The sequence below is a fragment of the Wyeomyia smithii genome, chromosome 3, assembly GCF_029784165.1.
Source record: "Wyeomyia smithii strain HCP4-BCI-WySm-NY-G18 chromosome 3, ASM2978416v1, whole genome shotgun sequence".
NCBI lineage: Eukaryota > Metazoa > Arthropoda > Insecta > Diptera > Culicidae > Wyeomyia > Wyeomyia smithii.
Window position 1 is genome coordinate 277,893,106 of NC_073696.1, and position 67,098 is coordinate 277,960,203.

At 36.9% G+C, this 67,098-nt stretch overlaps 6 protein-coding genes across 7 annotated transcripts; 2 read left to right on the forward strand and 4 right to left on the reverse strand.

Annotated features, from left to right (window-relative positions):
- Positions 1-21,409: 21,409 nt before the first annotated feature.
- Positions 21,410-23,446, reverse strand: LOC129727695 (uncharacterized). Its single transcript, XM_055685750.1, has 2 exons — positions 23,275-23,446; positions 21,410-23,216 (listed from the first exon to the last, which is right to left on the reverse strand). Exons 1-2 carry the CDS (start codon positions 23,296-23,298, stop codon positions 22,488-22,490), a joined length of 753 nt encoding a protein of 250 aa, XP_055541725.1. The 5' UTR covers positions 23,299-23,446; the 3' UTR covers positions 21,410-22,487.
- A 3,402-nt stretch (positions 23,447-26,848) lies between these two features.
- LOC129731124 (uncharacterized) lies at positions 26,849-31,780 on the forward strand. The gene is made up of 4 exons (XM_055690894.1): positions 26,849-27,274; positions 27,337-28,223; positions 28,585-30,743; positions 31,379-31,780. Exons 1-4 carry the CDS (start codon positions 27,178-27,180, stop codon positions 31,461-31,463), a joined length of 3,228 nt encoding a protein of 1,075 aa, XP_055546869.1. The 5' UTR covers positions 26,849-27,177; the 3' UTR covers positions 31,464-31,780.
- LOC129731125 (MAPK/MAK/MRK overlapping kinase-like) lies at positions 31,742-33,441 on the reverse strand. 2 transcript variants are annotated; one of them, XM_055690896.1, is made up of 6 exons: positions 33,403-33,441; positions 33,145-33,349; positions 32,835-33,057; positions 32,316-32,767; positions 32,150-32,255; positions 31,742-32,095 (listed from the first exon to the last, which is right to left on the reverse strand). In XM_055690896.1, exons 1-6 carry the CDS (start codon positions 33,422-33,424, stop codon positions 31,865-31,867), a joined length of 1,239 nt encoding a protein of 412 aa, XP_055546871.1. In that variant the 5' UTR covers positions 33,425-33,441; the 3' UTR covers positions 31,742-31,864. The 2 variants fall into 2 exon arrangements, with proteins under 2 accessions (XP_055546871.1, XP_055546872.1); XM_055690897.1 differs by lacking the exon at positions 33,403-33,441 and having other exon boundaries at positions 33,168-33,282.
- An 85-nt stretch (positions 33,442-33,526) lies between these two features.
- LOC129731126 (uncharacterized) lies at positions 33,527-34,539 on the reverse strand. Its single transcript, XM_055690898.1, has 2 exons — positions 34,385-34,539; positions 33,527-34,295 (listed from the first exon to the last, which is right to left on the reverse strand). Exon 2 carries the CDS (start codon positions 34,219-34,221, stop codon positions 33,670-33,672), a length of 552 nt encoding a protein of 183 aa, XP_055546873.1. The 5' UTR covers positions 34,222-34,295; positions 34,385-34,539; the 3' UTR covers positions 33,527-33,669.
- Positions 34,540-46,709: 12,170 nt separating this feature from the next.
- LOC129729780 (probable trafficking protein particle complex subunit 2) lies at positions 46,710-48,043 on the reverse strand. Its single transcript, XM_055688599.1, has 2 exons — positions 47,755-48,043; positions 46,710-47,162 (listed from the first exon to the last, which is right to left on the reverse strand). Exons 1-2 carry the CDS (start codon positions 47,842-47,844, stop codon positions 46,830-46,832), a joined length of 423 nt encoding a protein of 140 aa, XP_055544574.1. The 5' UTR covers positions 47,845-48,043; the 3' UTR covers positions 46,710-46,829.
- A 6,363-nt stretch (positions 48,044-54,406) lies between these two features.
- On the forward strand, positions 54,407-60,687 carry LOC129729779 (girdin). Its single transcript, XM_055688598.1, has 8 exons — positions 54,407-54,745; positions 55,362-56,359; positions 56,425-56,716; positions 56,780-58,504; positions 58,566-58,804; positions 58,863-58,932; positions 58,992-59,272; positions 59,329-60,687. The coding sequence occupies exons 1-8, from the start codon at positions 54,695-54,697 to the stop codon at positions 59,849-59,851; spliced, it is 4,179 nt and encodes a 1,392-aa protein (XP_055544573.1). The 5' UTR covers positions 54,407-54,694; the 3' UTR covers positions 59,852-60,687.
- Positions 60,688-67,098: the final 6,411 nt, after the last annotated feature.

A 67,098-nucleotide genomic window follows, 5' to 3' on the forward strand; every position in this document is an offset into this window, starting at 1 on the left:
GACCATTGTGAAATGATTGTAAAGGTCTATAAAGCTCATTAGATTCTTTCATTGCAACGGCCGTAATAAGACGCAATTGTATGATGTTAATGCCAATAAATGGGTGGAATGTTTGAGTCATTTGACACTTTTATGAAAGGTCAGATTGATTGATATCGTCTTTTACGGATTAGGCAGTTTTTATTGACTATTGTGACAACTAAGACATGCTTTCTACTGAGGTGCCGAGAGGGCTCAGTAAAGGCAATTGGTATAGTAAGCAAAAGATTGCGTTACATACTTTCTCAAAGCCAACACTCAACCAGTAGTTAGATATATGCGCAGTCGGAATTCAGGTTTATTCACATTAATTTTCATTGTTTAAATCAAATTATTAATCCAATTTTTCCTTTTTTTTCAAATGCGAGAAAAATCAAGAATTAGAACAAACGAAGAATCAAGCAATCACCCTGAGGAATACAATCAAACAAAGGTCAATGAAAAATGATTAAAGGTAACAGACATAAAACAGGGCAAGTAAAAAATTGAAGCACAGCAGGTATGTTAAAAAGCAAATAAGGTTATTATTGTTATTACTATTTATCAAATGTTTCATCTGACAAGAGTTTTAATGTGACGGGACAAATATTACATAGCTAACATATATTACAAGTGGACGAAATTTATTAACATCAACCACAGATACAACTATTCTTTTTTTTCTTTTCATGCACCTTTCTGCAACTACTATCACTGTTCTCTTCGACTATCTACTATATTCAACCTTGTCTTACTATACGGCATTTCAACGCAGAATTTATATGACCTCTCGGGTTACTATGCTGCGATGCCAAATCTAAATCTTTCCTCTGGTGCAGCATGGAAAGTGTTTAAGCACTGGAGACTTGGCCCTGCGGCCCCCTTCTGCACCCAAAAATGAAAAAAATGAAAATAAAAACAAAAACTTGCGTTCTAAATTATTTGAAATTCATGCATCAATTTAAAGGGTTATATATCGTTTTAGTTTCCAAAAAATCAAAAAAAAATTATTGCATTGCTTGAAGTACAACATCTTGAGAACATTTTCACAAGTTTTTATGAAGATATGAGTAATAAGGAGAAAGTTAGAGCGATTTGCAGCGCGCCTCGCCACGGCCGCTCAAGTTAAACTTGAAACTTTATACGCATTTATCTCGGAATGGTGTTTTTTAAAAAAATGACTTTGCCGTGATCCTGATTGCGGGAAAACTGAACCGATTACCTTCATCTTTTTTTTTTTTAATTTTCGTTATTAAATTCGCCGGTCCCTGAACGACCGCTTTTTGAAACATACAGTAACATTTTGCCGCAAAAAAAATTATAATGCAATTTTAGCGCTCAAAACGTACATTTTTGGGAAAAACGTTCCCATTTGCACTGAAAACAAAATACTCATAAATGCGATCGTTCAAAGAGATGGCACACTTCTAAGCTAATGAAATAATATGAGTTTTTTGATTTCAGTTAACCCGCTGAGTCCATATCAGGATCACCGCAAGCCTCTGCAAAAAAAGCGTTTTGGGGAAACGGCCATTACTACAGTAATAATTGGTATATTTCAAAATCAAACGTATTTTTTTGTTGATAAACTGTACTTTTAGAAAAATACCACTTTGATGCAATACTTTGGGAACATACTTAAATTACGTAGAATTTTTTTCATGATTTTTAAGTCCCTCCCCCCTCGTAGCATTTGGTCACAAAATCGCAACCCCTCCTGGAAAAAAGTAGCATTCGATTAACCTCCCCCCCCCCACCGCTCCTGAAAAAACGTGCAAATATACAAGTGATAACTTATATACAAAAAAATACTTGAAAAAAAAAAACCGTGTCTAATTCAATTTATTTACCACCTATACACTCGTGACTGCATATCATATGATATGATTATATGATCGCTTTGGATTAATGTCTTCTGCTTCGAATGGTTTGTGTTTTGGTACGAGAAGTGAAGGTGTTTAAACAACTTAATATGATCCATGTCTGCAGAAAACATAGAAACTATTCTGGTAATTTTCACTACTAAAAGCCACAAAGAAGCAACGGTTTTTGTTTTCAAAACAGATTGTGTGTTTGGGAATCCAAGTGATTGTTTATGTAGCAAAGCTTTAAGATTTCAGAAAGCCACAAATATAAACACTTCGACAGCAAAACTTTGTGCAATATTTTAGTATATTTCTAGTATACATTTTTCTTGCAAAATAATCAGTCCAAAAAATGCTACGTCGATTTTACTACAACCCCCCCCCTTGTCACAGCTTGTCACAAAATGATGATATCCTCCCTCCCCCCCATAAATGCTACGTCATTTAAGTATGCTCCCTTTCCAGGGTTAATATCAAAAAGGAACAACTTTGAAAAGTTTCAGCGAGATCGGAAATGGTAGATTAGAATCGATGTGCGAAGTAGTATGGAATGGCTCCCATTGATACGGTAACATTCTGATACCGTCTTTTCTAAAAACACCGTCAGAGGAATACTGTGACGCTTTGTCAACCAAAGCGTAGTGGAGTCACATTCTACATTATTATGACGCTGTATGCAACGGGAGAACTTTAAATGAGTTCAACCTCTGCTCGCTCCATCCGACCGTTCCTGCTTATGATGTTTTGCATAAGTGATCCCACAGCAAAGTCCGGACAGGATGAAGGTCAGCTCTCAACCGGAACGAACAAGGAACCAGTCAAAATAAGCATAGATGAGACCAAGCAGTACCTATATCTCGCCAAACAAGTGAAAAGGTCCCATGTGCCATATGTAAACAAGCCACAATTTCACGTTTTGCCTTTCTCCTAGAAAGGTATAGCAATCACTGAGAAAACCAAAGGTATAAAAGTGGTCCCAATGGCCGAATGTCATATACCACTCGACCTCTTTCGACGAACTGAACATTTTCTGTATGTATGTAAGTATGTGTGTATGTGTGTGTGTGTGTATGTGCAACTTTTTTTCTCACTCACTTTTCTCAGTGATGGCTGGACCGGTTTTCATAAAATTAATTGCAAATGAAAGGTCTAGTTGCGCCATAGGTTGCTATTGAATTTCATTGTACTCGGATTTTTAGTTTAGAGGTTATGTATCAAAATGTAAAACTCACGAAACATCAATATCTCAGAAACCACACAACTGATTTCAATAAAACTGGTTTCAAATGATCGGGCTGTCTCCAAAACCCTTAACTTTTAAATTTCGTTATGATTGAACATATGGTTCAAAAGTTATGTAAAGAAAAGTTTTCCTGAGGTTATTTAAACTCACTCATTTTTCTCAGAGATGGCTGAACCGATTTTCACAAAGTTAGTGTCAAATGAAAGGTCTAGTTGCCTTATAGGTTGCTATTGAATTTCATTGCAATCGGATTGTAACTTTGTCCGTTGTTCAGAAAAATGTGAAATCACATAATGAAAGTAAACATATTGACTTTCGCTTAGCGATCACTGGCTAATTAAAAGGTAGAAAAGTGATACAAATGGCCGAATCTCATATACTACTTGACTCAGTTCTACGAATCGAGCATTTTCTGCATGTATGCATGTATAGGTGTATATGTTTGTGTGTGGGTGTGTACGTGTGTATGTGCACCTTTTATTTGCACTCACTTTTCTCAGAAATGGTCTTACCCATTCTTTCTACCTTGGTGTCAAATGAAGGGTCCGTTTAGGTTGCTATTGAATATCATTGTAATTAAACTTTTAGTTTTGGGGCTGTGTCAGAATTTAAAAATCACTCTTATATCTCAGAAGTTATGAACATAGTTGAATTCAAATTAATGGGCTTTTAAACCCTCAAACAATGAATTACATAATGTTTAAACATGTGGTTTGAAAGTTATAGAAAGAAACCTAACCCGCAGACTGTTTAAAACTATAGCTACGATCAAAATATGTGACCTCAACATCATTAAAATTTGATATTGTACTATTTTAATGTTTGCTGCCTTGCTCGGGATTGAAGTTGAAATTAAAAGTCATTTCTATCATTTCACTTTTTGCCTTTCTACTAGAAAGGTATAGCAATCACTGCAAAAAATAAAGGTATAAAAGTGCTCAAAAGGGCCAAATGTCGTATATCACACGACTCAGTTCGACGAGCTGAACATTTTCTGCATGTGTGTGTGTGTGTGTGTGTGTGTAACGCTGTCCCAATCTCACTCGATTTTCTCAGAGATGAAAATTGAAATTAATTGCAAATGAAAGGTCTAGTTACCCTATGAGACCCTATTGAATTTTATTGTAATCTGATTTATAGTTTAAAGGTTATGTATCAAAATGTAAAAATCACGAAACATCAATATCTCAGATACTACACAACCGATTTGAACAAAATTGGTTTCAAATGAACGGGCTACCTAAAAAACCCTTAACTTTTGAATTTCATGAAGATTGAACATGTGATTCAGAAGTTATGGAAAGAAACATGTTTTGGAGACTATTTAATCTCACTCATGTTTCTCAGAGATGGCTGGACCGATTTTTATTAAATCAGTGTCATATGGAAGGTCTTGTTGCCCCATAAGACTCTAATGATTTTTTTTTTGCAAACGGTTTATTACTTTGCCTGTTATGTTTAAAAATGTGAAATCCAGCTATGGAAAGAAACATATTCCGAAGACAACTTGCACCCACTCACTTTTCTCAGAGATGGTTGACCCGATTTCCATAAAACAATATCAAATGAAAGGTCTAGCTGCCTCATGAATTTTGCTGTAATCGGACTTTTCTGTAATGTATCGAAGTGTGAAAATCACGAAACTTCATTATCTCAGAAACTACACAACCGATTTGAACTTAGTGATATCAGATGAACGGGCTAGTTAAGGGTGAACTGATGAATTATGATTGAACACGTGATTTCAAAGTTTGGCTGCCCTATACGTTCCCTTTTCATTTGATTGTAATCAAACTTAAGCAACCGTTATGTTTTAATTTGTAAAACAACGAAAGTCTATTATCTCAAGTATTACACGACTTATTTGAACATAACTAGTGTCATACGAACGAGTTATCTCTCAAACTTACAAATAACAAACTTCATAACAATTTGATATGCTGTTCAAAAGTTTTGGAAAGAAAAAAAAATTCAAAGATTACTCAACACTATACCTGCTTTGATCTATATATATGGTCTCAACATGATTTAAATGTGGTATCGTACTATTTGAACGTTCCCGGTATCGCTCGTGATTAAATTGTTCGCAATTAAGAGACATTTCTTTTATTTCTCTATTTATTAAACACTAACATTACGTCAAATTTCATATTTCATACTTTAATTACAACATTAATATTTAAGAACCCAAAGAGTGAATAAACCCCTTTATTGGATTTAAGCATTCATGTAAATCTATTTTTACAAATAATAAGTTTGAATGAGAAAGGCTGAGTCTGACCGCTAGGTGGATTAATTTAGGTTTTTTGACGAATAAAAGCTTAATCTGCCCATACAAATAAGATTTGTTGATTAAAAAAAAACTTCTTTTATCAACAAATCTCATTTGTAGGGATAGATTACGCTTGTATTAATCACAAAATGAGAAAATTCGGCTTGTTTACAAATGGCACATGGGCCCTTTTCACATGTTTGGCGAGATATAGCAAGTGTGCACTGGCTGATTTTGACGCTGATGGTAATTACCCCTCGAGTACTTCGAACTGGGAGCAGAATAATCTCGCTCGATTCCGATTAAGAAACGTTTCCAATCATATTCCAATCTGCTCTTTCCTTTATATAAAGTACCCATTGTGTGTCGTTATCAACATTCGCATTTCCCCTCCTCTCGACTTTTTCAGCCTTAAATACGTACCTTTTGTCGATACAGCCAGCCAGCAGAACGGTTTTATCGTTTGTCAGATCGTGGCGCAGCCTACTCAGTCGAATGATAATATGCCCGGGTAAAAGCGCAGTCGACTGCGGCAACGGTAAGGAAACTGGAAGGAAGCTCGAATGAACCAGCCAGAAGTTAGTCAACGCGACAAAATGGCTTGCCATACCAGTCGGACGCCGTAAGCCGAGAAATCTAATTTACTGTTAATTTTCTTTTCTAATTGCTCTGGTAATTGAATCAGGCATCCTGCGATGATTTTCCCGGGAACACGATCGGTGCCAAACCGGGGATCTCAAGATTATGTTTTGCCTTTCGAACCCTGATTACATAAGATATTTATTTGGCTATTGATACGACAGAAGAAAAACTGTCAAATCATAAATTGACTAAATTCGCAAGAAGGAAAGCGTGAATTTACGTTCACTTCGCTTGAAACTCTAAACTTGGCTTCAATGAGAAATCTTTTTGTGAATGTATGTTCTTTGAAGGATTAAATTTTTAGTAAATTAGCGAGAACCGGCTGTCAATATTTGTTGATAACAATGCAGTGGCTTTCAAATGAGATATTTTAGGACAGTTCTTAAAACTTTTGATAACTCAGTTTTTTGGTAGGAAGTTTTATTGAAAACTGATATTCCATATAACCGGTATTGAGAGTTTTTGCTGATGTTGTAACTGTTTTTGATACAGGTAGAAATCGCGATTACTTATTAACGCTTAAGCATTTGCCCAAAGTAGGTTATTCAATAGTAAACTATAGGTATGTGATTATAAGGGCTTATGCAGTGGAAATTCCAATGACTCCGGAAAGATTAACGAAAATCAACGGTATTGATTCTTACTGAGCACTCGGAAACAAATTGCATTTGCAATTACAGTGCTCAGAAACCCGGTAAGTCGGTAATCAGGTGATCAGAAATTTATACGAATGTTGTTGATTTTGCTTCAATTTAAGTATTATTCTATTTTTCGTAAAATAAAAATTAACATTTTTAAGACACAATATATTTAAAACATAAAAACTACAAAATATGTTGACAAAAGTTTTCAGCAAAACAAAATTAATTGAACATATGATTTATTAGTACCTACACAGTAAAAAAAAACTCGCGTAACTTTACGTTTGTTTACATGCGCATAAATGGAGCATTGGAAACTATGTAACATTGCTTGTTGCATTGTTTTTACATGCAATGTAAATGAATATATAATGAATTTGGATGCATACATATCAGGATGGTGAAGAGTGATCGATTTTCCAGAACCACCCAGTTAAAAAAGCTGAATTTTACACGTCACGCAAAATTTTCTCACGTATACCACGATTTTATTTGAAAATTATGTGCAATATCGTTCAAATTTCAGTTCCATTGAATTCCACCCAAATTTACTTTAAAGCAACATTATTTCAAAGCAGCGTTTCTCAACCTGAGGTCCGCGTACCCCTAGGGGTACGCGAAAGCCTTCAGGGGTTACGCGAAAGAAAAATTAGTAATGGCGGACAAAGTATTTTTTCTTTATAATACTTCATTTGCTGTTCAAACTTACTCTTTAAACATGGCTGTAGCAATCACACAAACCACATTTCAATTTGAAACCTAAACTAGACTACCACAACATGATCTACCACGACTCTTTCGCACTCTGCGAGAATATATTAAACCCAGGGACAATTAATTTGGAAAATGTCGCCAAGAGGTACGCGGGCAAAAAAACGTTGAGAACCGCTGCTCTAAAGTATAGTATTTTAAATGCTTAACAACTTTGCCGGAAACACTGTATAACTAGGATGTCCCTAAAAAAGTTATAACTGTTCAAAGATGAGTACTATGTCGAAATTAATGCTGAAAGCTCATTTTTTCTGCCAACACCACCGGCGTCAGTTAGATTTGCATCAAAAGTAACCTGTCGTATCGAGTTCATACACTCAGCTGGATCAAGCACAAAAAATAAGTCAATATTCTAGGCGTAGATAAGATCTACAACACTTTGCAGATGTTACTTCTGATGAGAATCTGATTGACGCCGGTACACTGGCAGTTCTCAGAATTTAATTCGGCACACTGAACTTCGAACAGCTATAGCATTATTTAACTTTCTAGAATGGAAAATGCAAAAAAGTTGGTTTTCCTATATAAATTTAAATACAAGTTAAAAATGCAATGCGTCAAGCGGAGACAATACCAATCGACTTTCGATAAATTTAGGGGTCCCAAATAGAACAAAAAACTTGTTTCTGGTTTTGTTCTATTAAAGTTTCATTTTTTCTAAATAATGACGCCCCACTCTAATATATATACAGGTCAAACTCGATTGTATGTAGACTAGACTCGATTATATATAATTTTAGACTCGATTAAAGTTGTTAGTATTTATTTTTAATTTCAAATATGACTCATCTAAACCTGATATGTCGTAAGGGAGGGGGACTGTCTGACAAAGCGTTGCAACCCATTCGGAAAATTTTGAAAATTTATAGTAGGAGAGTAAGTCGAAAATAGTTATTTTTGAGTTACGTAATTAATGGACGTTCCATAATTGATTCAAAAATTAAAAAAAAAAAAACAGTCGTCAAATTAATTCATTTGCTAGAAACCGTTATAAAAGAACACAAAGTTTTCCGAGACCCGGTTGGCCGAATGTTATATAGGGTGAGCTACCTATTTTAAGCAGCTTTCTCGAAATATTTACTCGAAAAATGTAAAGTGAGATACAAACACAGGTATATCAATTTGTTTGCAATCTTTTTCTCTGTCAGGGACACTGTTTCAATCACCCCTTCCCTTACCGTTTGCGGTTTCTTACCTTACCAAATATATTTTTTTACCATGGAAGAAATACATCATTGAATTTCAAAACCCGATTTTGTACATTTTGTTTATTGGCCCATAAAAATAACTTGTGCGAAATTTCAGCTCAATCGGATATAATTTACGGGTGCCTCAAAGTTGTGATTTTTTGACCCTAGAAAATCTACCAAAGGGGGAACACATGACATTGGAAAAATCTAACTTATTTAATTGATGTCAAATGACTTACAAATAGGGATTTAGCAAGACCGGTCCTGATTTTAAAACCCATATGAAATGACTTACAAATAGGGATTTAGCAAGACATGTCCTGATTTTGAAACCCATATGAAGCGTCCTGATTTATTTTTCATATTTTAGCATTTGTCCTGATTTTACTGAATGAAGCCGGGTATACAAAAAGGTAGCAAACTGTTCAGTACTTCCATTTTGACTCCGGAAAAAAACGAACTTATTTCGAAAGAAATTTTTCTCTGGTTGAATCTTGTGGAGAGGAATTGTCTAGTCGTTGAACCAGTTAAACGTTTTTTGACAATTGTTAAGTTTATTTCAAACAGTTGACTAGTGTTGCATTTTTTTAAGGTCATTAAGGTTTAAGGTAAGCTTAATAAATCGAAGTTGCAAAATTGAACCGTTCGAGAAATCCATTGAATATGAGTCTTTTGGCGTATTCTGAAGTGCAAATCTCAAATTATTCGTTTCAATTATTGTTGTGTTGTTGTCATGGCGCGAGTAACGTAATGTTGAAGAGATAAGTTTCTCAATAAGATTTCTTTTTCTAAGCAATAACAATAAATGTCATTTTAATTGCGTTTGAACCAACCTTTGCTTTGCTTAATAAACTGCATCACAGTCGTCATAAACTGCGTTTAGTCGAAAAAAAGTCAATTTTTGAACCTAATGCATCGAGCAAGCACTCTTCGGGAATTATTTCTGCAAGGTTTGAGCTATTAATGTTGTCATATGATTAACTTAGTTGAAAATGTAGGCTTTTTTACACCACAAATTCTCTATTTTCACGTTGTTTATCCATTATTACAGAATGCAGAAGTAGTAAGGAATATCACACTGCTGTCGAATTGATAATATGGCCTTACTCTAGCATTCAAACAACTTCAGATATCCTTTTTAGAGTTGTTTTATGGAAAAAAAACCTAAATTAATCCACCTAGCGGTCAGACCCAGCCTTTCTCATTCAAACTTTTATTTGTAAAAATAGATTTACATGAACGCTTTAATCCAATAAATGTATATTCACTCTTTAGGTTCTAAAATATTGATGTTGTAATCTATACATATAAAAATGCAGTCCGGTCTGTTTGATACATATAGGCTCGAAAACTACCGAGCCGATCGACGTGAAAATTTGTCTGTAGGGGTTTTCGGTCCCGATAAAGGTTTTTTTTTTGTTGTGGAATTCGACTATTGCGTCCATTATTTAGAACTATTGTAGTATGGAGAGGTCCAATACAAATGAAATTGACATTTCTGCACAACTCAAGAACAAACCAAGCAAATGAAACCGAATTTGGCATGTGGATGTTTTAAAGGGTAATAAATATGTCCATAATGGTTCGACGCCCCTCCCTCTTATGGAAGCACATGTTTCTGCAAAAATTTCTGCACATCTCGCGAACTAATCAACTAAATGGAACCATATTTGGCAGGTAAATGTTTTTAGTGGTAACAAATATGTTCCATAATCGACCTCAGGCAACATTTTGGATTGTAAGATAGCAACTTCCGGTTTCTGGAAAACAGCCAAAAATGGACGATTTTTACCCAATATAATAATATCCGGATAAAGAAAGATACACAGGAGCTAAATTCGACCACAGATACCATTTTGAATTCTAATATGGCGACTTCCGGTTTCGGAAAAACAGCGGCAAACGACCAAATACCTCCCAAAAAGGGGGGTATTTTCGGAATCGTAATGATGCACTGGAGCCACAAATCGACTTCAGACACCATTATGAATTGTAGGATGGCAACTTGTGGTTTCTGGAAAACAGCCAGAAATGGCCGAATTCCGTCTAACCTGAGTATCTCCGGATCTAGAATGATACACAGCAGCTTCGTTCAAAGACCCCATTTTGGATTCTAGGTTGGCGACTTCCGGTTCCTGGGAAACTGCGGAAAATGATCGAATTACACCCAATGTGGGTGTTTCTTCAACCAGAATGACGCTCAGAGGCCAGAAATTATCTTAAATATCATTTCGAAATCCAAGATGGCGACTTCCGGTTTGTGAAAAACAGCCTAAAATAACCAAATACCATTTAACATATCATCGGCTTCGTGCAACACTGGCACAACTCAAAATTTTGCATTTTTGAGTTTTTCGTGGCAAACGATGCCAATTACTGTTAAGTTTCATCACACGAAATCCCATTTCGAAAATCACAAAAATTCCAGAGTTATGAGTAGAAGTGCCTTTGCTGCACAAATCGAAATTTCTCCATAAAGTTAGTAAAAATAAGGTTTTAACTTGGACAACGTGAGCACGTAATATGTGCATAATAGACCCAAAGGTGTTAAATAAGGATTGGTAATCTTAAACTTCAAAGTTTTCTTGAAAATCGAAAAATAAATTTTTGACGTAAATTTTTTTCACGCGCGCGTTTTTCACGAAACAATGTTTTTTGAGTTGTGCCATGCCAGTGTTGCACGAAACCGACGATATGAATATAAATTAACACATGTACATGCAAATAACATTAAATTCTTTCAACTACAGTGAAACCTCCAGGAGTCGATATCGAAGGGACCATCGACATCGAATAAATTTTTAAAGACGTCAATTAATCATACAATAGAATACATAGAGTTGTGTACACTATTTTTTTGTTTTAAACTCATGATATTAATCATTTTTTTGATATTGATAAAGATTTTATTTTATGATATTTATTGATCGTTTTAAATTACAATTATAGAAAAATATTTTAAAAATATGTCAAACACAATGTATTAAATAATGATATGTTTCATTGATATACTGTTTTCGGCAATGTTATAGATAGTTCTGGAGAAAAAAAATACCCTGTAAAAATAACTTTTTCTTTGGTAGCAAGAGTTAAAAATAATTATAAGAAAGGCTTTTTATACATCCGTTAATTTGCAACACTATAAATCTAGCACCTCTTGATATCATGTGTCAAAATTTGCAGATGTTAAAATGAGTTGTGAGCATGTTTTTATTTGAGAGGTTCGCCTCTGCTCTTAAATGATTTCTTGTTCGGATCATAAATTCATTTAGCTACTAAGAGGCAAGTTTTTTTTTGCTAACTGTCAAGCTTCCGGTATTAATGCTCTAGAGTTTGTTGTTTCGTCTAGTTTCGCTAAGAAAATTCATTAAAAATCCGGTCTAGCCTATCATATTAGGACAACAGTCAGCACATTATTTCTTCATCTCTTAGTTTTCTTCATCCTCAGTGCGAATTGAGATTTACTCTTTCACGTCAAAAGAACTTGTAATTTGAAAACAACATCGGCTCATAGAGTCCAAACAACTAGCAAAGTTACTAGAGATGGTCGGGTTTTGGGTTTTTTGAAACCCGAAACCCGAACCCGACCCGTACCCGACGGGTTCGGGTCGGGTTCGGGTTTGAAAATTTTTCAAAGTGTCGGGTACGGGTTCGGGTCGGGTTCGGGTTTCACAATTTCGGGTTTGGGTCGGGTTCGGATTTCAATGAAATAAAATTTTCGGGTTCGGGTCGGGTTCGGGTTTGAAAGAATAAAATTGTTTCGGGTTCGGGCTTTGACCGAAAAAAAAAATTCGGGTTCGGGTCGGGTACGGGTTTGAAAAACATCAAACCCGACCATCTTTGAAAGTTACCAGGCGGGACCATCGAGCGAAGGTCGAGTAATAGAAATATCGACTACTAGGATTGAGTTTATATGGAAAATCGAAGGGACTGAAAATATCATCGAGTATAGGAAAATATCGACTCATAGAACAACGACTCATGGAGGTTTGACTATATATGGTGCGATTTTGTTTTTGATCGTTTGTACCGTTTGTATCGTTTTGTACTCATATACTGCCTATTAGTATTTAGATTCTTTAAGTCAACGTTAGTCAGTAGATTTCAAATAATGTATAATTAAATGTTGTGCCTTATACATTAATTTGATTGATTTTATCAGTGAAATTGAAATTCTTTAACGCAGTTGATATTACTGATCGTTTCTGAGAGGCATCCAATGAATGGCCAAATACCAATCAATATGGGTTCTTGAAACCTGGATTATACCCAGTGGCCAGAATCCGACCAAAAACCCAATTTTCAATCCAGATGACCACTTCTGGTTGCCTGATAATCATAAAATCATAAAATTGCCTAACTGCCTTTTTTTAATGGGGGGGATTTGTTAGTAGCTTAAGTATTTATGATAAATATTAGTAAATAATGAGTATGTGTGTCCAATCACAAATGGTGACTTCTCAACACTGTTAGAAATTTGTAATTTCGATTATTAGAATTTGTTTGCTTTCGCAATTAGGACTTATCGTTCGTAGGGATATCAACCTACTTGTCAGATAAGGGGAAGTAAACTTACAACTAACTTAATTGCTAACTTATTGGCTATAAAGAGAGCTTATCGTAGCAATTGAGGATTGCAACGATTTTTGTCGAAAATTGTTAATATTTTTATTTGACATAGCTTCTAATGGTTCAACGCCAGTAAGTCTATGTAATTCGAGTGTACCAAACCAAGGAGGACGCTTCAAAATCATTTTCAGAATTTTATTCTGAATCCTTTGGAGCGTTTTCTTCCTTGTTGAACTAAAATTTGTTTGTAAATCAAAAGTTTGTTCTTTAAACAAAGTTTAGAATTCCTGTTAATGAGAGGATATAAACATCTCGTATATTTGATGCACTTGGCTTGTATACTCTCAATGTGCTCTTTGAAAATAAGTTTTTTATCGTAAATTAGTCCCAAGTACTTAACCTTGTCTGACCAACTTAAAATAACCCCATTCATCTTGACAACGTGATTATTGTTTGGCTTGAAGAAAGAAGCCCTAGGCTTATGCGGAAAAGTTATCATTTGAGTTTTAGAAGCATTGGGAGAGATTTTCCACTTTTGCAAGTAGGAAGAAAAAATATCTAAACTTTTCTGCAATCGACTGCATATGACACGAAGACTTTTTCCTTTTACGGAAATGCTTGTGTCATCGCAGAACAATGACTTTGTGCATCCTGGAGGCAAATCAGGAAGATCTGAAGTGAATATGTTGTACAGGACTGGACCCAAGACTGAACCTTGAGGTACACCTGCTCTGACAGGGAATCTATCAGATTTGGAATTCTGATAGACAACCTGCAGAGTTCGATCAGTAAGATAATTTTTTAAAATTTTGATTAGGAAAATTGGAAAATTAAAAGTTTGCAATTTCGCAATCAAACCTTTATGCCAAACACTGTCCAATGCTTTTTCTATGTCTAAAAGAGCAGCTCCAGTGGAATAACTTTCAGATTTGTTAGCTCGTATCATATTAGTAACTCGGAGTAATTGATGAGTTGTGGAATGCCCATGGCGAAAATTTTGATTAGGAAAATTGGAAAATTAAAAGTTTGCAATTCCGCAATCAAACCTTTATGCCAAACACTGTCGAATGCTTTTTCTATGTCTAAAAGAGCAGCTCCAGTGGAATAACTTTCAGATTTGTTAGCTCGTATCATATTAGTAACTCGGAGCAATTGATGAGTTATGGAATGCCCATGGCGAAATCCAAACTGTTCATTTGCAAAAATTGAATTTTCGTTGATGTGTGACATCATTGTGTTAAGAATAATTCTCTCAAACAGTTTACTTATTGAAGAAAGCAAACTGATTGGTCGATAACTTGGAACTTCTGCTGGGTTCTTATCCGGTTTTAAAATTGGAGTATTTTTTGCATTTTTCCATAATTTGGGAAAATATGCAATTTTGAAGCAGCAATTGAAAATTTTTACTAAAAATTCCATTGTTCTCTCAGGGAGATGTTTGATTAGTATATTAAAGATTCCATCGTCACCTGGTGCTTTCATATTTTTGAAATTTTTAATAATTGATTTAATCTCATTCAAGTTAGTTTCAATTATTTCTGCAGGTAAAAAATTCTGGGAAGAAATTAAATCAAATTGACGTGTGACTTCATTTTCAATTGGACTCACAAAATTCAAATTTGAGTTACGAACACTCTCAAACTGCTGAGCAAGTCTTTGAGCCTTTTGTTCATTGGATACAAGAAAACGTTCACCATCTTTTAAAACTGGAATAGGCTTTGAAGGTTTCTTAAGAATCTTCGACAGCTTCCAAAAAGGTTTTGAATATGGTTTCAATTTTTCAACTTTAGTCTCAAAATTTTGATTTCTCAGAAGAGTAAATCTATGTTTAATCTCTTTCTGTAAATCTTTATAAATAGTTTTAAAAACAGGGTCACGAGAACGTTGATATTGACGTCTGCGGACATTTTTCAAACGAATTAGAAGTTGAAGATTTTCGTCAATTATTGGTGAATCAAATTTCACTTGAGCCTTTGGAACAGAATAATTCCTGGCATCAACAATTGCACATTTTAATGCTTCACAAGCGGAATCAATATTCACTTCGTTTTGCAAATCTAGCTCATTATTGAAATTTCTCTCAATATGAGTTTTGTATCTTTCCCAATTAGCCTTGTTATAATTAAAAACAGAGCTCATAGGGTTTAAAACTGATTCATGTGATAAAGAAAAAGTTCAAAATCACCTTTAAAATAATTTTTGAGCTCGCGTGTGCATTGAAATGGTAAATATGCTGCGGCAATATATAAAATCCCAAGTTCAGTTTGAACTTCAATTCCCAAAGTTTCAATAACTTTCGTCTCAAGATGGGGAAGAGCACGATGTTTGATTCGGCGATGAATAACAATTGCAACTCCACCGCCGGAACCCTGAATCCTATCATATCTATGAACCACGTAATTGGGATCATATTTTAATTTTATGTTAGGTTTCAAAAATGTTTCAGTAATAATTGCAATATGCACATTATTTACTGTTAAAAAATTAAAAAGCTCATTCTCATTGGCCTTCAATGAGCGAGCATTCCAATTTAATGATTTTAATTGTTTTATTTAAAAACATTGCTAAATTTTTAATTAGAAACAATTTCAATAGTAAAATTTGTGCCTATTTGAATGGCTTCAAACATTGATTTTGCCTGCAACATGGCGTTCGTAAGATCGAACATTGCCTGTTGCAAAAAAGAAAGTTTACCTGCTGTAATAGGCCCCAGGCAGTTGACATTAGAAAAAATATTTTCGGCAGCAATATTAGCTGGAGTAATAGGTGTAAAATTATTTTCTAGCGTGTTTTGTTTACCCATATTAACGGTCATTTTCGAACTACCAACACTAGGCGGTATAATGTTCGAACTACCTGTAACCTGTGCATAAGTTAAACGGGTATGCAAAGGAGTAGGTAAACTATGCGTCACTGGTACGCTTGGAGAATTTTGTTTTGAAGCTGGTTTTAATTGCAAAATTGAATTTTGTTTACCTTGCCTTAACAATTGCTAAACGGACTGGGCATTGATAAAAATTTGACATATGGTTGCCGTTACAATTCGCACAGCGAAAATTTTTACTCTCTTTCACAGGACATGTGTCCTTTTGTGAGGAGAGTCTCCACAATTAAGACATTTTTGGTCCATGTTACAGAATTTGGAACCATGGCCATAACGTTGGCAAGTACGGCATTGGGTGATATGCTTTTCACCTCCGCCATACTTCCTATAAATTTCCCACTTTACACGCACATTATACAAAGCATGTGCTTTTTCAAAAAATTTTAAGTTGTTAACCTCATTGCGGTTAAAATGAATTAAATAATTAACAAGGGAAATTCCAGTTCTCTGACTGTTTTCGCCTCGTGATTTTTGTTTCATTAGAATTACTTGGGTAGGGGCTATGCCAAGTAATTCTGTTAAAGTAAGTTTGATCTCATCAACGGTTTGATCGTTGGTGAGACCTTTCAAGACAACCTTGAACGGCTTGGCGTTCTTGGTGTCATATGTAAAAAATTTGTACATCTTGTCAGTTAAATACTGAACAAGACGATCACGACCCTTTACTGAGTCGGCTAATAAGCGACATTCACCTCTACGGCCAATTTGATAGGTAACTTTAACAAACGTTGAAAGTTCCTTTTTGAATATATTAAATTCAAAAGAAATAGTTACCACAATAGGTGGAACTTTCTCCTTTTTCAAAGATTTTATATTTTGTATAGTTTCATTATTAATAACTTCCATTTCACCAGCTTCTTGCTCAGGCAAAATATCAAAAGGATTGTAACTACAGACACTCGAAGTGTCAGAAAGAGATGCCTCTCTTTTCCTCCCCGCAGCGATGCGAGGTTTCTTTTTCCGTCCAGCCATTTCAGGTGATACGAAAAAAGTTAAAACAAATGTTAAATTAAAAGTAGGTAGTCTTGAGAAAGACTGATGGGAAATAACTTTCATGGAAGTCTTTAAAAGACACACTGACAAAACACAAACTTTGAAGCTATAGGCAGTCAAAGACCAGTCCACAAGCAACCGAAAAAACGTCTGATCTGTAGGACAGTTCAAGACGCACTGCCGAACTGCCTAATTTGGGTATTTCTATGGCGAAGATGGCGACAGTTTCCGATCAACAGCCTAAAGTGACAAATATCATCCAATACGACTTGGGGAAGCGGTATGATACCCTGAGGCCAGAAATCATCTTCAGACGCCATTTTAAATTTCTAGACAGTAGCTTCCGGTTTCTACCAGTCTAAAAGGGACAAGCATTACCCAATGTGAGTTTTTCAGTACCCGGGATGATGCTCATAGACCAGGAATCAACTTCATACTTCATTTTGAAATCCGAATTTGCGATACCTGTTTTCTTTAAATAACTGGTGTAATCTTTGAAAGAAGAGATTTTCAATATTTTTACAATTTAACACATAATGGATAAAATAAAAGTCCGATTCCTCTGGTCAACACAAGTGTTGCCCCGAAGGTCAAACTAAAAAAAAAAATGAAAAATTATAGCTTTTCCTGCAATTTTTTTTCTTTCTAGGGCAACTATCATGAACTTTAGAGCAGCATTTTTTTCGATTTTGTCAACCAGTGTTATAATCAAATTAAATGGGTACCAATAAAGCAACTAAACCTTCAATTTAAAACTAAGATTGTTGAAATCAGTGATGCCATCTTTGGCAAAACGAGTGAATTTGATAAAGTTTTCTGAATACGTTTCTTTTCATAACCTTCGAACTATATGTTCAATCATCATAAAATTCGTTATTTAGAGGTTTTAAAGACAGCCCGTTCATTTGATACCTATTTTGTTCAAATCGGTTGTGTAGTTTCTGAGATAATGGAGTTTCATAACTTTTACATTTTGATACATAACAGACAAAGTTACAGTCCGATTATAATAAAATTTGATAGGGTTTTATCAGGCGACTAGACCTTTCTATTGCAACTTATTTTGTGAAAATCGGTCCATCCATCTCTGAGAAAAGTGGGTGAGTTCAAACAGTCTTATATATGTTTCTTGTCATAGCCTGTTTTCACATTATCATACATAACGGACAAAGGTAAAGTCCAATAACAATAAAATTCAATAGGGTCTTATAGGGCAACAAACCTTCCATATGACACTAATTTCGTGAAAATCGGTCCAGCCATCTCTGAGAAAAGTGAGTGAGTTTAAACAGTGTTTGAAATACGTTTCTTCGCATAACTTTTGAACTACATGTCCAATCATTATAAATTTATTTTACAAATAATTCAAAAAACCAGCTCGTTCTTTTGATACCAATTTTGTTCAAATCGGTTGTGTAGTTTCTGAGATAATGAAGTTTTGTGATTTTCACATGTTGATACATTACCTCGAAACTAAAAGTCCGATATATATATATATATATATATATATATATATATATATATATATATATATATATATATATATATATATATATATATATATATGTATATATATATATATATATATATATATATATATATATATATATATATATATATATATATATATATATATATATATATATATATATATACATATATATATATATATATATATATATATATATATATATATATTATATATATATATATACATATATATATATATATATATATATATATATATATATATATATATATATATATATATATATATATATATATTCATATATATATATATATATATATATATATATATATATATATATATATATATATATATATATATATATATATATATATATATATATATATATATATATGTATATATATATATATATATATATATATATATATATATATATATATATATATATATATATATATATACATATATATATATATATATATATATATATATATATATATATATATATATATATATATATATATATATATATATATATATTTATAAATATATAAATAAATATATATATATATATATATATATATATATATATATATATATATATATATATATATATATATATATATATATATATATATATATATATATATATATATATATATATATATATATATATATATATATATATATATATATATATTTATAAATATATATATATATATATATATATATATATATATATATATATATATATATATATATATATATATATATATTTATTTATATATATATAATATATATATATCGGGTTTTTTTTTACGCGGTTTTTTTATACGCGGAATTATTTTACGAGGTTTTTTACGCGGATTTTTGAATTAACGCTGTTTTTTTTACGCGGATTTTGAATTTACGCGGTTTTTTACGCGATACCGCGCTAATTCAAAAAACAATTTCGCGAATTTCCGAATTAACGTGGGTTTGGAACCAGAAACGTTTAAGTGTTTATCTAGTAAAAGACTTAGTCCAAAAAATACCCTCCGCCCACCGAAAGATCCGGAATGACCGCCAAAAAGGACAATTTCAAATACTGGTTCTAGAGCGTCTCGGGTTTTTTCTAAAGCCCTTCTTGTTGGACTACTTTTCGCGGATTTAAAAAAAACGTGTTTTTTTTTACGCGGATTTTTGAATTCACGCGTTTTTTTACGCGGATTTTTGAATTAGCGCGGTTTTTTTTTGGCGGATTTTCGAATTAACGCGGTTTTTTTACGAGGTACGTATCCACCGCGTAAAAAAACCTGACTGTATTTAGGCAAAAATTGTTTAGTTCGAGGGGTCGTCCATAAATTACGTATTTTTTCAATAGGGAGGACGCCCGATGACACTACTTGTGGTCAAAGATCATATAATTATATAAAAAAGGAAAAAAGTGTCAAAAAATATTAAAAATTGGATTTCGTGCTTTATGGACGGCCCCAAACAAAAAATGGATGTCAAATTCATGTTCAGCGCACCAAAATTATGTAAATACCAAGTTTTTGTCGCATTTATCGACACTTTTTTTGCTTGGCCAGCCTTTGTATGGAGTCACCCCACTGTGTAGCGGTTAAGTTTTGAACTACATAGCTATAGATCGTTCCGATAATTATAAATACACTTACGATCAACCGTCATTTCAAATAACGTGCAGTATTCAACCAAACGTTGGCTGCGTCCTGTTTTTTACATGCAAAAGAAACAGATGCTGTCATTTTTTCTAACATTTAGTGCGAAATTTTGAAAATGCGTGGCCTTTCTCCCGAGCAAAGAAAGCGAATTGTGCACAAATGGGGCACCGTGAGTGGTCTTTCTATAAGAAAATTAGCCAGAGAAGAAGGTATAAGTGTCGGAGCAGTTCAAACCGCATTGCGGAAGTATTGTGAAGAGTGCACATTTACTGATGCCTCAAGACGTGGTAGAAAACCCGGGCCTGTTGATCCCACAATGAACAAAAAGGTTGAGGAATACTACAAGCGGCATCCTTCAGTATCAGTACGAAATGTGGCGAGAAAGCTTGGAACCTCGGCGAGTAACGTTATGCGTGCCAAGGGAAGAATGGGTCTGCAGACCCGTCGGCAGCAGAGGCAGCCAAAACGAAATCCAAAACAAGCTGAATCTGTGAAACCGAGAGCTCGGAAGCTTTATGACAAACTTCTGACCAATAACATGGGGTGTGTTATCATGGATGACGAAACCTACATAAAACTGGACTATAAGACTCTGCCAGGACCGCAATTTCATACATCACCAAAGGTAAAGGATGTCTCTGGACCAGTGAAAGCCATTTACACCGAAAAATTCGGCAAGAAGGTAATGGTTTGGCAGGCCATTTGTGAATGTGGGAAAATATCTCGTCCATTCATTACGAATGACACAATGAATGGTAAAATTTACGTGAAAGAGTGTTTGCAGAAAAGGTTGTTACCCATGGTTAAGCAGCATAACAATCCTCCAATCTTCTGGCCCGATCTTGCTTCCTGCCATTACTCTAAGGATGCACTCGGGTGATATAAAACAAATAATGTCACATGTGTCCCAAAGGAGATGAATCCTCCAAACTGCCCTGAAGTTCGCCCAATTGAAACTTTTTGGGCTTTGACCAAGGCAAAGCTGAGGAAATATGTCAAACCAGCGGACAATGTTGAAAAATTTAAAAAAGATTGGCTTAAAGTGGTAAAAATAGTCGGAGAACACACTGTGCAAAAGCTTATGAGTACGAAAAATAATCCCAACTTGAATTGAAACTGGAAAGAAAACACTTATTATCTATATTTCAGAATAAAATAACCCGAAAAATCCTGTATTTTTTGTTTTATTCAAGAAAGAAGATGTATTTATAATTCTCGGAACAGTTTATATTACCAAAAGATGTTCGAACAAAGAGGCCAATTAGAAATCTATAGAACTAAAACCGCACACGTTAGAAAAAAAGGTAGAAAGAGTAAAAGAGATAAGAAATGTAGCAGTAGGTAGATCGAGGAAAGGTCGGCAAAGGCCGAAGATGAAGATGCGTGTAATTTAGCTTTGAATAAAACAATACATTATCTACCGATAATAAATAAAATACGCAAACAAATTTTTTTTTTTTGGCGTATATGAAAAGCTACCAAGTTGATTGGTTCGGTCTGTTGGGAACTTCACGTGCTTGCCCAGTTGCGGTTCGTTTGGCACTCTCATTTTTACTCCAAGTAAGGATTTCTTGGGATTCTCAATCCCCTCCATCCACCTTACCGACCGAAACGGTGCTGTTCCTCGTGATGATAAAGTAGTGTGTGATGTTTTTGCCAACTGGGCGAGCAACGGATTGTTTCAAAGATCTCTTCTGCATTTTTTCCACTAGCGTTGAATTTTCAGATAGCCGTTTTAGATGGTTATTGTTGGCCATGGCGTTCATGATTCGCAACTCGGGTTCGTCTACTGAATCTGCCCTGAAAGGAAATCTCTTGCCGGGCAAAAACAACACGACAGTTGATTCACTCCGGGGGTGGCGGTAGGAAAATTTCGACACTAGGTAAGTCAAGCGTTTGAGTTCCTTCAGAACGAGAATCGCCGCACGCGTGACAACCGTCAGCGTTACAAACGTATACGATACCGGTCAAAAATTACCTGCTTACGAATTGAGATATCAATAATTCTTCCTTTCAGGATTTCGAAATCAACATACTTTTCGTTGTATATTGAAATGACAGCTTGAACTTAAACTTTTCATTTCACATGTCGATGCTATTCATTTAAAGTGTGACACAATGTTTCTCATTAAGTCTAAATGTATATTTATGTCACTGATTGATAAATTCAATCTTATCATAAACATGCACAACTTGAGCGCACCATCACCCTTAAATCCCCCTAGTGGAATTGCTACAGAATAAATCTAATGATTTTCAAAACCAGAGAGATCAAACGCAGGCAGCTCCAATGGCGCTAACACCGGCAATTCCTCTGAGTGATGATAGTCCATCGCTTCTAGGGCATCCCGTCCAGTTTCAAGCGACGGATCACGTCCTGCGTCTGCAAAACCCTTCCTACCAGCTGCTACGGTCGCGGGATGATTTTCGTTTTCCTTCTCGTACAAATTTAAACGTTCTCTTAGTGTTTCATTCTCCGTGGAAACCTCGTCCAGATTCTGAACCATCCGATGAATCAGTAAGTGCAGCGAGTGGTTCAACGAAATCAGCTCTTCCACTGCTCCTGGGACTGTTCTTTCATCCGCGATATTAGCGCCGTCTAAATTCGCTGCAGGCTTACCGAGAATCTCCAGCAGTGCATCCGTTTCATCCATATTACGATAGATAGCAACCTGTAATTTATTAACCTTCTCCATCTTCTCCATTTGCTGGACCAGATACTCCGGATTGCGTCTCCGCTGGTATTCAAGCGCTTTCATGTAACGCTCGTGCTGTTGCTTTTTGTGGCGGAGAAATTCTGCCTGTTTGATGTGATACCTTCGCTGCAGTTGCAGGGATTCCAGGATAACATTAGAAGGCGGTGATATCTTCAGAGCTTCGTCTAGATTCGACACCGCCCGACGATGACTCTCTACGGCCTCATCGAAGCGACGGTGCTTAGCATAGTGCTCTGCCTTACGTCCGTAGACGTGTGCCTGCAATTGTTTTCCAATCGTAAGAGTGTCCTAGCAGCCAACAATTTCAAGGACTTACCACATTCAAATAGGAATTTTCCATTAGTTCCAGTGAGTTGATTGTATTTACTTACTTACTTTTTGTTTTGTTCACTGATATAATACCTAACAGCCAGGGATGCTAGGTCATTTTTTGAAATGTTTTCGCTTCCCGAAAAAAATGTGATCCAACCCGGGAATGGCATCGCTGTCAGCTACCATACATTTGACGCGTTACCAACATCACTGGCACTGGCACCCGCAAAATGGGCAGTTTACCCTTATCTTATGTTGATTCGGGCAAACCGGCTAAATGTTGACTGCAATCTTTGGTAGCATATCAGACAGTTTTGAGCAATTTGTCAAGGTTTTCACATGGTATGTGATATACTAATTGATATTTAATACTTTAACTGTGTCCCAAAGCAAAGTGAAGCAAACTGTGACAGCAGAAAAAGTAGTTTTGAGACAAACGGTACAGAAATAGATGTTCGTAACGCTTGAAGGCTACCATACCATTCCCTTGGATCCAACCCGAAATGCCAGGTCAACCCAGGGGGCTCTTGTGGCTGTCAAACTCCATACATTTTCCATCTACCACTCATTGATTCTGGTACCAGTGTTTCTGGTACCCACTTTTTGGTTGGTTTGCCCTAAAACAAGTGAAATAGAGTAAACGTCCCATTTTGTCGGTAGACTTATTCTCGAGTAAATGTCGTTTTAGATGGAAAAAAATAAGAGCTCAACATTTGTTTTCAGTACAATGTGCACTTCCAATGAATAGATAAGTTTTGTAAGCATTTGAAATGAAATATTACCGCCGTGATGAATTTATAATTGGTAGGCAAAATGTTGACGTTTATAGGCCCCTGGGTCAACCCGAACGAAGGCTGCAAAAATTACCAGCAAACTGAAAAATGTCGAGCGAAAAAAGGTCGCCTTTCTGCCCTTTGCGTATGTTTTCACTTATTTTTCAATATCTTCCCTTGTCTTCGCAAATGAGAATGTCTTCACAGCTGGTTAAATTTCTTCAACTTAAACATAATTTGCCTTCCAAACTGGCATCGCTGCTAACAGCTGATGTTTCTGGTCGTGTTGCAACTTTCAGTTTAGCGAGTTTACACGCTCGTTAAATTTAACTCTAAATTGGTTAAAAAGTACTCACTTTTGTATTTTGATTCAAAATGTCAAAATATGAGTAACATTAATTAACGAAACTGAGTAACTTTCATTCAGTTTTTGTATTTTTTGTTTAACTCACTTTTGGCTAACTGTATTTAATATCAGTTTGCTTTCAACAAAAGCTAGGCATTTAACAGTTTCCTGTTTGTTTCGCTCATTCGTACATGGATTTAGTTTTAAAAGTACTGAAACAAACATTATAATATTATATATGAGAAACAAGTCAAATAAATGTGTGCTGCAGAAAAGAGGGAACGAAACGCGAAGAATAAGTGCATAAATACATCGGACACGTTCGCTTGTTCGAATAACTTTTGTGAAAAACACATTGTTTTTGTAACATATTGATCAAGCTATTTCAGTGGTCAGATCCGTATTCTTGAATCATGAATGAGACGGTAATGCTTATTCTTCTTGTAACACTAGTTGATTCCTATATAGCTGGAAGTTAGGGATACCATCTGGTCGAAGTTAGAAATCAGGACACCTTTTCTGGGCACAAATTTGACTAAGTCATTCTATTCTTCGAAGTATGAGCAAATATAACACGTAATATTTGATTTACTCAGTATTTTTTTACGCGGGGATACGTACCTCGTGGAAAAAACGCGTTAATAAAGAAATCCGCGTATAAAAACGCGTAATTTGAATATACTTCGATTTAAAAATCCGCGTGAAAAAACCGTTAATTCGAAAATCCATGTAGAAAAATACCTAGTAAAGAATCTGAGTGTATCTATGACGATCCACTTTCATCGAACCACTTTGAATTATTACGCATTAGTAGAAACTTTAAAAATTCAACACACGTAAACTGTTTTAACTTAAACTTAACAAATGCCAGATGCTTAATGGTAACGGTCAACACGTGAGAGATTCTTTTTATTACTCTAGTGAGATTCAACCAATGAAAAATTTCGATCGCAGTGAGCGTAGTGACATGAAATCGAAAACACTTATTGAGCAATTCTGAAAAAAACTGCTTATTGCCACACAACAAAGTCAAATATCTCAAGAAAATTAGAGGTGACATTGCGCATTTCGTTTCGAGTAACTCGAACAAAACTAAATGATCTCTGGTGGGCGTTATGTTTCATTTTTCGTATTTTTTTCGACTTTGCGGGTTAGATGAGCCCAAGGACAAATGACAATGACAGCTCCTTTTGAGCTTAAAGCAAAACTGGCAGTATGTGACGTACTCGAAAATCGCTAGAATCGAGCTGCACAATGTCACCCCAGGACAAATGCTAAAATATAAAAAATAAATCAAGACGCCCAAATAGGACTTCAAAATCAGGACATGTCCTGCTAAATCAGGACGGATGGGATCCCTACTGGAAGTATACCGTTAATCGTGATGCTGTCGGAGGAAAAACTGAAAAATGTGTCCATGTTTAGTTCTAGGTTGTTGGCGGGAACGGCCCTTACAGTCATAATACCAAAGGGAATTCGTTCATTGTACGATGGAAGCAATCTTGAAGTTGAATACGTGGGCACCTCCCTTACACCGGACAATAAACACAGCGCTGAGAGCATTTATCCACAATTGGGCTCTCTCTAGTGCTGGGCTTTATCTCCATGATGTTTGTCGATCAGATGTCATCGCGGCGCAAGGAAGGATGATGCGTAAATTAACAGACACAAACTGTTAAATTACAGTTCCCGCACAACTGTTAACAGAATTGGGTCCTAAAGCTATACCAGTTTTTATATATAATTTGAAAAAGCCGCGTTTTCTGAGCAAAACATGATTTTTAAAAAACGTTTATCGTTTTCCTTCGATTTTTAAACGAAGAATAAAAAAACTGCTCGAAAGGTCTTAGATGACGTTTCGCCCATGTACGGTATATGAGAGAACTGTCATTTAAGGCATTTCGAGCAGATTTTTATCCTTCATTTAAAAATCAACGGAAAATGATAAACATTTATTAAAAATCACGTTTTGCTCAGAAAATTACACTCTTCCAGCTGATATATTAAAATCAGAAAACCGTTTAAAACTTTAGGACCCCATTGTAGATTTCTTACGCAAAGCGCGAATAAAATATCAATAATTAGGTAACTTGATGAAAAATAAATCTATAGCATTTTAACGTTTTTTGTTATGTTGTTTTAAAATTTTAGGTTCCGAAATTCTTATTGTTTTCTTTTGCGTAGGAACAAATCAAATTAACGAAACTGAGTAACAGTTACTCAGTTTTGCTAATTCATGCTGTATTTGGAATGAGTAAGTAGTACTCAGTTTTTGACATTTATCCATGCTACTAAAAAATGAGCAACTACATGGTTACTCTTTTTAGGGTAGATCCACTTTCAAAACGTAATAGAGTTAAAATTTACTCAATTTACAGTAAAAACGGCCAAGCGTGTATGAGAGGTATGCAAAAAGTCAAATTTGATATTTATCATCTAATCTGGCAGCTCTTCTAGTGTATTCGTGTTGACGTTTTGACAACTCGCCGTTTCTTAAACAGACAGCAGTTAATTGTTTATATTCTTTATATTCGCGTTTCCAGTCAATCCATATTACCATATTAACAGTTTTATACTTTCATCTTACGCAACGGCAAACAGTTTACGCAAAATTTTTAAAAGAATTAATTGCCGAAAATCCGTTCTCTGTTTACTAATGTGAGAAGTTGTCTAGGCAGTGAATGTGAAATCTTTAACCTTGAAGATTTTTTTTTTGTTCCATTTGATTGTTAATTGATAACAAATCGACGTCATAAGTGTTCTTCTCAGCAGACTGCTGACTGCAAATATGTTAGGCGACGAGGTGTTGGCTCAGTTGACGGAGATGTTCGGCGAGTACATTGACCAGAATCGGATACAAAAAGCGGTCCAACAATACAACGATCGTAAGAGGCTATTTGATCATGGTTTGATTTGTTTTCACGTCGTATTAATTTTTATGTGACAGTCGAAGCTTGCATTGAAGCATTGCTTACGGATCAGGAAGAATTGGATCTAAAGCCTGCCCAAACAGAGACCTCACGGCCACAGGATTGGTATCCTTCAAACGCTATAGAACAAATATCAACTGGAGCTATCAAAAAAGTTGTTCCTCAGCCGTCAAACCCCGCTGATGATGAAACGATAAGTTTTGCAACTTATCTTCAGAAGGGAAATCAAAGTTTTGGATTCGGGACACCTCAGCCACAGCGACCAACATCAAATAATACTAACCGCCGAACGGATCACTTCCCTGCCAAATTCGCATCGATAATTGATTCTATTAACAAAGGCTATCGGGTGATGGTTCTATTGCGTGGTGCCCCTGGTTCAGGCAAATCTTATCTCTCACGAGCACTTATCGATAAAACCATTGGTAACAAAGATTATAGAAACCATATCTTCAGTACGGATAATTTTTTTATGGTTAATGGGTTATACAAATATCAAGTGGATCGCCTGGAGGAAGCCCATCGCTTCAATCAAAATAATGTTCGCGCGAAAGCCCGGGATGGTTGGAGTCCAATTGTGGTGGACAATACTAATATTAGATTGTGGGAGATGCACGCCTACGTTCAGATAGCTGCTGAACACGGTTACATGCTGGAGGTACTGGAACCAGTTACGCACTGGCGTTATAATCCCAAGGGCCTGGCAGCGCGCAATACCCATGGCGTCCCGGAGCAGAAGATCCGCAACATTCTTGGTAACTATGAGAAGTTGTCGAACACTGAAGAACTGTACAGACAGTGTAATTTGGAACGCGCCTTACATCTACCTCCGAAGATGAGACATTTTCCTATAGTCCAAACTGATTTGCTTGAACAAACTGACGGGAATCGAAATTCGCCCCAGGTGAGTAAAGTTAAGGGTTATTTTTTATGAGGAACTAAACCATTAATATTTCATCTCGTTCTAAATGTATATTCATTTGTTTGCTTCCAATTGCCACGGCTAAGTGAACTTGAAAGGGGAAGTTTTTGTTTGTTTTTTTTTTTATTTTTTTTATTTTTTTAGTTCGTGAACAAACCTCGTCGTGGGGGACTAATCGCAACAAAAAATCATCTGAATTTGGATGATCAAGCAACGATTCAAATGTTTAATAAAGTTAAAACTTAATAAATATGTACTATTTGTTTATTGCCATGAAAATGCAGCCCAATATTCGCTTAATAAACGCCAGTAATTACGTACTAAAATATAACATCTATTTTAGGAAAATTCATCAAATGCGGCACAGCCAGATTCAAATGCAAAAGATTGGTTTAGCACAGATTGGGAAGAATCAAGAGATGGCTCAGCGTTCGCACAGCAAACTAGTAGTCAGTCGGTCCTGCACACGGACATTCCCGTTCCGAAACCGCCTCGTCAGACGCCGAAGCACATGTATGCATCAACCACGACTATCAACGATAACGGTTCGTGTGATGCCCTGCTTGTACAATCCGAAGCCGGAGAAGAAACCCAGTGGTGTTGGCCATCAGAAAACTGTTGGAAACCGGATATCGAAGATTCCTCTAGTTCAAACACCGAAAATCGAAACGTAACAACAAACGGTGCAAGTTCACCTGTGACACCAAGAAAGAAGCGAGCACCGCCCACTCCAGATCAGGCGTCTTTTCTGCTCTCGAACGTATCAATTCCCGTCGAATGGCGAACTCCTGATGGTTCTACCGGAGCAACCCCACAGAAGCGCAGTGAGCGAAAAAAATTCGATCAAAAAAGAATAGCGTTAGTTCGACATAGGCGTGGTTGCCAGAATGAGAACACAAGTTTTTCAGAAATTTGTAACCTATATCCACAGATTCCTGCTCAATTGTTATGGGATTTGTTTGAGAAATGCAACGGCGACGGCGATTGGACAGCAAATCTGCTACTGGAGGAGCAAAAAATGTACGAATTCGAAAGTGAACAGGGGGAAACAGCAAATCCGGCATTATTGGAAGCCAATCATTTTGATTGTGATTGTAATGAGCCCCTAGCCACCCAGGTGTCTTCTAGTAATAATGCCACTGATCGGTCAATGATCAGTTCCAGCTCTCCACGAAATACAATAAGGAAGAAAGACAGAGTTCTAACAGAAGACCTACAACAGACAAAAAAGCAATTAGAATCGTTTATAGTGCTCGGGAAGGAACATTACTCCGATCACATCCAACAGATTCGAGCCGCGAAAGGAATCATTAGTAAAGAGGAAATCACTCGGCTCTTGACAGAACCCGAACGAGCGGCTGTAGTGGAAGCAAATAAATCCGATCCAGAAGTTCTGGAAGTTACCTTAGGAATAGATCTGATAAAACAGCTGCACGAGGTATTCCGGCAGAAATATTCTTCCAAATCATTCGATATAGAAGAAATAACTTTGGAACAGACAATGGTCTTCATGGCTACAGAAGTGGCGGAACATTTGTACAATTCTTTCTTAGATTCTGTGTACAGTAGAAGAGAGGAGAAAAAACTTCTTGAATTCAAAAAAGACGCTCAGGTCGCAAGACAGCTGGAAGCCAAGCAAAAATATCCTGCCTTATTCAATGAAAGGCTAGAAAATTCGGATTCCGCCAATCTGAACGACATTATCGAAATGGAATACGCTTTATCGGCTTACCGAAATGAAGTGAACGATTGGATAAAACAGGTCCCACAAGACCTAGCTTCACAGATGACTCGCCAAAAGCTACAGGAAATGTTCCCCTTGGTCGAGCAAAGTGTTCTGACGGAAATCCTTCACGCGCACGATAACAAATTTCACGATACGGTAAAGGTGCTCAATAATTCAATTCCCGAGCACCTTCGCAATCAAATTGCCCATGAGCGGAAAGCACTGTTACAGCATGCCGAAATTGAAAAACAAAAACCTACGGCATCTCATCCCTTGCCATCATCCTGTCCAATAATTGTCGAGCAAGACCAAAGCGGGCGAATCACTGGGGAAGATGCCATCAACTTGCACTTAAAAACAGCTGAAGAGTGTCGTAATCTAGCGCAGCACCACCAGGAACTGAAAAACGAGTGCCACGAGAAAGCGCGCAGCGCAATTCAACGTGGCATGGCCGGTGTAGCCGAGTACTATGCACAAATTGCACGACTTCATCGTACCAAAATTGATATGTTCAACAGCAAGGCGTCGAACGCGATTATGGAGGTGCATAAATTGACACTGAACAACGAAGACGTACTGGATCTGCACTATCTACACTCGGAAGAAGCGCTACGCTGTTTGGAAATCTTTCTGGCGGAACAGGCTAGCCGATTAAGGAACCGTCAGCAACAGTACAAGGAACTGTTCATCATCACTGGCCGGGGGTTGCACTCGGCCGATGGGATTCCAATCATCAAGCACCGGGTAAAAGCGATGCTGCGAGATTTATCATTGAGGTAATTTTTTTTGTCGTTTTTGCTGTTCATAATAGTTTTAGAATGCTTAATATTTGTGGAGTATTTTATTGAAAACAAACCAACTTCATAGGCTGTTTGCTTCTTTTTTGTGATTTGTTAATTATTTTGCTCTGTTCAGGTTTCACAATAACATTTAAACGGCCGTAACATGATGTTGTCTTAATGTAGAGAACCTCGTAGTCTCAAAGTTACAGAGTTCGCTTGGTCATGAGTTTGAATCATAGATAAATCACAGACCGTTCGATGTCAGAGAAACTTTAACGCATGAGTTGATTCTCAAGCTCCCTCTCGTTCTCATACTCACGCTAAATTACAGAAAAAAGCCACAAAAATGCATGAATAACTTCTCCAGGCATACAGCCAGGCAGTAAAGAAGAGCAGTAGAATCTATATATAAGCGTGACAGAAGAGGTAAATGAATAATATCCGTCACACACTTCACGGTGACATAGTAACCTTTTTTTGCATTTAGGGCGTTAAGGCTAATGTTGAAACGCTCCTTGCGGAACCGAATCGATTATTACCCATAACATTGTTACATTTAAACTACCATTTCTCGCTAACCAAGCAAAGTTGGTAATATATCATTTCTAATGATGTTTTTCGTCTTTCAGATGTGTGGAAATTAATCCCGGATTTTTGAAGATCAAACTGTACAACAATGAGATGTTGGAACGTCTTATGCACTCTCAGTGCTAGTAGTATTGCCATTAAACCGACCGTCCAAGTTGCGACCATTAAAAACAGTAAGTTAAATTTTTATGACCTCACAAAAATGGAATCGCTCTATTCGGCTTTCCGAGTTTCAATTTAAAATACCTGACGCTCTTCATGAAGCAGTACCTGATTTCTGATCCGACCATATCTGATTGGATTTTTCACTAATCATTTACTTAGCTTTCGTGATGAAACATTTCGTTCTGTATATAATGTAGAATTTATTAGTAGTTTCCAAACAAGAAAAAAACAGTCGTAAAAATAAAGTCTGTTGAGTTTTACAGTTGAAAAAACAACAATAGATGTAGAAGATATGTGCCTATAAAAATATAAATTTATCGCTTGTCAAGATGAAAAGAAATTGTCCTCTCGCCGATTCGCTGTCATAGCCTGGAGCTGAGAATTTGCTGTCCTAGGCGGTTCTTTCCCGGACCTGGGTTCATACCCCACATTCTTTCTAGATTCTTGTTCTTTATCATTTCTACCGTTAGTGAACCCTTCTTACTGCATGAAACATCGGTTGCCGAACGGACGCTGCTGTCGGTTACTCGGGTCATGACGCTACTGCAGGTGCTCTGTCTTGCTCGATCAAGCGATTCCGTACTGCCAATAGACTTAGGTTTGATGAATTAAACGCTGTGGCATGGATACGACTACTTTGCACTTACCCCTTTCATAATTTTTCTTTGGGAACTCGTTCTCTTATAGAAACCACCGTCTACGATGTCCAAACTTTGCAAGGAGGACGATAGGCGGGAGTTTTTCTTAGTTTTGCTACAATGAGGACATCAAGTCCGGTATTGGTCGTGAAACGAATTGTGTAAGTTTACATACCTCAAATCTTCAAAGTACGGATGCTGCACTAATCTAGCGGCACTTATTCTCACATCAGGTGCGTATGAAAGCATTCGGGTCATTACGTCAATCCCATAGTGACTGAGCAGCGGAATGTGACTTCTTAAGTCCAGAGGTTTCCGTCTCGGAAATTCGAAGTTCAACTGATTTCGATGCCGAAATTTGGCTAAAAGAGCCGCGGATGGTGAACCAACCACCTCATGAATGCGATCCAGCTGGTCCAATTCGTTTTCGCCTGGGAAAAGCGGATTAAGGGTAAGCATCTCGTAGAAACAGCAACCGGTAGCCCAAATGTCCATCTTGGGCCCATAGTAACCGGATGTTAGAAGACATTCCGGCGAACGATACCAGCGAGTAGAAACGTACGCGGAATAGGGGGGCTGTTGGTTGACGCTGCAAATCGAACCAAAATCTGCGAGTTGAACCAATTCCTTGGAAAACAAAAGTGGGATATTTTTACTAAACGCTAATCAATTACCAAATAGGCAATAATCTTACACTTTCTTTCAATTTGTTTGGTATTTTGATAAGAATATTTTCCGGTTTGATGTCCCTATGAAAGATACCGTTTCGATGCAAATGGAGAAGTCCGCAAACTATCTGGTACAGAAACCGGCGAACTCTTTTCTCCGACAGACAGCGTTTACGATTCTTAATATAATCATACATACTCATGTCCATCAGTTCCATCACTAGGGTAAGGTGGCCATTCGATTCGTCACTGGAAGTTGATTTAATTACGAAATAATTAGGGGGAATGGTTTCAATATTTAAAAATTATGTCAAATAGTCAGTTGTCATATCTTACTGTAAAATATCAACGAAGCTGACCACATTAGGGTGAAATTCCAACAACTTCAAAACCTGAATTTCAGCACATTGCAGTGCTTCCGCCTTATCCAGGTACAATTTTAGTAGTTTCTTCGCTGCATAGAACAACCCAGTTCGTTTGTGCTTCACCCGATAGACCTCCGAAAATGAACCTTCACCGATCTTATCTAGTATCTTGTAATCTAAATCACAAAACGAAATAATACTTGTGGGTTCCTTAAAAACCGCTACTTACCAATCAATTCAAACTCCGGCATTTTGCCGAAGAATTCAATAGGACTGTCACAGTAGAGACAACATTCACATAGTAGGCTGAAGAACAAAAATATTTCTTTTGCAAACACCAAATGCAAATCTCGTTTCAAAATGGTTTCGAATTTTGGCAAATTCGGAATAAATTTCTCTTTATTAAAAATAATCACGCCCAACAATAACTTATCGGACAGAGCACTTACAAACTAAAAGGGATAATCGACCTATCTATCTATTCTACCCGGAATAATCAATCTAGCGACAGCCGACGCTTGCCGTCGAACTGTTTGTTATTCGTTCCCCTAACACTTGACTGGGAAGATGGTACCTTCTCGGTCGTACAGTTGCCGTCTGCCATTAGGCCACGATTGCGGAATGAGTGTCGCAGCAGATTTCGATTCGTACGCGACTCAAACTCCCGACTCGGTGGTGTCTCCAGGAATTTGTCTTCGAAAATCGTCTCAAGATTGCGTGTCCGAACATCGGGCGGCGGTGTTAATCCAATGCGAGCGTGAACCTCCTCTAACGTAACGTAATCCTTTTCCACCGAAGGTGGCTGCTGCTGGAGGCCGGAACTGTCAACAGGTGTACTGCAAGGAGTGGAATGTTTCGAACGCGGTGGTGATGTGTTCATATCAATTGGAGACAGAGATCTGCCCGAGGGTGATAAAGATTGTGTGGAGAAAGCGGGTAGCTCATCTACCAGTTTCCGATTTAAGCACTCGTTTTCCTCGTCACTGGAGCAGCAGTAGGGTGACAAGTAACCTTCTTCCTCGGAGGAAGAATCAAGGTGAGGATCCATTTGTTTTAATGGTTGATGCTAGTTGATGTCAGCATCTGCAGACTTATGTTTAGTTAAATTAGGCCAGCCTATTTCTGGGAAATATAGAAAACGAAGAACGAAAATAACAATTAGAACAGGTAGTTTAAAAGAGGAAAACTTCTTCGGAAATATCAGTACGAACCTTATGCATTCTCATACTTTTTTTTAGTGATCGGTATCGGCATCCAGGTAAACAAAATTGGCATGCTTTTGTTGATTTCGTTTTGATCACGCATACCATGGCAGAAACCGAGCAGGTCAAAAAATGACGCAACGACTTCTCTATCCACCTTGTGCAATTCCAAGCCGACTGCTGCCTGTTCCCATCTTTTAAAGTTTGCTTCGAAACAGGCCTATGAAAAACGCCATCTTTTTATGACCGAAAAATAACAAGCAACATTATAGAGATAAGTGACTTTTCACCTACGCACACTAGAAAACGTGTAAACCCGTGTAAAGTTGCTTTTGCTTCCTCCAAACTGTAAATCATCGCATCTCGTTGCTTCGACTTTTATCCCCTTTTAACTTTTTTGGTGGATTATGTTCAGCAGCTTCTTCCGATTTCTGATCACTAATGAAGAAATTCATTCAGAAACAAGTTTTAAAACACATAATCAGTGTTCAACTGAATATTTGTCCAGCTGCTAAAAACATAGCATTGTAAACAAAACAGCTACTTGTAAATATTTTCCACAACTAGTGGCACTAACACATTCGTACGTGAAAAGGTCTATGGAACCACGGTGAGTTCGCAATGGAAATGGAGCCAAAAAAATGTCACATACAACCCAGTGCAAAAGCATAGGCGCGTCTAAGGCCTGCATCGAAAAGACCGCTGGCGTCTCCATAATAAAATACAAAAAAAAGTAACAACTGACCAGATGTTGTGTTGGTAGCAATGATGAATGATAATTATATTACGAATTTCCCATCACTTTAAATTACCCCGCAATACACGATTATCACAGTCAAATCTCGCACACGATTCCGCAATTATAGGCAATAGGTATCGATACTAGCAATATCGAAACATTGAACAGAAATATATCAGTATATTAACAAATATACTTCGAAAGGCAATTCACGGGTGACGTTTCAATGCTTGTGTACGTTTGTTATTGTTGTTGTTTTTCAAAAACCAAACATGACCGAACACGAAATCTGGAGAAGTGGTATTTCATTGTTGTGTGAAGGATTCCCACTCGCAATACTGGAGCAACGGATCGGACAACGTTTCACGCTTTTCGATCCGGATTGCATCCAAGTGGTGTCCAAGTTGCAGTCGTTCGAGCATACTAGAGCTGTCAAAAGCTGAAATCAGCTGATCGCAACTGTCTCGTGGATTGCCTTGTGATATGATTGCTACACTGGTATAGTGAAAAGAAATCACTACATAAATGCTCAGTGTTTGATACCAGTATATATCAAATTCAAATAGTATGCTTGAAACCGTTAAGCCTGTATTACACTCTTTGACCAAGCGTCAAATATTTGGCACTTTTTGACAGATAAAAATTTGGTCAAAGATAATTGTTTGTCACTCTCCAATTTCAACATAAGGCAAACAACAACCATGATGTCAAACAAATTTGACCATTATGTCAGAAGGTCAAATATTTGACCATTAGACAAAGAGTGTATTACAGGCTTTAGTATCGTTAGTATCGATACTATGACAATAGACGTTTCCCGTCGGACCTTACCCGCATAATCAATAACCATAAACGGATGATAGCGCTAAAATCAAATTTTTCCATGAGTATTAAATTTACTATTATGTTTTGAAAAGTTGGAAATGCATGAATATTGAGTTTCGAAATTTACGTTCTTCCAGCACTGCGAAATGATACTCACTCCATCTTTTTGGCAACATTGTCATTTTTTATATGTTCTTGGCAGAGTCTATGTTTATAATAAGAGTCCCGCAAAGATGAAACCAAAGGAACCAAATCAGTGTCAAACGAGGGTACCAATCGAGCAATGTAAATAACAAGGTGTATGTTAGGAGTGTATGAAAAGTGTTGTAATTGAGCGTAATGAAGAATATGTGTTTTTCCGAAGTTTTACTTACACATTTTAATCCAACATCCATATGCAAAACACTTTAGAATTATTCATCGTGCAACACCTCATTTTCAAAAGGAAAACACTTCCAATTCTTGTGTTATGACATATAGACATAAAGTGTTTGGATTTTGAATCTCAAATGAATGTCTACCGAACTTCGAATGATTTTTATTCGATTTTAAAATGAAAACAGTTTTACATGGAAATGATTGCATATAATGCAACCTTTGCTTTATTTATAAGATTTAAAATTTAAATTTACTACAATAAATCATCACCAAATATAAATTTTTTTTCTCTGTAGAAGAAGCCTGTTCAGCAAACAAAAAATTTAATTATTTTAATTTAATTAATTGAGGTTTTAGTAAACAAATACTTGCCTCTAGCGTAAAGATGTATTCATCAGAATCTCTGTGATCTTGTGCTGGAAAGACGAAATAAGATTAGAATTCGATTCTTTCACGTGATACAAATCACTTACCTTGCAAAAATTTACAGATGTAGTCTGGAAAATCGTCGAACTTCTAAGCCGTATGACACTCGCTGACTTTTCATCTGTCGCCATTTTTCTTCTTTTCAGCACAAACGGCACTTCATTTGACATATAAAAACAAAACAAATCAACTGAAAGTGTTTCGCACATGATAATCACTGTGATGAAACAGTGGGGCAGATTCAAGTGTAATTCACTTCAAAGGGATGTTGGAATCATACGTAAATAAAGTGCGGCTCATGGATGTAAGTTGATGTGTGTGACAACTTGAAACGAACGTGACAAATTATTGAATTCGATGAAAAAAATTCTACATATAACAATGCAGAGTCATTTTCATATCCAATTGATGAAACACTTGGATGGAGCGTGCGCAGTTTTTTCAGTGTACACGTTTGACAGTAGCCAACATATCGGGGCTTTATTTAAAAATAGAGCCCGAGGCAGGCGCCCAGCAAAACTTCTATATACTTTTCACTTTAGTCGGGAATACTCTTCACTCATTCAACATAGAAAGAGATAGCATGTTGCCATTCCCCTGTTGGTACTGGATTCAGCGTTGCCAACCCTCCAGTTTTTCCTGGATATCTCCTACTAATTTTGGGCACGCCAGCGAAACAGCTAAAGGTTGAATATCTCCAGTTTCTAAAAAAATGTTCCAGTTCTATCCAGCTTTCTATTTGTCACCTTATTTATTGAATTCATGCCCCTTAAATGTATGTGAAAAATGTGTCTTTTCAATATTTCGTGTATTCATGCCCTTCAGCTTTCTGGTTTAAATCGAATTCCAGTCGCATCTTTAAAATTTCGAGTAGGCCAGACTGTATGTCTAGTGACTATAATCTCCATCGATAAAATATCAAAATAGCAATGTGAGCGCTGGCGGATATGAAGCACTGACTTCAAGCCAAAAACGATAAACTTCAACAACAAAATAGCAATGCATTGTCTCTTTCGCCATTTGTGTTCACAAGAAATAATACGGTGCAACATATGGATATATTTTGTTATTAACATAACATTCTTGAACCGATATCGGGTGGAAATTGAAAATCAAACAAATTTCTGTACAAGCTTCAAATTTTTATATCCAGTTTACTCCAGTTTTTTATTTTAAATTCTTCCAGTTTTTCTTGAGAAAAGGTTGGCATCGTTGACTGGAATTGTTCTTTTTACTATGAATAAAATTCTTCACGTAAATTCGAACCTGATAAATTTTTATCGGGATAGTTTCTAAAACGCAATAAAGTATGATGCGGAAATCTCGCTAAACATGTGAAAAGGGCCCATGTGCCATATGTAAACAAGCCACAATTTCACGTTTTTTGACGAATACAAGCTATATCTGCCCATACAAATAAGATTTGTTGATTGAAAACAACTTCTTTTATCAACAAATCTTATTTGTAGGGATAGATTACGCTTGTATTAATCACTAAATGAGAAAATTTGGCTTGTTTACAAATGGCACATGGGCCCTTTTCACATGTTTGGCGAGAAATATGAAAATCAGACTGATTTATCGTAAAGCTTACCTATTTTAGTTTTCTGCTATTTTTCGTCACTATTCCATTAAAAAAATACATATCGACATCATTGAAAACAAAAATAGTAGTGACGGAATTTTGGCATGTGTCAGATTTTGCAGTTATCGGATGCCAAGTACACATACAGGAACAAAATAGACCCCACATGTATTCCTTAGCCGTTCACTCAGCCACTCCACGCGGTTCCAGCTGGGATACGAATAACCAAGGAAAGATCGAGCAGAGATACCAAATCTGCAGATTTGTCCGCAAACGCAGGTTTTTGGAGTCAGTGTGCAGATTTTTATTGATTTGCAGATATTTGCAGTTTTTCCACGGTCTCTGCAGATTTTTGTCAGAGTCTCCTTATATTTTTAAAATGTGTGCAGATTTTTACAGACTTTTGCCTGTGCGGGCGAAATTTTTTCGGATCACATAGACTCCGGTGGGAACTTGGTCGTATGCTGACATGGAAGGAGGGCTCTTTTGAGTTTGCGAGCGTCTGTCCTCCATGTTAGAAGCTAAGGGGCGACATCTGGCTTCTTACTCTTTTTACTCACCCACCTCAATGATCCCTGTTGTGTTTTTCGTAAGCGATGCCATTCACTCGGAAAACACTTGAATGTTTTTTATGCTTTTTATCACCATTATGCACAATTCCTTTTGCTGGAGATACTTGTACCGTCTAAGGGTTACTGCAGAATCTGCATTTTTACACTTTACTTTTTACACTTTTATGGCCGCAGATCATTAAGATCCTATGCCGAATTCAGAATACGTCTCCACAAAACTCGGTCTTGGGCTGCTACTCTCCAGTCTCCCCTTACACACGCTGCTCTGGCATCCTCGTCGACAGCACACATCCAGCCCGTGCGCGGTCTGCCTCGAAGTCGTCGGTCTCTATCCGGTTCTCTACTAAAATTATCTTTGCCGGTCGCTCATCCGCCATCCGTGCTACATGGCCAGCCCACTGTAACCTGCCGTCTTTCATCAGCTTGACAATATCAGCGTGTTTGTATACTTCGTACAGCTCGTGATTCATGCGCCTGCGCCACCCCCCGTTCTCTGGTTTGCCTCCGAGTATTGATCGCAGGATTCTACGCTTGAAGACCCCTAGCTCTCGTCGATCTGCCTCCTTCCACGTCCACGATTCATGTCCGTAGCGCGCCACCGGGAGGTCAGAGTCCTAAAGAGCGCAAATTTCGTACGGATCTGTAGGCTACGGGACCAAAGCTGGCTACGCAATCCGTCATAAGCCCTATTCGCTGCCACAATCCGCCTCTTCACCTCGCGGCTCACCACGTTGTCACATGTCACGAGAGTACCAAGATAAACAATTTCGTCGACCACTTCGAAAGTATCCCCATCCATCTCCACCGCATCACCAACACCCGTTAACACCAATTATATCAATGTCGTCCGCAAAGCCCAGAAACAAGTGAGACTTCCTGATGATGATGCCGCTCCTCTGCACACCTGCCCTTCGTATTGCACCTTCCAAAGCTATGTTGAACAGCAAGTTCGAGAGCCCGTCACCTTGCTTCAGACCATCCAACGTCACAAACGCGTCCGAAAATTCACCCGCTGTCCTGACGCATGATGTGAAACCGTCAAGCGTCGCACGTAACAGTTTAGTTAGTTTTGTTGGGAAACCATGTTCTAGCATTATTCGCCAAAGCTCGTTGCGTTTCACTGTGTCGTATACCGCCTTAAAGTCTATGAACAGATGATGCGTCTGCAAGCAAAGTTGCTGATTATCACAATCATTCATGATTCATCATCATCGCTGCTCACGAGTGACTTGGTACTAGAGCTGCAGCCTATCGCATCATCAAGTGCGAATAACAGTGCTTATTGAACTGTACTGTTTGGGTGTATTCTATCCTTTAATTCTTCTCCTGCTATTGTATTTCACTGAGTTACCACATTCGGCCACCCGAAAAAAAGTTACTCACCATCAATTCGACTTACAGCTGAAGCAAATGAATCTAACGAAGCGAACGAAGCGTCAGGGAAGACCAATGACGTTTACAAAGGGAAAAAAACACCGTTGGTTTTGGTAAGAATAGATTCGTACAAGACACAAACAAACGTCGCCGCCTAGGGTGGGCTGTTTATCGAATAGGGTGTTCGATACATCTGAGAAGGGATGTATTCTCGACAGAATAAATTTTATAGTGTGTACACATTCAATCAGATAATAAATGTTCGGTAATTATTATTACAATTTCGATCGGTAAGTTTGAGAAAATACAGAGTAGTTTGTAAAATTGATATAACTTTACATATTATCTGTATTCAGCAAATGATTTTACTGAATACTGCTATATTTTCTATTGAACTGTTCGGTAAATCAAACTTATACCGAATATTGGTGAAAAACTACTGGACCAACTATAGAGCTGTCAAATTTCTCTATTCGTTGTTCTCGTTCTGGTTGTCAAGTCACATTCTCGGTTCCGTTTGAACATTGAAGTTCCTACGAAAAAATGGAGGACTTTCTCCAACAACTTCAGCTAAAAGATGATCGCATTGTACAAATTATTCGTAAGTATATAATAACAAAATTTGTAACTATTTTAGGCATCAAACCATCACATAATTTGCCTCTACTTCCGAGCATCTGTTGCATGCTACGTAAATAGTTTACACAGCCTTGTTAATGGACACACTCGGAAGATCTTTGGCTTTGAAACTATGAGCACAACTGGCATGAAGCAGATTTTTACCCTGACAAATTCGGTGCGGCGAGCGTCGATTTTTGATTTTTTTTAATAGGTAAAATTTTTAATAATATTTGAATAAAAATGTTTTTTTTTTTATCAAAACAATGTTACATCATATTTCTGGTTTACTTAAATAATTAAAAGTGAACAAATAACAAATATCACAGATCTTTCGGTATTGTCTTACACAACTTACAGATTTGATCGGTGGTTTCGGCAATCAATTGTATTTGCCGTTTTCACAAATTAGGTCGGTAATAATGACATAAAGCAACAAAAATTTGATTACTGATCGATCGGTAGTGGTTTATATTACCAAACGTTTTACCGAGCACTCAGCTGTTGAAAAGTCGGTGAAAAAAAGACGAATTCGGTGATTTAATATAAGGGTGTAGGTCTATACTGATTGTTCCGATTCGTATCATTCTCTGGATTGTTCGTAGTATGTTTATTTGCAGCATGCTTCCTTACTAGGGCTGCGATGCCTAGTCTCGCGAAGGGGCCGCCGTCTTGGGTGTAGCTGGCGAGACACCGCATTTCATAGTTCAGCCTTCCGCTCCGGATCAGTCGCTGTTTGAGCCGCCCCTGATCTGGGGAACAGACGCTCAGGCAAGCTGCTCTCCAAGGAAAACAACTCCCCCTTCCCTGTCAGCATACGACCAAGTTCCCACCGGTTCACCGATCTTCCCTTGGTTGCTCGTATCCCAGTCGGTACCACGTGGAGGTAGGGATAGGAGTTGCTGGGCTTATGCTATGGACCACTGGTGTACTGCTGGTACGCATTGCCCAGCCGTTTACCAACCATGAACATCTGTATCTTAAGTATCTTTAAAAACGAATGTGTCATTCAACACAGATTATAATTCATTCATTGAACCATCTGAATTGTACTCTCCGCACAAGTAATGTGCCTCAACAGGAATGTTCCAAACTTATTCCAGAACGGATTCAAAAGTGGAAATAAGCTTACACTATAGAGCAAGATCGCGCGAAATGACCTATGGTCAAATATCGACCATTTTTGATTTGAATGAAACTTTGCACACGTATTTGGCTTAGCAAACTGAGCATTTTTCACAGATGGAGAGATTTTTTATACCCATGAGTTACATTCTAAAAGGGCGTATGCCTTTTGGCATGATTTTATTCGAAGCATTGTAGCCCAGAAACCGTTGGTTGCATATAAAAACTGTCTGAGAATGAGTTGTAGGGAATTCAAAATGCACCATAAAAAAATATACACTGTACAAAAAAAATTTTTTTTTTAATAAAAAAAAAAATAAAAATAAACATTAAATTTCAATTTAAAAAAATAGAGTTGATTTTTTTCATTTTTTTTTTCAAAGAAACTTGAGGTTAATACGCAACTTTTAAAAAAAAGTCGAGGATGGAGAAATGAAAAATATTTTTTTATGGTAGATTAATTTTTTTATGAAAATTCTAATTCAAAAGTTTTTCAAAATATTTGTATTCTGATGATTTTAAAAGATGCAGAAAGTCATTTTAAATCAAAAAGCTCTTAGTAGTAAACATTCTAAAGGCATTGGTTTTCGAGTTATTTCTAATTTAAGCTCGAAAAATTATAATTATTTAGAAAAATACACCTTTTTCTTAATTTGTCCATAGTTCTCCAACAAAAACCATATGTTCATTGGAATGCTTGATCAAAAATATACAATTCATTCTTTGACAACAAAACGATTGGATAAATAACTTAAGCGCTAAACCTTAGCCTACCTACACGTTCCACCTTGCCGAATGTTTTATGAAAAAATATGTTTGTCGTGCAACACTACCTACTTGTTTACTAATACTAACTGTTTTTAAAGTACGCAACCTATAACTATTGGGTTACTTATAATATCTGTTTTCGTATATAAATACGATTGCACTACTCCAGATGTGTTAGTAACAGTTTGCATTTTGTGAAGATGAATAAAGTGAAAATGGAATTCACCAAGCCCAAATGCTGTAAACCCTTTCCTGGTCATCGGTGCTCATCAAGCTTACGCAAATTAAACGAAAACGTTATTGCAAAATTAAAAACATTGAACAGTCAAGCTCATTTTAATACGCCTTTATCAATTTGTGATTCGTGTAGTTATTGGAATGATAGTCAAGCCACCATTCATCCCTTCGTTGTTTACTATTCAGAATCTGGAACACTTAAGAATACCAGCTTCATCATAATATCGGAAGTACTCCATCATGATACTGTTGCGGTTCAGGTGTTCATTGCCAAATTAATGAGTTTTTTGAAAACAACAATAGAGTTGAAAAAAGCGATATTTATGTCTGATGGAGCTGCCTCACAATATAAAAATAGAAAAAACTTTGCAAGTCTTTGCAAGTTCAAAACAAAATATAACGTCGATGCAGAGTGGCATTTTTTTGCGACTTCTCATGGTAAAGGCCCATGCGATGCAATTGGTGGCATATTAAAACGAATGACAGGAAATGCAAGTTTAGCTTAAAAAACATGAACATCCCATTACAAGCGCAAAAGAATTGTATGATTGGTCTAATCAGAAAAGTAAAAAAAATTCATCAAAAATGTCATTTAGTTGAGTATCATATGAAGAATATGAACAAGAAGTAACAGAATGGAGCAATATTTTCAAAAATCTATAATAATAGCTGCCATACAAAAGTATTACTCTTTTGTTCCGATTTCAGAAAATAAGATACAAACGAAAGATGACGAATCATTTACTTATGATGCATATAAAATATAAGGTGAAACTAGTTCTGTAAAGTATCTATGTCATATAAAAATATGTTCCTAAGATAATAAAACTCGAAAATAAATATTTGATTCTTATATATATTTATATCACTTAGAACATTTACCTCTTTTCTTGAGAACCGTTCGCCCAATCGTTTTGTTGTTGTCAAAGAATGAATTGTATATTTTTGATCAAGCATTCCAATGAACGAATGGTTTTTGCTGGAGAACCATGGACAAAGTAAGAAAAACGTGTATTTTCCTAAATAATTATAATTTTTCGAGCTTAAATAAAAAATAACTCGAAAACCAATGCCTTTAGAATGTTTACTACCAAGAGCTTTTTGATTCAAAATGACTTTCTACATCTTTTTAAATCATCAGAATACAAATATTTTGAAAAATGTTTGAATTAGAATTTTCATAAAAAAATTAATCTACCATAAAAAAATTGTTTTCTCCATCCTGGACTTTTTTTTAAAAGTTGCGTATTAACGTCAAGTTTCTTTGAAAAAAAAATAAAAAAAATTCAACTCTTTTTTTTAATTGAAATTTAATGTTTATTTTTAATTTTTTTTGGTCAAAAAAAAAATTTTTTTTGTACAGTGTATTTTTTTTATGGTGCATTTTTAATTCCCTACAACTCATTCTCAAACAGTTTTTCTATACAACCAACGGTTTCTGGGCTACAATGCTTCGAATAAAACCTATGCCAAAAGCCATACGCCCTTTTAGAATGTAACTCATGGGTCTAAAAAATCTCTCCACCTGTGAAAAATGCTCAGTTTGCTAAGCCAAATACGTGTGCAAAGTTTCATTCAAATCAAAAATGGTCGATTAAATTTTCGCGTATTTCCAGGCGATTTGAAATGATTCTGCTCTATGCTGTTTACTTCCGACATTAAGCAGCGGCATGTTGTTTTTAAGTCCAGGCAAAACCGTATTCACTCCTTTCGCACTTTTGAATCTTTCGGTAATTAATTTAAGTGATGATCTAAGCCGGATCCTCTACTACACCCGTATTTGTACGCTTTGTACTTTATTTTGAATGTTCACTTGGAAATATTTTAGATTTTAACAGGTGACATCATAAAAAACATCCACAAAGAAACATGTTGTTCAGCAACACTGCCAGCAAGCCTGATGATAAATTTTAACGCACTCGGGGGTTTCAATTTCAACCAATCAGCGTGTGGTTTCCAAAGTGGATGCAAATCTATACCCAGTTGTCTCCCCTTAGGTTAAAAGCGACTCAAAACAGCGTACGTACTCCAGGTTAGGAGCGGCCGATTACCTTTCTCATGCCAATGTGGGACTCTAAACAGTTATGTGCACTATGGCCCTCCGGCGAAACAGGGGGTTGGTGCGCAAGCCGTATAAGTCGCCACCGTAAAACACTCACTTATAATGAACGAGGAACAAAGAAATTCGGACTGGAACAATCGCAACGGACCCACGTGACGACAATATACTAACGATTAGAAACTCGAGACGTGTAACTGCTGATCTCTCAATTTCCAAGGGAGCATACGAGTGCTCTTCGAAGTATTGAAACCCCGCAGGTTCGAAGTCGTAGTACTGCAGGAGGTGTGCTGGAATTGTGCGATCACCATACCATACTGAATGCCGCCTACAAAGTGCTTTCCCAAACCATTTTCCGCCTACTCTCACCGCTAGCCAACAAATTTGTGAAAATTTATCACGCCGGCTTTGTGGAAGAACGGTCTACGACAGACCAGATCTTTACCATACGGCAGATCCTCCAGAAATGCCATAAATACAGAACCCTCACGCACCACCTATTCATCGACCTTGAAGACCTTGAAAATGGCTTTCTGGGGAAGCTGATTAGACTGATAAAGGCTACGGTGGATGGGACGCAGTGCTGTGTGCGGATTTCGGGTGGATTGTCGGGTCCATTTGAATCCCGCAGGGGGCTTAAACAGGGTGATGATCTCTCCTGCCTGTATTCTACATTGCGCTACAGGGTGTGACGAATCGAGCGAACACGCGGGGTACGGTATTTAACAAATCCAGTCAATTCGTTTGTTCTGCAGATGACACATTATCAGCAGAACAACAGCGGCGGTGGCAGAACAGTACACCAGACTAAAACGGGGAGCAACTAAGTCGCCCGACAACGCCTAGGCAGTAGCATTACGATCGACGGCGATGAGTTCGAGGTGGTCGACGAGATTGTCTATCTTGGCTCACTGGTAACTGAGGACAACAATACCAGCCGTGAGATCCGAAGGTGTATTATCAGCGGAATTCGTGCCTACTATGGGTTTCATAAGCAATTGCGGTCGGATAGACTAGGCGTGCAGGAGAACGGAATATGGTGACGGAGGATGAACTATGAGCTCGCGCAACTCTACGCCTAACCCAGTATTGAAAAGGTGGCTGAAGCTGGACGGATACGCTGGGCAAGGGCATATTACAGGAATGCCGTACAACTACCCTGCGGATATGGTGTTTGCCTCGAATCCGATAGGAAGAAAATGACCAGGGGTGCAGCTGGCATGTTGGGTAGACCAGATGGAGCGAAATCTGGCGGGAAGTACACACTGTATCAGGGATTGGAGAGCGGCAACCAATAACCGAGTGAATTGGAGAAACTTTGTGAATCAGGTCATGTCATTATGACGCGATGCCAAATAAATAACAGTTCTTTGAGTATCCGAAATTGGGTATTACGAGCCACTGATTTATTGTGGTTGGGTATTTAGATTCACTAGTGAACTGCTATTATACATCATTTTTAATTCACACTTGTATAGTACAAATGAAGTTATTTTTCAACGAATAATAGGTAGGGTGATCATGTGATAACCACTGGGATTCATGTAGTTCTAATTTGCTGTGGTAGTATGAATAGGTTGAGGCAACAGGGAATTTTTTCTTAAAACATCTTGAATGAAAGCTACATGTACAACAAAAAGCGTTTTATTTTCATTACATAATCTTTAGAACGTTATTTTTTGTTCTTACAAAAAGTAATGATTGATACAAAAGCAAATCACATACTATTAACTTATTGCTGGGATTTTTTACGAACCAAGAAACTTTTTGCCATAGAACTGAGCTTTTTTTTCGAAAGTAGCCGATTTTATAGCGGTGTTTGGAGTGTAGAATGGATTCATTAAATATTTTATGTAAATCTCGTACATTTCATTGAAGAAATTCTTGATACCTTCGTCGTTTCTGTTATCATGTACCATTACAAATCTCAATTGGGATGCAGTCACAAAACCAGAAACGAACCATTGATTGAATTTGTCAATTGACTTGAGATAGGTGTTATTAGTTTTCCATTTATGTTCGTCAATCAGATCAAGCGCTGCATGAGCAATAAATTGATTTAGGTGTCTATGATCTTCCTTCTGCAATGATAAAAAGCGATACTCAATGAAAACGGTATAAGTTATATTATAAGTTTAATGAATATGCTTATTTTATGACAATCTTTTGAAAAGCTATAGCAATCACAGTGAATTTAAATTAGGAGCCAAATTCTATTTATTTCGTTTAAGATAAGGTAACTTGAAACTGATGAATTATACTTTCTTTGCACGTGCACGTCTAATCTCCCATTATCAAGGGACATCTTTGAACCGATTCCATTAATTTCGATACTCAGCAAGATTTCAAGTTACATATTTGCATCGGCAATATGTTGTAGAATTTAGGTGTACTATTGGAATTGCGCTTTATTTGTAAACCGTAAGCCTGTATTGTAGTTTAGCATCTTTTCACAAAATCTGTTATTCATTTATAATCCGATAGCTTGCCAGAAAGCCCATAAACACGATTGTGAGGTTACTACAGTTGAAAAAAAATCAAACTATAAATTTATCTTCGCATGTTTAACTTTTGATTTGGGTAAAAATAAGTAAAAGACACTGTTACAGCACTTAAGATGTAAACAGGATAAAAACTAGAATTTTGATTATTTACGTGTAAAGCTTTGCTAACCTTCACTTCCTTGTTCGCATTTACGATTTCAATTTCAAAGATTGGATTATCGTTGCGACCGACAATTGCAAAATAGTAACTGCTACTCATTTCTAATTTCACTAAATAACATTGCACTCTTCTGGATCTACTAAATGTATTCAACTTTTTGGAAAATTACATAAATTTGGATCGATAGTTTCTTGGAAATAGTTCTAATAAATTCTAGCAAGTTGCAAACGACGGCAAGTACCTATATTTGCGTAGACGGGGAAACTTTTTTTCCTTGTTATTACTGTCATTTAAGTGCAGAGATGCCAGATGTTTTTGAAAAATGTATGCAACTGCTCGAAAACACGCAAAAATCTACACTCTAAGAAAATACTACGTAACCGAATATGCAAAAACAACGTAAATTTGAGTAAAACTGAAAGATTTCACTGGCTTAGGAAAATAATACGCAAAAATTGGTAAAACAACATGCATAATCAATAACCATAACAAAACATATATAAGACATACGTAACACCACAGATAACAGACATCCAAGCTAATTTTGCTTCATGTGTAAAAAGACGCAACGGTTTTTTAGCATGTCGCAATACGCAGTATGGTGGCGCTAAGAACACTTAGTGCCGTTTTTTAATGTAGATTTTTTCAATCCCAGTTTATATTTGCGATAAATTTGTTTGTTTGTGTTAATATAAAAAAAATACCCAAACCTCACAAAAACAATGTTATATCGTTGCAAAAATAGCGACTCTACTATTTGTGACAATTTTCATGCGCCTGGCAGCTTTGACTATAATCCAGCGCTGCCATCACTAAAGTGGTTAAAGTCGCAAGTTGCAGAAAGATGTCGTTAGTATTCCAAACGAGTAAGAATTTGAAATCTTACCCGCGATTTGTGGAGTTTTTTGTTCTAGCTTGGATATCTGTTATCTGTGGTAACACGCATGAAGAAACTTCCAAAACAGTTGGTACAAAATGAACTACTCGAATGATACCATTTTTGAAAAAAATCTCTGTTTTAGTAATTTATGAAGGTGGTGTACCTTCGCAGCCCTGCATTTGTCTCGTTCCCACCAGGGGCCTATAAACGTCAACATTTTGCCTACCAATCATAAATTCATCACGGCGGTAATATTTAATTTCAAATGCTTACAAAACTTATCTTACTCATTGAAAGTGCACATTGTACTGAAAACAAATGTTGAGCTCTTGTTTTTTTCCATCTAAAACGACATTTACTCGAGAATAAGTCTACCGAAAATATGGGACGTTTACTCTATTACACTTGTTTTAGGGCAAACCAACCAAAAAGTGGGTACCAGAAACGCTGGTACCAGAATCAATGAGTGGTAGATGGAAAACGTATGGAGTTTGACAGCCGCAAGAGCCCCCTGGTTCCCACATAACAAAATGGTGCATTGATTATGTAAAGAACTTGTAGATAGTTCTTTTTGGGATTTTCTTTGAGGCTCGATTAAGCCGAAAAAAGAAAGTTCATTTTGTACATTATTTGACGAGTAGTTGGACAGAAAAAATTGTAAGTGTTACGTATATCTTATGTATGTGGTATAACCACAGACAAACAGACGTACCACGAAATTTATTTTCGTGGATCAAAATAACGGTCAATTCAAATGAGTTTCGGTTATGCGGAATATTTCCGCCGCAGCGGTAATGGCGCTGATGAGCTTTTCCCTTTTGAACTCAGTTGACAGCTGTCGCACGCTGTGCTGCCAGAACAGCATAAAGGCGGAAAATTTATGTCTTGCGGAATATATCCAGTAGGTGTCGTACAAGTTAGTCGGAAGCACAATTTTCTTAGAATTTTGTATGGAGTGGTACGTCTGTTTGTCTGTGGTATAACCCAGCCTTATGGCATCGCGTCATGTTTCAAAGGCCGAGCAGTATGTGGTATAACCCAACACGGTGGCATCGGCCTTGTTTCCTGAAGCTGCCGTGAAAGACAGTGGCGCTAGTCTCATCTATGTTTTTGAAGGTTTGTTCACACAGAAGTGAGCATGACCATAGGCGTAGCCAGAGGGGGGCAGGGGGGGCCATTGCCCCCCCCCCGCCCCCACAATTGCTGAAATTGGTGCAGAATTTTTTTTTTCATTAACTCTAATAACGTTTGCGCTAAAACAATGGACAAAAATTGCCAATTTTTCATGGGTTTACCTTTGCACGCACTGACGAAACTACGCATGCAGCAACAATCATATTAAACCATGAGTCATCAGAAAAAATTTGATTTGCGCGTTCGAAAAACGGTACTCCACCGCGTCGAAAACAGGCATCGTGCGGCAGTTCGTGGACACCGGATACACCCGTTCCGGCATCTATAACATCTTGGCACTATTGGACACCAATCAGAGCATTGAGAGAAAGTCCGGTTCCGAACGGCCGACGACCCTGAGCGACAAGAAGCTCCAAAGGATACTGAAGAAGGAGACCGTGGGAAAAGTGGCTACATCACTGCGTGCGCTTGGCCTGGTCTGTGCAACCGATCAAACAGTGCTTGGTGAACATGGACATACATGTCGGACGAACATGGACGGCCAATACCCGTTCACTATTCTCGGAGCTGCAGGCAATGAAGCAGCGGCAGCGCCTGAATAAGATGGTCAAATCGATTTTCCCGGCAATTTACGACGTGGCGGTGGTGATGGACGACTAGACCTGTCTCACCCTGGATGGCAACGACTGGTAGGGCACATTGTATTTTACTTCCACCACTAAGGTGGAATTTTCTTTCACACACCAAGTTCCCCAAGACGGTGCTGCTGTGGCTAACAATCAGCGAGAAGGGGATGTCAAAGCTGCTCTTCTTTCGCTCCGGACTGGCCATGAACGGGGAAATTTATAGTACGAAGTACCTGCCGGAAGTTGCGTCGTTCACCAAAAAATACTATAAGGCCGAAGACACGGTGCTTTTGCCGGATCTGAAGTCGGCTCACTATTCGAGGCGATCGTTTGAGGAGATGGAACGTCTAAATGTCGATGTGGTACCCAAGTTGGCGAACCTGCCTAACGTTCCCAAATTGCGTCTTATCGAGGATTTCTGGCAAGCCTGAAGATCTACTTCAACTATTTTGTCGCGAAATTTCAGGAGGAATTGATAAATAAAACGAAAAAAAAATATAAAACATGCCTGCACGCATGTTTTCGTCCGCCATGGCAAATGTTCCGTTTAACTGCCGGAAGGCCGCACGCAAGATCGTAGGTTTTTTTTTTGTTGCAAGTAAACTAATATAATTACCTTCCATAAGAAATTAATGAAACTCAATTATCTGTCTTAGTTTTTTTTTCACCATCATCCGAAAAAAGTCCATTTTTTTAACGCATACGTTAGCACAAACGACATTTTTGCACAGGTTTTTCAGTTGATCCACTAAGGACATTGCAGCGGCAAAAGTACCGGGCAAATCCGTGTTGATCACTAACTACTAGTATTTATTTCTATTTTTCAAAAAAACTATTTTTTTACTTCTAAAATTTGGAAGAACTTGCCCCCTCCTAAACGAAATTCTGGCTACGCCCATGAGCATGACGAACGAAGCATAACATATGTTGTACAGAGTTATGTGCTCGAATCTATTCAACCATTTAAAAAAAAGTCCGCTTAGCTTTGTAAATGTTCAAAAGTAGCGTTGATATTTTATCTCATTTACACATACGTTGAAATGTTAATCATTAAATCATCGCGCGATGTTAGCTGCCTGCAAGAAACACCGCCGTTCGAAATCGGCAAGAATAAACGTTGTGTATATTCTATAATAATGCAACGCGTTCATTTTTTGTTTCATCAAGCAAAGCACTCGTCGACGTTATGTGCAATAAATACATAACCCGAAAACAACACATAAACACACTGCCGCTGAACACCGCACGTATGAACACTGCTCTTTTTCGTGTTTCGATGAATCAGCTGTCAAATTGCATGTAAAATTGATCCAGTGATCCAGCTAATGCTGGCTTCACTTATGTTGTACGTAAACGTCAGTGATGCCACCGGGTTGGTATAACCACATACATAAGACATACGTAACACTGGCGTTTTTTTCTGGTACACGTTGCCCCATAGTACTCCGTACCTCGTCCTGTCAAACTGCTCGACAAATAATATACAAAATGAGTTTACTTTTTCTCGGCTTTATCGAGCTCTAAAGAAAATCCCATAAGGAACTGTCAAAAAGTTATTTACAAAACAATGCAGAATTTGTTGAGTAGGAACGAGACAAATGCAGGGCTGCGCAGGTACACTGCCTTAAAAAACAACTCAAACTGTGATTTTATTCAGAGCGTGGTACCACATACATAAGACAGACGTAACACTCAGGAAGAAATCTTCCAAAAAAGTGTGAAAAAAACCTCTATTTGAGTAGTTTATGGAGGTTGTGTACCTGCGCAGCCCTGCATTTGTCTCGTTCCCACTCGAAAAATGCAGCATTGATTTTGTAAACAACTTTTTGACAGTTTCGTAAGGGATTTTGTTGAGGGCTCGAGTCAGGGATACCAAATGTGCAGATTTGTCTGCAAAACGCAGATTTTTGGAGTCCTTGTGCAGATATTTATTGATTTGCAGATATTTGCAGTTTTTCCACGGTTCCTCGTCCTGTCAAACTGCTCGACAAATAATATACAAAATGAGTTTACTTTTTCTCGGCTTTATCGAGCTCTAAAGAAAATCCCATAAGGAACTGTCAAAAAGTTATTTACAAAACAATGCAGAATTTGTTGAAGAAAATCCCATAAGGAACTGTCAAAAAGTTATTTACAAAACAATGCAGAATTTGTTGAGTAGGAACGAGACAAATGCAGGGCTGCGCAGGTACACTGCCTTAAAAAACAACTCAAACTGTGATTTTATTCAGAGCGTGGTACCACATACATAAGACAGACGTAACACTCAGGAAGAAATCTTCCAAAAAAGTTGGTACAAAATGAACTACTCGAAAGCACCAACCTCTGTATAAAATCTGTGTTTGAGTAGTTTATGGAGGTTGTGTACCTGCGCAGCCCTGCATTTGTCTCGTTCCCACTCGAAAAATGCAGCATTGATTTTGTAAACAACTTTTTGACAGTTTCGTAAGGGATTTTGTTGAGGGCTCGAGTAGAGCCGCTATGAATAAAATTCATTCCGTTCATTTTCAACGAGCACTTCATACTGGTGTTGGTACCGGGTGATGTGGGGCAAAGAGTACCAAAAAAATCGCCAGTGTTACGTATGTCTAAGTATGTGGTGGTGCCATTCGAGTAGTTCATTCTGTACCAACTTTTTTGGAAGATTTCTTCCTGAGTGTTACGTATGTCTTATGTATGTGGTATAACCACATACATAAGACATACGTAACACTCAGGAAGAAATCTTCCAAAAAAGTTGGTATAAAATGAACTACTCGAAAGTACCAACCTCTGTGAAAAAAACCTCTATTTGAGTAGTTTATGGAGGTTGTGTACCTGCGCAGCCCTGCATTTGTCTCGTTCCCACTCGAAAAATGCAGCATTGATTTTGTAAACAACTTTTTGACAGTTTCGTAAGGGATTATGTTGAGGGCTCGAGTCAGGGATACCAAATGTGCAGATTTGTCTGCAAAACGCAGATTTTTGGAGTCCTTGTGCAGATATTTATTGATTTGCAGATATTTGCAGTTTTTCCACGGTTCCTGCAGATTTTTGTCAGAGTCTTCTTATATTTGCGCAGATTTTCTAAAAATGTGTGCAGATTTTCACAGACTTTTGCCTGCGCGAGCGAAATTTTTTCGGATTACGGATAGATTTTTTTCAGATTTCGAGCACATTTTTCCGGTTTATCAGCAGTTGCAGACATTTTTCAAAAACATCTGGCATCTCTGGCTCGAGTAGAGCTGCTATGAAGAAAATTCATTCCGTTTATTTTCGTCGAGCAGTTCATACTGGTGTTGGTACCGGGTGATGTGGGGCAAAGAGTACCAAAAAAAATCGCCAGTGTTACGTATGTCTAAGTATGTGGTATAACCACATACATAAGACATACGTAACACTGGCGTTTTTTCTGGTACACGTTGCCCCATAGTACTCCGTACCTCGCCCTGTCAAACTGCTCGATAAATAATGAACAAAATGAATTTTTTTTTTCTCGGCCTTATCGAGCCCCAAAGAAAATCCCATAAGGAACTGTCAAAAAGTTATTTACAAACTCAATGCAGCATTATTCGAGTAGGAACGAGACAAATGCAGGGCTGCGCAGGTACACTGCCTTCAAAAACAACTCAAACAGAGGTTTTTTTTACAGAGGTTGGTACTTTCGAGTAGTTCATTTTGTACCAACTTTTTTGGAAGATTTCTTCCAGAGTGTTACGTATGTCTTATGTATGTGGTATAACTATGTACAATAACATAAATTTTAAAGGTTTCTTTAAAAAATTCTTAGAGTTATTTTTTACAGGATGACGGCCGTTAAGACAATAAACATAAGAAGCGTGCTGTAGCGTCTTGTCTTGGCTCTAGTATATAGGCTCTCTATAAAAGGGATGTTTTACACACAGGTAAGCGTTTAAGTCAAGCAGTAGTCTTCACATGCCTTTGCCGCATTGTAACTCTTCACCTTGCTGAGAAAAGCACATACTTTGAAAATGTATCATTTACCTATATGGTAGATATTTCGCTTTTTCCGTGTAAAAAATTATAAATAACTTTTCCATCGTAACACGAAACAGTGCAGTGACGGCAGTGACAGACTCAATGAAATACGGAGGTTTGAGTTTTGTTGTTTTACATTTTCAGGAATAGCAATTACTTGTTCAGTGATGCAATGAATGTAATAAACACATCCAATTGATTGTGAAGCTGATTGTGTAATGAGTGTCTTATGTTTCTGTAATATCTGCTATTGAAAAGTGTAGCAATCATAAGCAAAAGCTGCTGGTGTGGTCAATTGGACAATTTGTGTGTGAAAGAGAGGCATAGAAAGATGTCGACCAGCGAGATTGAAGAATTCGTAAATGGAGCACTTATTTCGTGGGTGAGTTTGTATGTAATTTCAAATGAGATGCGTTTCTTTTGATTACATCATGTTTCTTTAGTGTTTAAAACAATTCCATGTGAACAAAGGGAAATCTGTGCATATATAAAAAAAAACCCTTCGAAATGATAATGACGAATTGTGTTCATACGAACATTTAACTTCTGTTCAATATTACCTTTCTATTTGAGTCATTTTCAGAAATTTGCAATATCACTTTCATTTTTCAAAACCACATTTTAACCCTGGAAAGAATATCACATTTTGATATAAAATCTTGTTCTTGTTTATAAATTATTAATGTTTAGAAATTATTAATGAGTATTCATTATGGTGTTAACACATCGATTAATAACAAAAAAAAAAAAAAAGAATCAATAAACCACTATTGAAAAAACTAGACGCAGACTATCTTTGTAGGGTTAAAACAAAGTCAATCAAACAACGGTATAACATATACCATTATTTTAAGTCACAATGGTTTCCTGAAACCTGTAAGTCTATTTTAACCTACATTATAACGTTGTAGGAAGCACAAAAAAAAACATAACTACAGTAAATTTAAACATTTACAATTGCTGCAAAGGTCGATAAAAAAATTTTATTTTACTTTTAGATTGAGTCATGTCTTTCACGTCATGAAATTATTTCCGGATATGTTTCCTTGCTGGATGGAACGATTTTACATAGCGTTTATCTTCAAATAGATCCTGAGCCACAATTTCACCCAGTTAAGTTGAAGAACATAGAGGGAATGTCACTAGCATCAAGCCGTGCTCGAAACTTTGACGCAATTGTCAGAAATTTACGTAACTTGTACGATGAAGAGCTTGGCCAAACTATTCTGACCTTACCGGATTGTTCAATTTTGGGACAGTTTCCTGAATCACGCGCTGGGTTAGATCAGATGAAATTATTAATCACACTGCTCCTTGGTGCTGCTGTTCAGTGTCCGAATAAGGAAATATTTATCGCACGCATAAAAGAACTTGATCTCGACACACAGCATGCAATTGTGGATGTGATAAAACAAGTGACTGATAGTCAAACTTTGGTGCTTACTCAAGAAGCGCTAGATCAACTTCCATCGGAAACCATGTGTAAACATATCGTAAGACTCGCAAAAGAACGTGATCAGTACCACAGTAAATGGATGTCCACGGTAGTTTCAGACTCGGACACGATAAACAGTTCTAGTTCAAAAACGAGTTTGCACAACTCTTCATCGGCGACGACTAGTTCAGCTAATACACCTTCTACATGTTCGGAAAATAATCACCTTGCAGTAGAACTAGCCGACTATAAATCCAAACTGAGAAAGTTACGTCAGGAACTTGAGGAAAAATCTGAAATGTTAATGGAAGTCAAGGAGGAGCTCGACCATAAGAGTAATCAATACGAGAAACTGAGAGTAGAAAGTCAAGACTGGTGTACAGAAGCTAGGCGTGCTGCTGCTTACCGGGACGAGGTTGACGTTTTACGAGAACGCGGCGAACGAGCGGATCGTCTTGAATTGGAAGTTCAGAAATTAAGAGAAAAATTGTCTGATGCCGAATTTTACCGATCAAGAGTGGAAGAGTTGAGAGAGGATAATCGCATGTTACTTGAAACTAAGTATGCTACTATATGAAATAGCATATGTGAACATTGTTGCTAATAAATACATATTTACTTTCAAGGGATATGTTGGAAGAACAACTGATTCGATCACGAAAACGAAGCGATCAGGTTATGGTTTTAGAAACGGAAATAATCAAATTTAAGCAAATGCTTAATGATATGTCTCTTGAGCGCGACGTTGACAAAAGCAAACTGCATGAACTGTTGGAAGAAAACATGCAATTGCAGCTGGCAACGAAAAATTTGATGTCTGGCCCAGACGCAGCTGCGAACCAAAACCATTCAGACACGGAGGAAGATGTTCCATCGAACGATAATAGTTTGTCTGAGCAATTGACTAGCAATGCACAGGTAAACCGTTGAAAGGTTAGATTATATTTTCTGTTATCATTATTCTCTGTTTCACCTTTACAGTCACGTGCACTGAAGTTAGAACTAGAAAACCGTCGTCTTTTAGCAGCTTTAGATAGTCTTAAAGAATCTTCCTTTCATGAATCATCCAACAGAATCTTAGATTTGGAAAAAGACAAGAAAAAATTATCTCTTCGTTTAGACCAAGTGCAGGAAAATTGTAACCGGCATGTGCAACAAAATGCTGAACTAGAGAATGTTTTCAAAAATGCTCTAGAGGAGAATAAAAAAATGCAAGACGCTCTAGACGCTAAACAGCAAATCGTGGACAAACAAACCCACGATCGAGAGCTTGATCGAATCCGTCAAATTGATCTAGAGAAACAAATCGAAAGTTTGACTAAGGATAAACAACGAGTACAGACGCTCTGTGAAAGCATTCAGCGGAGAACGGCAGATTTGGAACGATCTCTCGAGGTTAAAACTAAAGAAGTTTGCCAACTGAACGAGAGATCAGCCGAACTTATTACTTTAAAAAAGGAATTTTATGAACTTAATGGAAAAGTATCATTGCTTGAGAAGGAAAACTATGGTCAATCCAAAGATATAATAAAATATAAAGAGATGCTTGAACAGAAAGCTGTCGAATTGGATGAGTTTTCAGTGAAACTGAAACAAAGAGAAAAGGACATGGCACAATTACTAAAAGAACTTGGCGAAAGAGATAACTACGAAAAGACAATACAAGAATTGGAAAAAACGAACAAGGAACTTCTTTCACAACAGAAAATTCAGGACTCGACCATATCGACATTACAGAAAGATTTATACAATGGAACGTTAGCAACAAAAAAAGTTAAACAAAATTTGGAACGCTTGGGATTAACTGATAGCGATATTGAAAAAACTGATATGAATGTTGAAGTTTTTGTTGAAAAACTTTGCAAAAATCCTGAATCCTTCAAAACTGTTCGAGAAATTGTTCTCAATGTTGGAAAAGAAATAAGAAAATCGGCAGATATTTGTGTGCTTTGTCACAAACAGGAAATCTATACGGTCGAAAAGGACATTGAATTTTCTAATTGCGATGAGCCGGTCATGCCCAATGAGTTGGAATTTAAAGCAGATCAGTTAAAAATTGAAAATTTGGCATTGCAAAATGCGAATGAATCTCTTCAAGCAGAAAATGCTCGTCAAAAGGTGGAAGTAGCGACATTGGGATCGCAAATCACCTCTTTGAATACTCAACACGTTGCTTTACAGCTTGCCAATTCCCAATTAGCTGCTGAAAAAGATATGCTAGTGAAACAAGTTGAAGCAAAAAAACAAGCATACGAATCACTTCAGCATGATCAGGTTACTTTACAATGTCTGCACGAGCAGCTTAGTAGTGAATACGACTCACTTAATGGAGAAAAAGAAATTCTCAAAAATACTAATCGTGATCTAAAGACGGAAAACCGTGGGCTAAAAGAACATGTTATAATTATTGAGAAAAAACTGGAAGATTGCAAACTTGAATTGGCCTCAATGAAAGATGGCATTACTAATTTAGCGAATTTAAGGGCAGAGCATTCAAAGCTAAAAGACGATTTTCGGTGTTTATTTACAACTAGTGAACGGTTGAAACAAGAGTACAAAAATCGCCAAGAACAATACCGTAGCTGTCGAGCAGAAAATAGTAGACTTAAATTGCAGAATACCGAGCTAACTGGTGAATTGAGCAACAAAGGAGAACAGATCACTAATCTTGAAATAGAATATACTAAAATGCATCAAAGATGTGAGGTTGGTGAACCAAGCTTGATTGTAAAATAATTGAAGTTTAAATAACATATATATTTTTAAGATTCTTTTGCAAATGAATTCGAGCTTAGATATAGACAGACGAACGCTAATGGATCACGTGTCACAGATACTAGCCCAATATCATGAACTCTTGGCGCATTCTTTAGAAGATAAACAACACTACCACGATGAAGAAAAAAATTTTACGGATCGAGTAAATAATTTGCATCGCCAAAAAGAAAAGCTAGAGGAAAAAATCATGGAACATTACCGAAAGTTAGATAGTTGTTCACCGAAAAAGTAAGATTAAACTATATAACATAAGTGATGATTTTATTTTTTGGTTCTTAAATTTTAGGAAACCTTTTGCATTGAATTTTGTCAAGAAAGTACGCAAAGCAGGTTCTGAATTGATGAATCGAAATCGTGTAAGATGCAAAAAGCATAACGGTGTTCCCATTGTTAACTAAACTGATCTTTTTTTTAGAACCGTCGCTCGTGGGTCGATGAACCGCGTTTAACTCAGTCGCAATTTACACTCGGGTCGGAGTCCGGAGGAAATGAATCCGATAATAGTATAGAAGAACCAAACTCAGTAGCGTCAGATACAAATTTATTACAGCGAAACTCAGCTCTGCGACAAAGTTTACAGCGAAAGCCAAACAATGAAGCTCTAAACACCAGTTTGTTAAGAGGTGGTATCAGAAGCAGCTTACAGTCGTCTCGAAAAGATGATGTCACACAGGCACACAGAAATAGTTTTCCAGGGTGACTAAAACGATCTCACAGCCATTATCAAAAGAAATAAAATTAAATATTTTTAGCTTTGATTCGGGGAATGATGCTTTAAATCTTGGTACAGCTGGAACCCGAAGAACAGTTTATTTGATGGATGAAAAAGCATCGAATCCAGCAAATTCGGAGTCTAGTTCATCAACCGGTGGTGCGGGCGCATCTAGTTCTCCACCACCTTCAATCACAAGTTCTCAGCTGCCGCCACCAAATCCAGCCCAGATTAACGCATCCAATGCCCCCGTTAACAATCAAAGAGCTGCCAATGCAGCATCTTCTACCGCAAGTACGAGTACTACATCAACCAACAATGATGCATTTCTTTTACTCAACCGTGTTTCGACAACGACAACACTAAAAACTGTAGAATCAACCACGACACCGCAAACGAGTGTAGTAAACCAGAACCCTTCAGGGAATTCTTCCACAACCAATACAGTTACTCTAGGTATAATAGCTGATGATTCGAATAAAAAAGATCCTACCGTCAAAAAGGCGAAAAACGAGGCAAAAAATAGAGAAAGCACCATATGGTATGAGTATGGGTGCGTATGAGAATAGTGTATGATACCTTGCGTCAAAAAGGTATGTCTCAAGTTTACAAAATAATGAAGAAATGGATTTTAGAAAATCAATAGAGTAATGAAAAAAAAACCCGCATTTATCATGTCTCTATTAACAATTTTTCATGCAGTAACGAAAAAAATTAAACATGTTGTTTTGGATTATAAACAACTCTGGATGACAGCGTGACTTAAAGGAGCTTAGCTTTAGAATTTGTAAGCCTAATATAAAGTTCGAAGTGTTTCAGTACCTACTTTTTACTTTCGCACAATAAAACTAGGTGCATAAAAACTAGGGCCATTCACGAAAATAGACCTAAAAAACTAGTTGCAGCAGAATGATATCCGTGATATTATACAACGAGTTTAAATAAGCAGACAATCCTTTTCGTAATCTCTGAACCTGCATTTGTTAAGATGTAAAAAAAATGTATTTAGTAGAGCTTTTGTGCATCTTTCGTTGTACCGCGCGGTGCCCTAATTCTGTGCGGATCCTTATTTCGTGCACTTCGTATCAAAATTTACAAAAATATCCAATATAAGATGTTTTAAAATGTAAGTTTAAAAGTGATTTTCCTTTCACCTTGAAGTTACTTTCTGAAACATCTTACATTGAATATTTTTTCACAATTTGATACGAAGTGCACGGAATAAGGATTCGCACAGAAGTAGGGGGTATACCTACTATGTTCCATGACAGTATGATAGCCTGAATTATGTATAAATGTGATATATTATTCTACTGTTTATTATAATTATAATCTCATATGCTTGTACTGTTTCATAATATTTTGTAATAAATTAACAATTTCCCAGTTGTAAACCTAATCATGTTACCAAGATTTTTTTTCCTTTTTAAAAGGTGAGTCGGGGTTAAGTATTGTGAACCCTGTGAACCAGTGAAAAAAGATGATCCAACATTGGTTTTGTGATCGGGTCGGAGAGCCACTCGCTCAGAATGCGAAATTTTATAGGGGAAAGTAGGTAAAGACGGACACCCTAGGGCTTAATCTAAATAATTACTTAGGTATTGCTATTTAGATCGCAGTAGTCATACAAATAGAAATTTAAGGACATTTGTTTTCATAATCATTTTTGGTAGGGGTACTGGGGGTAAGCCCGGCCCCCTAAGGAAAATGATTCTTTAGTAGCACTTGATGGCGAATATTGTTACATTTCTTTCACAGAATCATTGCCCAGATTGTTTTCTACAAGATAAGAAAGTTTTCAGTACTTTCAAACTGTTATTTTACAAGTAATAGTGAAGTTTTGAAACTAAGATAAAAATGAAATTTAGCAATCAGTGCGGGTGAAACCGGCACCCCTTGGGGGTAACACCGGGACCTAAGTTTGTTAATGAATTAACTCGAATTAACTGAACCAATTTGAATTCGGAAACTGCCGAATGAGAGATCTTACATTTCTGTATGTTACTGTTGAATTTGGTTGTTGTCGATTAAGTGGTTCTGGGCAGATTGCCGGAACAAGTTCCGGTGAACATTGTGTATAAACAATGAATGAATTGAATACTCGGCAAGCCTATCATGTGGCACTTTAAATCATATTATTAACTAGTTTCATTGAAGCCATGATCACATTGACCACACCGGAGCATATTTCAAATACCGCCGGGAAAGCCGTCAGTTTTGTGACTTGATTCAGTACATTTGGCACCTCTAATAACCCTTGGAATCATTCATAAATCACAGAAGAGATTGAGTGCATGGTTCTAAGTCGATTAGTTAATTTATTTATCAACGAGACATCGGTAATAGATGAGAAATATGTGTCAGTAACATTCAACTAACCTCAGACCATGTCGGGCTTACCCCACTCACTGGGTGACGGTGTTACCCCGACAGCACACATTTTTTTAAAAAGAGTATTTCCACAAACTTATCGCTTCAATTTACCTCAGATCGAATTCCTGTGATTGCTAACAATACAGGCAATAAATTGTAGAGCAACGAAAAATTATTTTAGACTTTTCAAATGAATAAAAGCTTAAGTTCCACTCACGAAAAATTGCAGTAGCGCATGTTTCGTCTAATATTTTGACGTTTGACGTTTCACGGTGGCTTCGATGTGTCTTAAAATGTCTAAAATATTAAATACCAACACTTCACATATTCCAAAACACAGTTAATTAGTGTTTTCTAGTAAAATCCTAGGGGTGACGGTCTTACCCTCAGTGCCGGGCTTACCCCCAGTACCCCTATAAGTGAACTTCCTCCAAGTTTTATGTGTTTTGGGTCTTCCAAAATAAGACTACAAATTGCTGTTTTTTGACATGGTTGGGAAAGACGGACACTTGGGGTGGGTAAGATGGACACTACGAAGGTAAAGGTGGACACTCACAAAAAAAGATGTAGTACGTTAAGTACGTTAAGCATTCTTTTGATTTATGTGTTAAGTGATGGCTCTACGTTATTAGAATCCATCTATACATTACGTGAACAGTTTGAGAGAATGGGTTTCGATGAAGGCGAAAATTCTCCGCCTATATGGCCTGTTCTAACTGCTAAGTGATTAATATCTGCTAGTTTCTCTCGCGAGTGTACTTTGTGAACAAGTACACAACAGATTGTGTATGTAGTACACAACAGATGCTTCATGTGAAAATTCTTGGAAAATCCGTGTGTCCATCTTTCCCTACCATAGTGTGTCCGTTTTGCCCGACCTGGTTGTAAATTTTTCAAACGATCGTAGCTCTTCATCGGAACATCGAAAATCTGCTGGATTTTCACTAGAAAACCAAGGAAAGACTTATCAATCACTTTACTATTGCGAACAAATGAAAACACGTAAGTTTAACGAGTTTTTCACTATTTTCCGTGGAATAAAAATTACATCAAATTGCGCGTTCACGAAAATATTCTTTGTTTTACTTACAAATTTGACAGTTTGCTTGCTGAAAACCGATAATGCAACTCAAAAGCATTAACACACTATAGAGAAGGTATTCGCATCACTCAACTATCATAATACATTCTAGTTTGAGAAATATTAAAAGTGTCCATCTTACCCGCAGTGTCCGTCTTTACCTACTTTCCCCTAGGTCTTTGAAATTCCACTTCGTTATTTAAAAACGTGGATATGCAGATTTGTTAGTATCGAATTAACAAGCCAGTTTCCTTATATGTATTAGAGTTTTTTTGAATTATTCTTATATCTAATACTTTGCGCTTTTGAATATGTAATGGAAACTTTGAAATTCTTTGTTTTTTAAATACTTTCAGTTTAGTTTTAGCGCTTCTATTTAGTAGTTGGTCTGGCTTTTGAACAAATATCTTTATTTATAGACATATTATAATTTTGAAATTGCAAAAAAATGTTTTCTTTTGATTTTTTTTTCATATTTTTACTGAACACTTCAATTTTTCTTCTAAAATTTGTATGTTTACGCAAAAATCTCAGTTAGTTTCTTTTGCACTGCATGTTTTTCTCGCATTTAAGCACGTTCTACACTGCCGTTCCAATCATAGTAGTCCCATGTTCTACACAAACCTTATGTACGCTGGGACAACTATGCTTGGAAGGGCAGTACAGTTCTAAGCGAAGTGAAAAATTTAGCAAGTGAAAATATGTGACATCTGGCTCTATAGAGACAACATGTCCTTCACTCCTCTTCAAAGAGGCCTAAAAACCCTCTCATATTTTTTGTAATCTTAAATAATAAATACAAAAATAATACTTAAGGCTATTTTTTCAATCTATAAGATTTATTTAGACAAAACTGCAAAGCATTGTTAATTCGAAAAGCCCGCTTGAGTAGAGCCTGCATCTCGATTACTCCTCCTCAAACGGGTATAAAAACTGTGCCATCTTTTCTTATAAAAGAGAACATAATTAATGGAAACAATACAACTTAATTACTTAAGGCTGTTACATGTAATATAATGTAATTATTTGAAGCTAAATTACTTATATTCAAGTTTGGTGATTCATTTTAATAGGTTTGTAAACGATTCCAGTAACTATGTTTTTATTCTAGATGTTTTTTACACCATTACGTGGCACTCGATTAAATTTGGGTAAGAAAAAATTCAAAAACTGTAAAACCTTTACGAAAGTATTCAGAATTGTAAAACACTTACGCTTACCTGCCTTTATGAAGTCGTCAATTTTTAGTGTAATATTTTATTCTCACATACCGACGAATCGGCAGTTCAAGACGCATAATGTATCGAACGTTGAAGCATAGATATGATAAATAGTAATTTGACCAACACGCAAGATTGCAACGAGACGAGAAGCGGCATAAACAAATTAATTTACAAAACTTTGCCGATGGCGTACACTGTTTCGAATAATGAACATACTTCACATACGTTTATGACATAATTCCAATCAAACAACGTGAAATTGTCTTAATACTGTCTTGAGTTCCTCTCTATATCGTGAGGCGCCCTAATTCCGTGCGGCTCTCCTCGTATCAAAATGTGAAAGAAATATGTATAAAATTCAAAAGGAGTGTTTTAAGAAGTTTTTCTGTATACAGACAATCATCTTCAAATATAATAAATATAATATGTATGTGTAATATAATAATATAAATATGTACTTTTTTTAAACATTCTTATATTTGATATTTTTTCACATTTTGATTTGAAGTGCACAGAGTGTGGAGCCGCATGGAATTAGAGTGCCTCATCGTACAAGGCCAGTGCAAGTTTGTATTTTTACCGTAAAAACTAGTTATCGAGTTATCGTGTAAGGGGCCGTTCAATAATTACGTAAGAATATTTTTCAACTTTTTTCAACCCCCTCCCTCCCTTGTAACACATCGTAAGATTTTTCGATACCCCCCTTCCCCCTAATATGATCTTACTGCCAGCATATATCGTCAGTTGAATTCAAAACTGGCACAAATTAAAAATTTTGCAGTTTTGAGTTATTGATGGCAAACGATGCCAAATACTATGAAGTTTCATCTCACAAAGACCCGTTTCAAAATTCACAATATTTCCAGAAATATAAGTAGATGGGCTTTTTTTGCACAAATCTAAAATATCCCTAAAAAGACAGGAAAATGAGGTTATAATTCTTTTAACTTGCTTATTACATGCACATGATAGACCCAAACAAGTTCAGTAAATATGGGAAATCTTAAAATTGGATTTTTTCACGAAAATGAAAAAAGAAATTTTTGACGCAAATTTTCAAACGCGTTTTTCTCGAAACTATGAATTTTGAGTTGTGCCAGTATTGAATTCAACTGACGATATAGATTTTTATTTCAGTTTTATCATTATGAAGCGAGCGCAATACTTCGTTTCCTCTTTTGTCCTTTATTCGAGTAATTCCGTAATTTTCTTCTCATGAATTTTACCGTCCACACTTTTATGAACATGATTATTTGAACAGCTACACTAACAATGTTTTGCCGAGCAAAATATTTCTTGCCTTGCTTTTCTTATTCCTCCAAGTATGAAACTCGTTTTGTGAATTTCTAATCTCTTGTTGTAAATGAGCCGTCGCGGAACAGAGTGGTCTGAAGACCATTTTTTCGAAAATGAGTTCTGCATGAACCGCATCTACTCAAGAAGCTGAAGTTGGGATATTAAGAATATTTCGAAAAAATGTACATACATTGTTGTAATACTATCATGTAACATGTATTACATGTGATAAGTAATATGTTACTTGTCCAGTAACATGTCACACGTGATTTGTAACATGTTACATGAAGGATGTAACATGTGAAATATCAGGTAATATGTTACATGTAATGTTACACGTGACATGTTAAATTTGACATGCTATGTCTTACATGTAACATGTGACACCAGCCGTTTTATACGAGTTATTGTCATTTTCTTTGTCTTTTACTAGTCGTGTGTACATAGACCACTCTGTTCCGAAACGATTCGAGGATTCCAGTGAAATATATATATGAAGTAAGAGTGGTCTATGTACATTGGTATGACAAAATCACTTATTTCGCAAATAAACTGTTAATTTTATGTATTCCCATGTTCAACCCTTCATAACCTTTATATTAGAACAATTTGTTTGAAAGAATCCGTCGAACAGAATTTTATTCAAAGATTTTTCAAAAATTGCTTCTCCCGAAAAATTTGCTCGATGGCATATAGACCACTCTGTTCCATAACGACTCATGTCAAAGTCGTCGCAGGGATTATAGACCAAAGCTGAGCGATTCTCATTTAAAGGCGAGCCCTTAGCCACGCCATGGGAGTTAAAATCTTCCAAAATTAGCTGTGGCGAGGGAAGAAGTTCTATTAAATCTTGGAGCAGCCCTTGTCCGACCTGTGCTCTGGGGGAATATATCTTGAGACAATTCAAAGTTTTTTACCTTGTATGGTCATTTGACACGCGACAACTTCGATGCCTGGAACCGATTGTAGGTTAATACGATAGAATAAAACAGCACTTCTTAATCTCTAGAAGTACTTCTTTAGGGGCATCTCGATCAAGGCGAATAATGCAAAAATCATGGCAACTAAGGTTGAAGTGAGCCAAGTTTCACAGAGGGAAAATATATCGCATTTGTATTTAGTATCCAAACATTGAGTGAATCAATTTTGGAGATGATACTTCTTCAATTCCACTGTAAAACAGAGATAGAATCCTTCGTCCTAGCCGCTGAATTAGGCGTCGAAGGGTACGATCGCTGCAAGGAGGGGCCATTGAGCAGTCCATTGCTTCAAAATCGTTTTGACTGTAGGTACTAATGCCAGTAGCAGACGTTTAAGGGAATCAGTATTGTAAAATTTTCAAAAATTCAGTCCACAATATCTGAAAATTTCAGCAGTCTAGACTCTGACTGAATCTTGGACGAAAAAGAAGAAGCAGTTGGACTTTTAGATGTTCCTGGAAGTGCTGAAAACTCCTCGCGAGAATTCAGTCTTGCCAATCACGGAGAAGTTTGCTTCGAATTTTCAACAGTACTTCTTTGCTTTAATGTATCTGTCATTTGAAACGAGAATCTCCTTTGTCATCGCTAGGAAAGTTTTGGTGAAGAGAGGTTTTTTCTCTCCCAAGACTTCCCAGGTTCGGCAACAGAAGGTTTCCCAAATGAATTGTCTAAATCAGATTCATCAGAGGACAGCACCTCGTAAGGATTCGGGGAAACCACTTTGGTGGCAGCGGCTTCCTTAAGCATTTTTGCGAAAGTGTGCTTTGAGCGCTCTTTCAGAGACCCCTTGTTTTTGTCTTGGCGTTGTTTGTACGCGCGGCATGCGGAGCCTGCACACAATTGAGACACTTTTCAGC

What these genes read in the sequence shown, in the direction of transcription:
- LOC129729779 (XM_055688598.1), top strand. Translation starts at nt 54,695, where the DNA reads ATGTCGACCAGCGAGATTGAAGAATTCGTAAATGGAGCACTTATTTCG. An exon ending in AATTGACTAGCAATGCACAG is followed by an intron (nt 56,717 to 56,779) that starts GTAAACCGTTGA and finishes TCACCTTTACAG; the next exon opens with TCACGTGCACTGAAGTTAGA. An exon ending in GATAGTTGTTCACCGAAAAA is followed by an intron (nt 58,805 to 58,862) that starts GTAAGATTAAAC and finishes CTTAAATTTTAG; the next exon opens with GAAACCTTTTGCATTGAATT.
- LOC129729780 (XM_055688599.1), bottom strand. Translation starts at nt 47,844, where the DNA reads ATGAGTAGCAGTTACTATTTTGCAATTGTCGGTCGCAACGATAATCCA. An exon ending in ATGCGAACAAGGAAGTGAAG is followed by an intron (nt 47,163 to 47,754) that starts GTTAGCAAAGCT and finishes TTATCATTGCAG; the next exon opens with AAGGAAGATCATAGACACCT.
- LOC129731126 (XM_055690898.1), bottom strand. Translation starts at nt 34,221, where the DNA reads ATGGATCCTCACCTTGATTCTTCCTCCGAGGAAGAAGGTTACTTGTCA.
- LOC129727695 (XM_055685750.1), bottom strand. Translation starts at nt 23,298, where the DNA reads ATGGAAAATTCCTATTTGAATGTG. An exon ending in AAAATTCCTATTTGAATGTG is followed by an intron (nt 23,217 to 23,274) that starts GTAAGTCCTTGA and finishes AAACAATTGCAG; the next exon opens with GCACACGTCTACGGACGTAA.
- LOC129731124 (XM_055690894.1), top strand. Translation starts at nt 27,178, where the DNA reads ATGTTAGGCGACGAGGTGTTGGCTCAGTTGACGGAGATGTTCGGCGAG. An exon ending in GGTCCAACAATACAACGATC is followed by an intron (nt 27,275 to 27,336) that starts GTAAGAGGCTAT and finishes TTTATGTGACAG; the next exon opens with TCGAAGCTTGCATTGAAGCA. An exon ending in CTGCGAGATTTATCATTGAG is followed by an intron (nt 30,744 to 31,378) that starts GTAATTTTTTTT and finishes TTCGTCTTTCAG; the next exon opens with ATGTGTGGAAATTAATCCCG.
- LOC129731125 (XM_055690896.1), bottom strand. Translation starts at nt 33,424, where the DNA reads ATGCCGGAGTTTGAATTGATTG. An exon ending in CAAACAAATTGAAAGAAAGT is followed by an intron (nt 32,768 to 32,834) that starts GTAAGATTATTG and finishes TTGTTTTCCAAG; the next exon opens with GAATTGGTTCAACTCGCAGA. An exon ending in AAAGAAAAATTATGAAAGGG is followed by an intron (nt 32,096 to 32,149) that starts GTAAGTGCAAAG and finishes ATCAAACCTAAG; the next exon opens with TCTATTGGCAGTACGGAATC.